The sequence below is a fragment of the Nicotiana tabacum genome, chromosome 4 (genome assembly GCF_000715075.1).
Source record: "Nicotiana tabacum cultivar K326 chromosome 4, ASM71507v2, whole genome shotgun sequence".
Classification (NCBI taxonomy): domain Eukaryota; kingdom Viridiplantae; phylum Streptophyta; class Magnoliopsida; order Solanales; family Solanaceae; genus Nicotiana; species Nicotiana tabacum.
Window position 1 is genome coordinate 85,087,801 of NC_134083.1, and position 72,089 is coordinate 85,159,889.

General features: G+C 38.1%; 1 protein-coding gene across 6 annotated transcripts; it reads left to right on the forward strand.

The window, feature by feature from the left end:
• The first annotated feature begins 22,073 nt into the window (after positions 1-22,073).
• LOC107785206 (uncharacterized) lies at positions 22,074-37,156 on the forward strand. Of its 6 annotated transcripts, none has more exons than XM_075252146.1 (12): positions 22,074-22,254; positions 23,588-23,687; positions 30,977-31,168; positions 31,277-31,464; positions 31,564-32,589; positions 32,682-32,759; positions 33,835-34,114; positions 34,196-34,395; positions 34,579-34,655; positions 35,785-35,886; positions 36,638-36,824; positions 36,910-37,156. In XM_075252146.1, the coding sequence occupies exons 3-12, from the start codon at positions 30,997-30,999 to the stop codon at positions 36,994-36,996; spliced, it is 2,397 nt and encodes a 798-aa protein (XP_075108247.1). In that variant the 5' UTR covers positions 22,074-22,254; positions 23,588-23,687; positions 30,977-30,996; the 3' UTR covers positions 36,997-37,156. The 6 variants fall into 6 exon arrangements, with proteins under 6 accessions (XP_075108247.1, XP_075108248.1, XP_075108245.1 ...); XM_075252144.1 differs by lacking the exon at positions 23,588-23,687 and adding an exon at positions 23,006-23,057 and having other exon boundaries at positions 22,075-22,254; positions 30,906-31,168; XM_075252143.1 differs by having other exon boundaries at positions 22,075-22,254; positions 30,906-31,168.
• Positions 37,157-72,089: the final 34,933 nt, after the last annotated feature.

The following is a 72,089-nucleotide window of genomic DNA, read 5'->3' on the forward strand; positions in this document are numbered from 1 at the left end:
TAAAAGGTATGTCTCGTCCCAATAATAATCTTGAGAATCCCATTTGAGATTCTTCCTTTGATTTGAAGAGAACTCATCCGAGATGATTCCACACACAAGAAAGTTTGCTAGATCCGCGAACCATGTCACCTCCTTCATTGAAATAGACAAGAGTTACTCATCGGGGAAGGAGTCATTTATTTGAAGGCCATCATGCGGCCTCCCCTCCTCCTCCAAACAAGACAATTGGTCCGCCACTTGATTTTTACTCCCTTTTCGATCTTGGATGTCAATATCAAACTCTTGCAACAATAGCACCCATCTCATCAACCGAACTTTGGAATCTTTCTTGTTCATAAGATAGCGAAGTGCCGCATGATCTGTATGAACAATAACCTTTGTACCCATCAAGTATGGGCGAAACTTCTCAATTGCAAACATAATGGCAAGGAGCTCTTTCTCCCTAACGGTGTAGTTGACTTGGACATCATTCATGGTTTTACTATCATAGTAGACCGGATGAAAAATCTTGTTGATGTGTTGCCCCAAAACTGCTCCAACCGCTACATCACTAGCATCGCACATGAGCTCAAAAGGGATACTCCAATTAGGAGCGGTGATAATTGGAGTGGTTGTCAACTTGAACTTTAGCAATTCAAAGGCTCTCATGCAATCATCATTGAAGTGAAACTTAGCATCTTTCTCTAAGATCTTGCACAACAGGTTCACCACTTTAGAAAAATCTTTGATGAAACGCCGGTAGAACCCCGCATGACCTAAGAAACTTCGCACGCCTTTCACTGATGTTGGAGGTGGAAGTTTAGAAATCACCTCAACCTTTGCCTTGTCGACCTCTATGCCATTCTTTAAAATTTTGTGGCCAAGGACAATGTCCTCCTCGACCATGAAATGGCATTTCTCCCAATTTAGCACCAAGTTCGTTTCTTCACACCTTGCCAATACTTTATCCAAATTTTCCAAGCAATCATCAAAGGAATCCCCAACCACCGAGAATTCATCCATGAAGACTTCAAGGTAGTCCTCGATCATATCCGTAAAGATTGTCATCATTCACCTTTGAAAAGTCGACGGTGCATTACATAAGCCAAATGGCATCTGCTTGAAAACGAAAGTACCATAGGTACATGTGAAAGTTGTTTTCTCTCGATCTTCCGGAGCAATAAGGATTTGGTTGTAGCCCTAATATACATCTAGAAAGCAATAGAAATCACGGTCGGCCAACCTATCAAGAATTTAGTCAAGGAAGGGAAGTGGAAAATGATCCTTCCTTGTGACTTTATTTAGCTTGTGATAGTCCATACACACTCTCCACCCGGTCACCGTTCTGGTGGGAATCAACTCATTCTTATCATTGGTGACCACCATCATGCCCCTCTTCTTTGGGACACATTGCACCGGAGAAGTCCACGAACTATCGAAAATGGGATAGACAACCCCGGCATCCAACCATTTGATAATCTCCTTTTTGACCACGTCTTGCATAGCTTCATTGAGTCTCCTTTGATGTTCAATAGATGGTTTGGCATACTCCTCCAAGTTAATCTTGTGTATGAAAAATGCGGGGCTTATTCCCCGAATATCCGCCAAAGTCCACCCAATAGCCTTCTTCCTCTTGTGGAGCACCGCCAATGTAGAGTCAACCTGCACGTTAGTCAAACAAGAGGAAAGAATAACCGGTAAAGTAGAGCAAGGACCAATAAATTCATACCGAAGATACGGAGGCAATGGCTTCAACTCCAAGGTAGGAGGCTCTTAAATTGAAGGCTTTGTAGGAGGTGTTTTCCTATTTTCAAGATCCAATGAAAGTTTTTGGAGTGCATAGTTGTACGACCCTATTCCTTGCAAAGAATTCACACATTCCATGAAGCCATCCATCTCATCATCATCAAAGTTGAGAAAGACGACCTCCAACATATCACCCACATTAATCGTGGCACTTGTATCATCAATAATCACATCGGTCACCAAGTCCACGAAAGAACACACTTCATTGCTATTTGGTTACCGCATAGATTTGCGCACATGGAATACCACCTTTTTATCATCCACCCGGAAAGTGAGTTCTCCAGCTTTCACATCAACAAGAACCTTTCCTGTAGCAAGGAAAGGTCTTCCAAGAATAATCGGCACCTCATAGTCCACTTCACAATCAAGAATAACAAAATCCGCTGGAAGAATAAACTTATTAACATGAACCAATACATCTTCAATCACTCCCAACGGTCTCTTCATTGTACGATCGGCCATTTGTAATCTCATAGATGTGGGTCTTGGTTTCCCAATTCCCAAAGTCTTGAAAACTGAATAAGGCATCAAATTGATACTTACCCCAAGATCACAAAGAGCTTTAGCAAATTTGGCACTTCGAATGGTACAAGGGATTGTGAAAGCACCGGGATCTTCTAATTTAGGAGCCATCGAATGCACAATTGCACTCACTTGATGAGTGACTTTGATAGTTTCAAAATTCATCGACCGTTTCTTTGTTACCAAATCCTTCATAAAATTTGCATAACCATGCATTTGCTCCAAGGCTTCAACTAATGGCACATTTATCGAGAGACTCTTCATCATGTCAATGAACTTTTGAATTGATTCTCACCATTTTGCTTGGCGAGCCTTTGAGGATATGGAGGAGGAACCGGTTCCGGTATGTCAATAACATGATCCCTAGACTGGTTCACTTCCTCTTGAGTCTCTTCCAAAGTGTCATCAATATCAATCCGCACTTCATCATTTGTTTGCACCATATTGTTCGGGATCTCTTCTTCTTCTACCACTTTCTCATCATCCACAAGTTGCCTTTGACTTGAGGTGGGTGCATTCCCACCTCTTCCACTTCTTGTAGTAACAACCATGGCATGCCCCGTATTATTCCAACTCTTTGGGTTCACCACCGTGTCACTTGGTAGTTCCCTCTTAGGACGAGAATTTAAAGCTTGAGAGATTTACCCCATTTGCACTTCTAAGTTGCAGATCGATATGTTATGTGAAGCAAGTTGGGCATCGGAATCGGCATTCTTCTCCATCATTTGCTTGAACATGTTCTCAATACGGCCCATTTCATTGTTGGAAGAACTAGGACCATGGGAAGAATAAGGAGGTGGGTTGCTCGGTTGTTGATACATCGGGGGCCTTTGAAAACCTGACCCCCGATTTCCTTGATTGTTATTCCACCCGCCTTAATTGTTGCCTCCCCAATTTCCTTGGTTATTGTTGTTATGCCAATTCCGTTGATTATTGCCTCCACTCCAATTGCCTTGATTGTTGTTGTTATTCCAATTTCTTTGATTATTTCCACCACTCTAATTACCTTAATTGTGAGAATTGCAATTCCCTTGATTGTTTTGTGGTCTCTATTGTTGTTGGATTGGGCCTTGGAAGTTGTTTCTTTGCCCTTGAAAGTTATTCACATATTGGACCTCTTATTCTTGGTCATTGTAGGAATCCTCTTGCTCAAACCCACTATCTTCTTGCACAAAATTTTCCACTCTTTGTTGCACTTGCGGACCCTTTGTTCTCAGTTTGTTCACCATCATGTTTACTCCCTCTATTGCATTGACTTGCCTCGGGTTTTGCACTTGTTGAAGTTGAGCCTTTGCTAATTGGTTCATGGTGGTGGTCAATTTGGCTATGGCTTGCCCATGGTCATGCAATTCTTTGTGAAGGTGAATCACATTGGGATCCCCTTGTGGAACATTAGCCCGGTATTGCCACTCCGATGAAGTATCCTCCATCTCATCCAGGATATCACATGCCTTCGCATAAGATGTAGTCATGAAGTTCCCACTGGCAAGTTGATTCACTACACATTGGTTGGTTGTATTGATCCCCCGATAGAAAGTTTGTTGAATCATGTTCTCCGCCATATCATTTTTGGGGCATTCTTTCACCATTGTTCAATACCTCTCCCATATCTCGTGTAGTGGTTCATTGGGCTCTTGCTTGAATGCTAGAGCTTCATCCCGAAGAATAGCCATGTGCCCAGGAGAGAAGTACTTAGAAATAAATTTCTCCGCTAATTCATCCCAAGTATGAAATGTAATGATTTAGCAAATGTTCCAACCAATCTAAAGCTTTTCCCCGTAGAGAGAAGGGGAAAAGCCTTAGCCTTAAGGAATCTTCGGAGACATTAGTATGTTTACTCCCCCAACAAGTATCTACGAACCCCTTCAAATGTTTGTATACATTTTGACCTGGTGCACGGGTGAAGAACCCTCGTTACTCGAGCAAAGAGAGCATCACGTTGGTTATTTGAAAGTTTCCCGCCCTAATACGGGGAGGGACTATAGCACTTACATACCCTTCATTTAGCAACACCCGGTGTGGAGCCGCTCTTGGTGGAGGTTAGTGTTGAGCTGGTACATTGTCATGAGGCGCTCGGCCTCGTCTATTTGATTGAGGTTCAAGAGGGACCTCATCTATTTGATCATCCTCAATGTCCACGTCCCCCAAAGCTATGTTTCCGAGATCATTGTTTGCCATGATTGTACCTACAATTTCTCAACACGTTAGTAACAAGGAAGGAAAAGACGATATTTAAAAAACACACCTAAATATATAGTTAACACCATTTTTTAACTCCACGGCAACGTTGCCAAAAATGGATCTCGTCCAATTTTACACCTCAATTCAAGATTATGAAACGGTCGATTGCAATAGTAGTACCCAACAAGAGTCAAGGTCGATTTTCACAGGGAGTTATATATGGGAGTTAGGCGTATATATTTTAGTATGTGAGTTTGAACTACCTCAGTTTACACTTCCGCAAATTGGGTTGATTCTTTGTCTAATTTAAACTAAGATTGCAAAGTTAAGAAGTAAAACTAAGAAAATATTTTTGTTGTTTCTCAAGTTTTGTAAAAAGCCTAGGGCTATGACTATCACCTAGTTGTTTGCCTAATGGGATATAAACCTTAATACTTATTTTATTGATCGGGGTGTATTATAGCTATCAACTCTCAATTACCCACTCAATACCTCTCGGTCAGAGAGTGATTTTGTCCAATTTGGCTTTCTCAATTCCAAACGGGTATTGCACAAAACGGTTGATAAAAGCTCAAGTCGAGTTATTACTATCTTTTATCAATCTCTTGATTGACCCAATTTCTTATTAGCCGAGTTGTGCTAGACTAAGTCTCTCTTTCTCAAGTAGAGACTAGGTCAAATAGGCATGAACTAATGTTTGCAACCATTAATTCCACAAATTAAAGCATGAACAAGGCTAAATAATAAACACCCAACCATAAACAAGCATTAAGTTAAACACCCATAAGGTTTATACACTAGGGTTGAGTCACAACCCTAGTAAAAATCTAGCTACTCATGCTTGAAATTGAAGAAATAGAAGAAGAAATTCTAATTAAACTCATATTGTAAAATTTAAATGATATAATCTATGTTAAAATATCACAAAATATGAAAAACTACTAAAAAGAGCAAAGAGAAACGGCTACTGTAGCTGCTGATGTCAAAATTTGACCTATTTTCGTAAAACTCTTCTAATTTATACAAAGCTGATAATTTCGGACAAAAATGCCCCTCGGGGGGTTCTGCGGCCGCACAATTCCATGTGCGGTCTGCAGATTTCTTCAACTTGTCAGGAACTGGAGGTCTGCGGCCGCATAATTCTATCTGCGGCCGCAAGGCATTCTTTCTACGTTCCGCAAATTTGTAACTGTGGTCGCAACTTGGTTCTGCAGTCCGCACTTTTACTTCGCGGCGGCACAATTCTTGTGCGGTCCACACTTCTGAGGGACTTGGAACTTGAGAATTTGCACATTCTCTGAAATTTGTTCCTAGCCCAGCTTTTGCGGCCGCATAATTCATGTGCGGTCCGCTCTTTGCACAAAAATCTGCTGGACTTTCCTTCATTATCTGCGGTCGCAGATGAAGGTCTGCACTTTGTGAGCTTCTATGCCTTTTATTGCCTTGAGTTTAGATTACTCCTTTTTGAGTTGGACTTCATCTCGGGAGTCCATCTTCCAATATTCCTGCAATTTAGCATATTTTATCAGTTTTCGGGAACACAATTAAATGCTTTTAGACTAAAACAAAAGCTAAAAGGTACTAATAAGTAGTCAAAATCCCCACTTATCAAGAATACCTTGTTTCGGCCTCGTCTAGAGTTCTACTAACATAGTAAATAGTAAACTGTGTACATTCTTCCTCCCAAACTAAGACTATACTTACTGCCACCTAGGAAATTGCCAAGTAAAGGTACAACTATTCGTCCGCCTTCGGAGCGTGGGAGAAGGGGCGGACTCGATAGGTACCGTTTGAGTTCTTCCAAAGCTTGCTGGCATTCCGGGGTCCAGGAAAAGTTATTCTTCTTCTTTAACAGTGAGAAGAACCAATGGCTTTTATCTGAGGATCTCGATATGAAACGGCCCAGGGCGGCTATACGCTCGATCGGCCTTTGAACGGACTTGACATTATCCATCATAGTGATGTCCTCTATGGCCTTGATTTTGTCGGGATTGATCTCGATCCCTTGATTCGATACCATGAACCCGAGAAATTTTCCCGATCCGACCCTGAATGCGCACATCTCTGGGTTTAGCTTCATATTATATTTCTTCAGTATGTCAAAGGTTTCTTGTAATTGTTTCAAATGGTCCTCTGCTCGCAGGGACTTGACTAGCATCTCGTCAATATAAACTTTCATTGATTTTCCTATCTGTTCTCGAACATCCGATTTACTAGGCGTTGATAGGTGGCACCAGCATTCTTTAATCCGACCGGCATTACATTATAACATTGCCAAAATTAGTGATAAAAGAAGTCTTTTCTTGATCGTCTGGGTAGGTGCCGTATTTAGTGATAAAATAAGTCTTTTCTTAATCGTCTGGGTCCATCCGAATTCAGTTGTACCCGGAATAGGCATCGAGAAAGCTGAGTATCTCATGCCCGGCCATCGCATCGATCATTTGATCGATGTTAGGGAAAGGAAAAGAATCCTTGGGGCATGCCTTGTTTAGATCTTTGTAATCTATAGAAATTCTTAGCTTATTCCCTTTTTGGGCACTACCACTACGTTATCTAACCAGTCCATGTATTTAACTTCCCGAATGGATCTTATTTTAAGGAGTTTATATACCTCGTCCTTGTTGAATGCATGCTTGGACTCGGACTGCAGTCTCATTTTCTGCTTAACCGGATGGAACTTTGGGTCTAAACTCAGCTTATGAGTGGTTACCTCTAGTGGGATCCCTGTCATTTCAAGATAGGACCAAGCGAAACAGTCTATGTTAGCTTTAAGAAATTCAATGAGTTTTTTCCTGAGCTCGGGAGTTAACCCCGTGCCCAGGTATACCTTTCGATCTGGTAGGTGTTCGATCAATATGACTTGCTCCAACTCCTCGACCGTCGATTTGGTGGCGTCGGTATCATCAGGAGATATGAACGATCTCGGAACTCCGTAATCATCCTTCTCGTTTACTCCTCGCTCCTCCGGTTTGGTCGGGACCGGCATCGGTGATTGCTATTTAATTTATTCCTTTCTGGTTGGCTCTGTGTTTCTTGATGTCGAAATCGCGGGCACCAGGATTACCTCGTCGACATCGAACATTTTCTTTGTGGTCGGCTGCTCTCCGTAGACCATCTTGACTCCTCCTGATGTAGGGAACTTCAGTACCTGGTGTAAGGTTGAGGGTACCGCCCTCATGTTATGAACCCATGGCCTTCCGAATAGGGCGTTGTACCTCATATCCCCTTCGATCACGTAGAACTTTGTCTCTTGGATTGTCTGGGCGATGTTCACTGGCAGGGTTATCTCCCCTTTAGTGGTTTTGCATGCCATGTTAAATCCATTTAACACCCGGACCGCCGACACTACTTGGTCTTGTAATCCCAACTGCTCTACGACTCTCGATCTGATGATATTGGCCGAGCTACCTGGATCAATCAATACACGTTTAACTCAAGATTTGTTGATAAGTACGGATATTACCAGCACATCGTTGTGTGGTTGCACGATGCCCTCGGCATCTTCGTCGCTGAACGAAATGGTTCGCTCCGGGATATAATCTCCGATGCGTTTTTCCCTTGTGATAGACACTTTAATACACTTTATCATCGGTCCTTGAGGGATATCGACCCCTCCAATGATCATGTTGATGACGTGCTGAGGCTCCTCTTGTTCAGCCTATTTATTGGCATCCCTGTTCCTGAAGTGATTTTTGGCTTGATCGCTCAGAAATTCTCAGAGGTGCCTGTTATTGAACAACCGGGCAACTTCTTCTCTCAGTTGTCGGCAATCCTCGGTCCTGTGGCCAAGAGTACCATGATACTTACACATCAAGTTAGGATCTCTTTAGGTAGGGTCGGACTGCAATGGTCGGGGCCTCGTGGTTTCCTTGATGCGCCCGATGGCTGATACGATGCCGGCCGCATCAATGTTGAAGTTGTAGTCTAACTATCTTGGTGCTTCTCTACCCCCCGAGCGGCCTGTCGAAAGCATTTTTGCTCATTAGACCTCGGCTACCAGGCCCTTGATTGCCTCTTTTTTCGTTCCTTGTGGGCTGATGCCCATACCCATTTCCCCTTCGGTCTGCGTTGTATGGTTGGTATCGATCCCGGACCGGTCTTGGATCATGATCGACGGCTCTTTTAGACCTGTCGTCGGCCCTGATGGGGTAAACAGATCCATAAGGGTCTTTGAGTTGATTGTCCTCGACTCTAATCTTCGACTGGTACCTGTTATGGACGTCGGCCAAAGTTACCGACGGGTATTCTACCAAGTTTTGTTTTAGCTGCTGTGAAACCAAGGAGCTTCTGGGGTTAAGTCCTTGGGTAAACGCCTGAACGACCGAATCATCTACGACAGGAGGTAGGTCCATCTATTCTATCTGGAACCTCGATACAAATTCCCTGAGCATCTCGTTGTCTCTTTGTTTAACCTTGAAAATGTCCGACTTTCTGGTCTCGACCTTGATGGCCCCGGCATGGGCCTTCACGAAAGCATTTGCAAGCATAGCAAACGAGTCAATGGAATTTGGGGGTAAGCTGTGATAACATATCATTGCTCCTTTGGACAAAGTTTCCCCGAACTTCTTTAGTAGCACCGACTCGATTTCATCGTCTTCCAAGTCGTTCCCTTTGATTGCGCACGTATAGGAGGGCACATGCTCATTTGGGTCCATGGTTCCATTATATTTTGGAATGTCGGGCATACGAAACCTCTTAGGGATCGGTTTCGATACCGCGCTGGGAAGAAAAGGCTTCTGGATAAACTTCTTGGAATCCGGCCCCTTCAATATCTGGGGTGCTCCTGGGATTTGGTCGACCCTGGAGTTGTATGTTTCCATCTTCTTGTCATTGGCCTCAATTTTCTTTTCACCTGATTCCACCCACTTCGTTAATGCTTCAAGAATTCTCATTACTTCGGGATTGACCCCAGATTCAGCTTCACCCGGTCTCTCGGTGATCTGCTCATTTATTCTGATGTTCTCCCGAGACAGTTCGGGCTCAACTCTGCTGGGGGCATGGCTTTGATTTTGCAGTTGTGCTATCGCTGCCTGTTGAGCCTGCAACATTTCAAAGATTAACCGTAGGCTAGCCCCATCACCTTTACCTTTGGGCGCTTCTCGAGCTGTTGGTTAGGGTCCTCCGCGAATGTTATTTTCGGGATCAGTTGGCAGGTTGACGTCGATGGCCACTTGTGAGTTAGCATCGACTGGATCAGCAACTGGGACTCCACTGGGATCAACAAGAGGCACCTCGTTGCTAGGCACTAGATTATTGTTTTCGCCATGATAGCCAGACTCAGCGTCAACGTTCAAGCGGGCAGAATGAGAATTTGATATTTTTTAAACTGACTTAAAATTAAGACTTTAAAGAACAATCGTAAAATAGAGTGTGTTATGGAGATTTGTATCAAATCACCACTATTATCCTTAGCCTTACGATGGACGCCAAACTGTTTACCCTTAAAACGGATAACAATTAAATTTATAGACGGTTTTAAGGATATGTGGATTGATTCAACATAAATAATCAAGAATTTTAGATAAACGAGTTAAATATAAAATGAATAATCAAACCAATGTGATGTTGCGGCCGGGTTTGGATTTAGGCTGAACAGTAGTTTTGCCCTCGATCGGACCCTTGGTTCGAAGCCAATTGTATATGAGGAACAACAATAAAATAAGAACTTTATAATAGCTAGAAAGCAGAAAAATAAATTTGTATTGCGTTGGTTTGTGCGTTACAATGTGTGTTATCAAAGAAAAAACTTTCCCTTCGTATAGTAGGAGAGTTTCACCCCTGGTATAAGTCTAAAAGGGTAAAAATCCTCCTCTCTCGTTAATTACTTATATGTGACCGCCATCAAGCGAGATCCGCGCCGCGAGATCCGGTTGGTTCCGGATATCACGGCCCTACTGTCGCCTACAACCGTTCATGCGCTTCCCGAAGTCTCAGAACTCGTCCCGGATCCGGGGTGCGTCATTTTATCAGGTCCGATGGCGAGCACTCCGTTCGGGCCTCGATACAAAGAGTTCCCAGCTTCGACTTCGATCTCATGTATTCATACTCTTACTTCGTTTGATTCACCGAGAAATCGAGGTGTGTGTTAGCCCCGGTTTCAACCATATACACACTTAAAAAAGAAATTTGCTTTTAATGAGCTTTAAACACAAATTACAAAAAGGATAATGACATTCCCAGCTGCTTTTTATTTTCACCTTTTAAATTACCCAGTTTAATGGCAACTTAAGAGCTGTTGAAACTCTCATATGAGATCAACAAATATGGAGATTCCAGGTTGTGAATTTGTTATCAACAAAAAAATGCAGAGACCAGGTTGACTTTGTCCAGAAATCCACATACATGACTAATACTACTAATAAATGTGGATGTAACAGGTGCGGACTGCTGAGAAATTTGATTTTGTACGTAAAGTATGGAGCAGAATGCAGGCAAAGGACCGTGAGTATCAGGGGTTTGTTTTACATTAAAACAGCAAAACAACAGAAGAGCGGGTATATTCAACAGGTGCAACTTTCGTATATATTGAAAATAAGAAGATGACAGGTAAAAAGGAAGCGAAAAAAAAAAAAGACAACGTTAATGCCATACTGCTGTGAAAAGATACAACAAGATTTACTATAACCATATCCTACTTTAAACTTAAATAGAACAAATATAGTAATTCCCCAGTTAGAGTTGCGCACGCGAAGAAGCATTATAGAACTTAGAAGATACAAAAGTAGATGTAAAGTAAAATCTCAAAGCCAAGTACGTAATAAACAAAATCACAAATTCAAACCTCAAGAAACCAACAGTGATACTAAAACAATTTACTGAATATGGGGATATAATTGATGGAGATTTGATACTCCTATTAGGGTTTTGGACGAAATGAGAAAATGACAAGAAAGGGTACAAGGAGAGGAGCAGGGAAATTGTGGCATACTGTCTTACACTGACGAGGAAGACAAGAACGGCGAAAGTGGGTAGTCAGGTCAGATGTGCTTTTGTGTTTTCTCTTTCTTTCACTTGAAATGTAGGAATACTAAACTTCCTTTCTTAGTTAAAAAAAATACAGTAACAAAAGTAAAACAAATTAAAAGGAAGTGGTTAATTAAAGTTCCTAATAATTGTGAAATTCAAAATTTTAGAAATTTGACAAATAGTTTATGAGGAAGTATAATATCCAGTGTCTACGATAAAACTCCTTTTTAGTGCAAAAAAAACACCCTTGAGATTAGGGTTGGGCATAAATGCCGAAAAACCAAATTTTAAATCGGATCGAATTAATTCGGAATTTTGGAATCGATTTATTCGGTATTTCGGTACTATTTCGGTATATGATTTTCAGTTATTCGGTATTTTGGTACGGTTATCGATATTGAGGTTTCGATATACCGAAATATTTAAGTACACCTTCCTTCACTGCCCAGCCTAAGTTATCAATTTTTCGCCCAAAATTTCTAACTTCTTAGTTCTTACCCTTAACCATTAGCCCACTAAGACTAAGCCCAACACTCTAATCTAACATTAGAAATTATTAGAAAAGTAAAGGAACTTCTCACATTTGTCATGCTGCTCTGCTCATTTATCACGTTATTGAAAATTTTTTAATGAAGTCATTTCAATTAAAAATTATTAGAAGTAAAGGAACTGCTCATTCTGTTACTATGTTCAGGTAGTGATTTCTATTAGAAATTATCATCAGAAGTAAAAAGAACTGTTCACATCCTATTGCTATATGCTTATTATCACGTAATCAGAAATTTTCTAATGAATTAAAGTTCAATAGTTCAGCACTGTTTACTTCATAAAGACATGGTACGAAAGCGCACCGAAATCGTACCGAATCAAACAAGAAGATATCGAATTGTACCGAACTACTTTAGTACGATATTTGATATGCACAATTGATATATATCGAATATTAAAGTACTGAACAATAGTTTTCAGATATCGTACCGAAATACCGAATGTCCACCCTACTTCAGATTATGTCTTTCTTAGATTAATAAAAAGTTGGAAATTCTAGTAACAAAGTCCATATATAGACACACATAAAAAACATGTTTTATACATATGCATCTCAAGTTCTGATTTGTACCAAAATAAAAGAGAAAGAAACCAAAACTTGTGAAGCACTATTAAGGTAGTAAGAAATTAATTAAGAATAAGTATGCAGCCAATTAGTACGCAATCTTAAAAGGAAGAGGGAACAATTAAATTCTGTGCACTAGCTTCACAGTTCTGTTCAATGCCTTTTTAAGGGGTTTTACCAAAAAGACAGCTTCTTATAATTGTGCTGGAAATGAAAAACGAAACACTTTGTAGAGAAAAAGTGTCTCTTAACAGTGTAAAAAAATAAGAAGCCTTTGACCGCTCAAAAGACAAAAATTAATGAATTACCTAGAAAAGAATTATTTGCGCCAATATGGCCTATGAAGTGCCAATCAAGGAATTTTTCTTGAGGAATTAATCAAAATAACCATTTAGGGAAATGATAGCCGAAGGATATATAATGTTAGTCAATCTGTATTGCTGTAATAAAGAATTAAAAACATTAAACTTTCTAAAATGGAACCAGAAACATAAAGTTAGTAGAATCAGTTTGACGAAATAAATTCTGAAAATACAATATCAGAATAAATCGAGTCCACTAAATGTACAGTGTGTTCTTAAGAAAATTATTCCCCTCAAGTACCCGAGGTGCTGGAATATTATCCTCCCAGGATAGAACGATTCAACTCACCAGTGTATTAGTACCAAAAACGCGGGTGAACTTCGAACCACTCAATGGTCGTAAAACACACTGGAAAAATATTGTGCAGAAGAAGAAGAAGAAGAAGATGAGCAGAAAATTTTCATAAGGAAAGATTCTAGGATTCAAAGTATATTTATAGACTTTCTCGCATTATTTCTCAAAAGGTTTGCAACCTTTCAGAAACAGCCATGGTTGTTGGAACAGGTGAGAATATTTTTGTTTGAAATATTGAGGGAAAACGAATTTAAAATAATCCTGGAAAGAAAACGAATCGGACTGGGTCGCGGGTCATGGGTTATTTTGAGTTGAATTTTTGTTAATTAATTAAATCATTGAAAAAAAATTTGTCCAAAAAGATTAATCAATCAATCGATCTTTGACCAAATCCGAAGCCGAAGCCGAGCGAGCGAGCGACGACGCGAGGCTTACTTTCTTTCCAACCCATTTAACACTAAGAGAAGTTCTTTCTCAATATAAGCACATTTATTTTTCTTTCCACCACCAATGAGGGACACTTTGCTCTTTTCAAAGCAAAATAGAGCTCATTTTCCCTCCACTTTCTTCCCTCTATTTCTCATTCACCAATCTTTAATCCCAACAATACCCCACATAAATGAAAAATAACTATAAGACAAAGGAATGCACAGACGAGTGTGTGTTTTACATGCAAGAATTAATTGCATCTCGATAAGTAGGTTTCCCTTTGAACTTTCCGTAGTGAACTTATATTGGATATACTCGGTCAATCGGTAGATTTGATATCTTTGAATCGTAGAGCTTTGTTGTATACCTAGACAACATAAGTCATATAATCAACCCTTAACCATCTATGGTTCTCACGGTTGTGTTCGTTTCAGCCATGAACACCGCCTGATTTCATGAGTGCTTAGAGAATGGGTATTTACTTTCTTTCTCCTTGAAACGGCTTACACTTCACACTCACATAGGTGATTTCTAAACGTGTAATTTTATAGACACACTATCTGGTCATATCCAGCCAAACTTAGCAAATCATTAAAAAGCTTTAATCTTTATTGACTCATCAAAAAGCCTTAATGCTTTACCTCGATTTCTGAACATTATCTTCATCACGAGAATAGGTTGAGTTATTTGATAATGTTGAACCGTCATTCATAACTTTGTTTGATCTCTTTGAACCTAGCTCTTGGGATCTCCAGTCTGCTAGGTAGAGTTACTGCCATGATGACTTGTCCTAAGCCTTAACCCCATTCCCTTTGATGATATTTCAATTGCCTCTGTAGACAGACCTTTTATAAGTGGATCCGATACGTTATCTCTTGACTTTACGTAGTCAATCGTGATAATACCACTAGAGAGTAGTTGTCTAATGGTATTGTGTCTCCGTCATATGACGAGATTTTTCATTATACATAACGCTCCCTGCCCTGCCTATTACCGCTTGACTATCACAATGTATACATATTGGTACCAAAGGTTTGGGCCAAAATGGAATATCTTCCAAGAAAATCCGGAGCCATTCAGCTTCTGCACCGACCTTATCTAAAGATATGAATTCATATTCCATTGTAGAACGGGCGATGCACGTTTGTTTGGATGATTTCCAAGATATTTCTCCACCCTCAATTGTGAAAACATATCCACTCGTGGATTTAACTTCAGATGATCCGGTGATCCAATTTGCATCACTATATCCCTCGATCACGGAGGGATATTTGTTATAATGCAAAGCGTAATTTTGGGTATGTTTCAGATACTCCAAAACTCGTTTCAATGCCATCCAATGTATTTGATTGGGATTACTTGTAAATCGACTCAGTTTACTAATAGCACATACTATATCTAGTCGTGTACAATTCATGATATACATCAAACTTTCCAATACTCTTGCATAGTCCAATTATGAGTTACTTTCACCTTCATTCTTTTGAAGTGTATAACTCACGTCAATTGGAGTTTTGACAATTTTGAAATCCAAATACTTGTAACTTGTCAAGTACCTTTTCAATATAGTGAGACTGTGATAATGCTAGACCTTGTGGAGTGTTGTGAATTCTGATTCCTAAGGTCACATTAGCAACTCCTAAGTCTTTCATATCGAATTTGCTAGCCAACATGCGCTTAGTAGCATTTATATCTGCCATATTTTTGCTCATTATCAACATGTCATCAACATATAAACAAACAATGACTTCATGACCTGGAGTGTTTTTAATGTAAATACATTTGTCGCACTCGTTGATTTTAAACCCACTTGCCAACATTGTTTGGTCAAATTTGGCATGCCATTGTTTGAGTGCTTGTTTAAGTCCATAAAGTGACTTAATAAGTTTGCACACTTTCTTTTCTTTACCAGTTACCACAAAACCCTCAGGTTATTCCATGTAAATATCTTCCTCTAATTCTCCATTTAAGAAAGCTGTTTTAGCATCCATTTGATGGATTTCAAGACCATACACGGCCGCTAGTGCCACTAACATCCTAATAGATGGTATCCTCGTTACTGGCGAGTAAGTGTCAAAGTAGTGAAGGCCTTCCTTTTGTCTATAACCTTTGACAACAAGTCTTTCCTTATATTTGTTAATAGTGCCATCGGCTTTTATTTTACGTTTAAAGATCCATTTCGAACCTAAAGGCTTATTTCCTGGAGGAAGGTTAACCAATTCACATGTATGGTTATCTAAAATTGATTGAATCTCACTATTGACTGCCTCTTTCCAAAATATTGAATCAGAAGATGACATAGCTGCTTTAAATGTTTGAGGCTCATTTTCAAGCAAGAATATCACAAAATCTGGTCCAAAGGAAGTAGATGTTCTTTGATGTTTGCTACGCCTTGGATCTTCTTCACTTGGAATATTTTTCTTTGGTTCTTTCCGTGGTCGTTTAGGTCTTTCACTTAACGTCGCATTCAGTTTTATACAGATAGATGCTTTCAAAATATTTAGCATTATCTGATTCAATTACCGTATTAACATGAATTTCAGGATTCAGATTTATGAACCAAAAACCGACATGCTTTACTGTTTGTAGCATATCCAATAAAAATGCAATCCACAGTTTTTGGTCCGATTTTTACCCTTTAGGGTAAAGGTACTTGTACCTTTGCTAAACACCCCCACACTTTGAAATATTTCAAGTTGGGTTTTCTTCCTTTCCATTTTTCATATGGAATTGATTGCGTTTTGCTATGGGGTACTCTGTTGAGTATTCGGTTAGCTGTAAGGATAGCTTCCCCCCACAAACTCTGCGGTAATCCGGAACTTATTAATAAAGAATTCATCATTTCCTTTAAAGTCTGGTTTTTTCTTTCCGCAATTCCATTGGATTGAGGTGTGTAGGGGGCAGTAGTTTATGGATAATTCTATATTCCGAACATATTTATGCAAACAGAGATTCATATTCTCCACCCCTATCACTCCTAATCATTTTGATCTTTCTATTCAATTGATTCTCCACTTCATTCTTGTATTGCTTAAATGCTTCAATTGCTTTATCCTTACTATTAAGCAAATAAACATAACAATATCGAGTGCAATCATCAATAAAAGTAATAAAATACTTTTTCCCACCTCGAGATGGTGTCGATTTCATATCACAAATGTTAGTATGAATTAAGTTTAAAAGATTTGAATTCCTTTCAACAGACTTATAAGGATATTTTACAAACTTAGATTCAACACATATTTGATATTTTGATTTATTATACTCGAATTTAGGCAATACTTCTAAATTAATTAACTTTCGCAAGGTTTTATAATTGACATGTCCTAATCGAATATGCCATAAATCATTTGACTCCAATAAATAAGAAGAAGCTAAAACTTTATTCATACTGTCAACAACCATTACATTTAGTTTGAAAAGGCCCTCTGTGAGGTAGCCCTTTCCAACATACATTTCATTCTTGCTTACAACAACTTTGTCAGAAACAAATACACATTTGAATCCATTCTTAACAAGTAAAGAAGTAGAAACTAAATTCTTCCTAATAGTAGGAACATGAAGAACGTTGTTGAGTGTTAACACCTTGCCGGAAGTCATCTTCGGGAATATCTTCCCATAACCTTCAATCTTGGTTGTTGCAGTATTTCTCATGGAAAGCTCTTCTCTAGGACCAACAGTAGAGTAAATCGCAAATGCTTCTTTGACAGCACAAACATGTCGAGTGGCTCCAGAGTCAATCCACAAACATCGGATCGGGTCGCGGGTTATGGGTTATTTCGGGTTGAATTTTTGTTAATTAATTAAATAATTAAAAAAAACTGTCCAAAAAGATTAATCAATCCATCAATCCGGAGCCGAGTCGAGCGACGGCAGCGCGAGGCTTACTTTCTTTCCAACCCATTTAACACCAAGAGAATTTATTTTTCTTTTCACCACCAATGAGGGACACTTTGCTCTTTCCAAAGCAAAATGGAGCTCAATTTTCCTCCACTTTCTTTCTTCCATTTCTCATTCACGAATCTTTAATCCCAACATATAATACATGTATAATATATGTATAATTGCGTATAATTTATATATCGACTAGAAAAATTAAACAATAAATTTAATCGACTATTTGTGTAATAATCCCGATTTTCTTAGCCTATTTCAAACCAGTGGGTGGTGGGTCGGCGAGGAGGGGTGTTCTGAAATGAAAAATAATTGCATTGTGTAGCTTACAACTAAAATGTGTGAACTATACGATTGTGCTGGACTTAATTCATTAGTGAATGTATTAGGTGACGTGTTGCAATTCTCTGAGGTAAAATTACTAGGAGAACATATAAGAATATTGATCAAAACTCAGTCTAATTAAGTGGCAAGAATATTTTGGTAAAATCATGTCTTACATACTGTGTTTTACAGGCGTGGGCGTAAGGCAAAACGTTTTACATATGCCTCAGTGAGGCGTAAGCCCCGAGGCATGGGGCGTAAGCCTCATGGATATTTAATTTTTAATATTTTATAAAATAATATAATTACATTAAATATTTATAAACAGGTAAAATTGCATAAAAATTAAAGAAAATATATATGTGTGTGCGCGCGCACGCTCCATCCCCACAAAAAACTAATCAAAACAATCTATATTATACGCTACTTACAAGCACAAGTAACTTGAGTCGAAAAAAATAAAGTTTTCTACCTGCAATTTGAACTTTGAACTTGTTGCTACGAAAGAGAATGAAGTTCTCTTTGTATTTGTAAAAAAAATTGAATATTCTTTTCTTTTGGGAGATATTAGCAGACTAGCGGACAAGATAAAGAATTGAGAAAGACTATAAATTAGGGATTCAATCAATAAAAAAGGTCTTGACTTTTAAATTTAATACATTTCAGTTCCTTTTTAAAAAATTTGAGTAATTACAAGGTGACTTTTGATAATTTGGGTATTATATGAAGTACTTATTCAACAAAATTTATTTTAATTTGAAAAAGTCTCTGGGGCTTACGCCTCAAACGCCCGGGCGTACATAATGTACAAAAATAATAATAATTTAAAATTAAAAAAGAAATTAAAAAGTAAAAATAAAATTTAAAAAATTTAAAATGAAAAGAAATTAAAATAATGGAAATAAAAAGTTATAAAGAAAATAAATTAAACTAAAAACAAATAGTAAAGAAATTAAAAAATAACCTTGTAATTAAACAATATAATTACCACCAATTCCCACCTTCTCCTTGAGAATTGGAGAGTGTAATTACACCTCTCCAATTATACCAAATTTCATGCTGATCAAGTAACTACTTGGTCAAACAAACATGTCAAACTATGTAATTACACTAAATTACACCCAAGTCCAATTCTTAGGTGACTTTCCAAACATGCTCTTAAAGTAGTGAATTAAAAAAGTAGCAAAAAATGAAGAAATTCATTACTCCCTCCTGTCCACTTTAATTAATTTTTGAAAAAATGACATTGTATTGCCGCTCTTAAAATAATAGTCGAAAAATATATATATATATATATATATTTGAGCGGCCACGTGTCATGTCGTATTTTTTCCTATACATGTATGTTATATACAAAAATTATACAAATTTTATACACTTTTTCGGCTATCGAATATTAATAATTTTTGGTGCGGGCTAAAAGTAAAAAAATCCCTAGGAGACGACTTTTTTAACACATATTAAGGAATTCACGTTTTAGCATTAATTAATAATAAAAATGACCACATTAACCTTAATATGTGCATTAAAAATATAACAAATACTCCTAGGCTCTTTATTCCAAGGGCAACTTTGAAAAAAAAAAGTTAATTCCTTCTTGAAATCTGAAAAAAATTAAAATATTGTGGACCACAAGAAAAATACTAACAGCTTGTTTGGATGACTGTTATCTATCGTTTCATAATGTATTGTATTGTATTATATTGTACTGTACTATATCGTTTTGATGTATACAATGTTTGGATAGATTGTATTGTTTGCTATCATTTTATGATGTCATGCACCAACAATATGAAGAATAAACTTGCAATATTATATAAAAAAAGAGTAAGGTACGAGATAATATTATTATATAAAAATATAGGGTAAAGGATAAATTGAGATTATTTAATAATAAAAAAGGGCAAGATGAGAGAAAAAATAAAGAAACGATGCTACCACACCAAATCGATCGTTCTATAAAGTGACATTTTTCGTCGTTACGTAACGACGGATTTAGCGATACGATACAACAAAATTTAAGTTACAATCAAAATAAATATTGTATTTAAAGTAACAATACGATACAATACAATCGATAACAACCATCCAAACAAACTGACCGGAGAGAGTAAAAGAAACTTTGATCGCAGAACTAGAACTTAAAACCAGTATGACTCTAAAAGATCTTTTTCATTTTCGCAGGATTTCAATGCAACTAAAATCTTTTTCAAAATGCTACATCTAAAGAGTGGTAACTTTTTCCTAATGAAAAGTAGGACTAATTATCTCGAAATAAAAATTTTCTCCGTTTTAATTTATACGACAATGTTCAAATTTTGAGAGTCAAACTAGCCGTTCTTTAACCGTAATTTTTTCATATGCCTTTTAAATATTTTAAATGATTAATTATTGTAAATTATAATACTGTTTATGTAGTTTTCAAGTATATTCAAATACATTATTAAAATTAAAAAATTTGAATCTCCAAAATAAAATAAAAATATCACATAAAATTAGGACATGGAGTACAAAAGAACTTTTTTCCTATTTGTTTGTTCATTTACTTTATATAGAAATAAAATTTGAATTTATTGACCTCACATGTCAGTTGTCACAACCCATCACAATCCCTTGCAATTTTGTTCCTTATGCCAAAAACAGTTAAAAAAAGATTGAACAGATAAAAAGCAAACAGTAGCAAATATGACCAAATGTTGAATCCTAAAGGGCCTATAGAAAGGACAAAAATGAAAGAGAACCGGCGTACAAGGATTTCGAGGTTAAGGCGGTCAATTCGCTCAATTGCATTTAAGCTCACCACCTTAATTAGTAAACTTTTGAGTATTGGCTAACCTTATAAGCCGGTCAAACTAGATTATAAATATTTTTCGACTTATTTACGCGTTTGGTAAAGTTAAAAGTGTTTATAAGCAAGTATTTATAAGTCAAAAATAAGTCAAAAGCCATAAGTTGGTCACCCTTAATTTATGAATTTTTAGCTTATAAGCACTTTAAATTTGACCAAATTTTTTACTATTTTATCCTAAAAATATTTTTTTTAGAAAAAAAACTCTTACATCTATACTCACTACCTCAAGTATTGTTTCAACCTAACCCCCTGCAAATTCTCTATTCCTTTGCATATTTGTATCTATGTGATTGTGTATTAATCTTTGAACTGTATGTAATAAATGAAGAAATATCAAAAATTTTGGTGTATTGCTTTCTAAGTGTTGTGTTGACGAAGACAATGTTTGTTTCTCTTCAAATATTTTGTCCTATTTAAGTTTATTTTTTACTGAGAAACTTTTGTCAATTTATTAACTATTATAACTTATAATTATATGCTTATCATAAAATAAATTATATTTATCATAAAAATTATCTTATCTAAGTATATTTATATTTAAAATAAAATGACAAATAAAATATTTTGTATTTGAATCAATCTGGAATTTAAAATTTTGAAAAAATTATGCCCTTATAAGTGTAAATAATTATAAGGTTATTTAAGTCATTTTAACATAAAAAGAGCTTATCAGCATATTGCAACAGCTTATTATTAATTTCAGTACCTGTATCCAAATACGTAACTGTTTATTTATTAAATCAGTTTCAACACTTAAAAGTGTTTTTCAGTAACTAATAACTAATGCTCATCAGCTAAATCCAAACGGGCTCTCATGCGTATTTCGGAATGCTTTTAGGTTATAACGATCCGCAATGCAGAGCGTTTCCGCATTATGAAGTTAGTTGAGAAATCAATTATAAGAAATTTTTATAGCAAATACAAACTACGGAGTAAATCATTTATTACACTATTTAGTTTGATTATTCTTAGAAGTTATTTAAGATTTAACACACCTAGTAAGAAATTATTTGATTTGATAGCATAAATTATACGAGTATTTGACTAAGATAGTCATTTTTTTACTTAAATGAATAACTGTGACTACATATGCCATTTAAAGTAGTAAGGTTGGAACCAAAACTAGCTAAATAAGAGTAATTTCTGAGGTTTTTAAAGTGCCAAATATGTTTGATCAAACTTTTTTTAAAGTTAAACTAACAAAAAAAAAGGATGAGAAGAAGCATTTAACTGAAGAGTGAAAATCTTCTCTAAAGTATACGTAATTAAACTCCTTTTGATTCCAATAAGAAACAGAAAAAGAAAATAAGTACGGTTACAGGCACCCTAGTGTCTCTCCACTTCGCTTTCTTTTCCTGAACTCTAGAGCATTAAATATCATTCTAAAAACTTTCATAAGTTGTTTTCGCTCTGATTCTTCAAGTTTTCTCTAAATAGTTACTTACACAGTCACACTCTTCTCACCAGTTTCGCTCTCTCATCCTTTGAAGGTTTCTTATCCTCCTTCTCTTCTCACTTGAAACGTGAAGAGGTAATTTTTATTATCATTTTCACGCTTAATGATCGCTTCTTATGTTTTTTATTGAACGATTATGTGGATATTTGCATAGATATAGGTGTTTTATACGTGATCGTCTTTGAAAATCTCTGTTTTATCCATTATTATTTGAGTGCTGATGTACTTTCACTGTTCCTAGAAGCGATTAAGAGAAAAGTTTATTTTTCCTTTCTAACACTGTTTTTCCTTTAACTTTCTATTGGAATATATCTATAATGCTGTTTTCTCGGTGTAGTTTTTGCTATTCCTTTGCCTGGTTGTAGGTTAATATATTTCCTGCTGTTTGTTTTTATCTTTTATTTGAAGTGCAAGCTCTATTTAGACTAATACGAGAGCTTTTCCTCCTAAATTTCTGTTAAATTTTGTCTTCAGAATCATGTCTCATTTTAGAGAAGCAAAACAAGTTTTTCCTTTCGCGTAATGAAACTATCTCACTTTCAGGGTGAAGTTTTTCCAAACCTTCAGAAAGAAATGTTTTCCGCCAGATTTTGATTAGATTTCTGGTTTTGCTTTCAATTTTGGCTTTGAAATGGCAAACTAAGGGTTTCGCAGTAGCTGCTTCTGCTCTAGTAGGAGCTATGTCTGCTGCAGCATACATTTGTGTGATTTGTAAATGAGGAGTTACGTTTTGTTTTGACTTGGTTCTTTCTGTTTTATTTGAGCAAATCGCATTTACTTGATTCCAAAAATTTTGCTCTTACGCTAGGCTTTTCGTATGTTTCAGTACTTGTCTAATGTATAAGATATTACTAGCGATGTTGTGCTGCTGCCTCAAGGTATAGAGCTGGACATTATTGTCTAATCTGCACATTGCAGTTTAGCAACAATTTGTTTCCTTTTTTTGCTTATGTATCTTGTGAAGTCATTATGGGTTGTTTGAGGTTAGATTTTTCAGTCTTGAAAAGAAGATTGTTTTTCTCAAATCTTGTGAAATATTTTGAGTTTGTCAAGCAACGGAGTAATAAGACCAAACTATTTGATTCTTAGAATGACATCACTGCGGTTAAGATTAATACAACCTGTTATAATTTGCAATTATAACTCCATAAAAGTTCTAAGCATTATGACTCCATAAGCTTACGTGGACTACTCTTGTTAACTTATGTTGTAGTTGTAGAATGTAGATTTTGGCCTACCTCTTCCTTTCTTACTTTTTGTTGCCGAGCTATTTTATTATCCTTGGCACATTGTCCGTTGTTCTGTTTCTCTAGAGCTGCTCAAAATTTCTATGAACTGTGTATTTTTTTTTTTTTTTGGCTCCATTGCTTTTTGTTTATAATGCTGTGACCTGTAAGCTTCTTTGTAGATAAAGGTTGTACTTGGAGGCCTTAACCCTCCACGGTCTTTCACTAGTTGCTGTATTTTCCTTCGCTTCAGTGATCAGTAGTCTACTTCCTGTGGTTTGTGTAAGTAATAATCAAACTTCCCTTTGTTTTACAGCAAGGAAGTTCTTTCAAGAGCAGCACAATCAGCATAATCTTGAACTTAAGTTAATCTTTGCATTTTCCTTTGCAATGGCTAAAATGTGGCCTTTGGTTGCCTTGAACAGGACTGTACCTAAAATAGCTTTGAATAAATATGAAATCGATAATTCATGCTTTACATGCGTAGTGTGATACTTCAAACCCACTGCTACAGTTTGTCACCTCCAATTTTGTAGTATTAAGATAGATTCCTATGTTTCACGCATCAATCATTCTTGAACTCATCCTTTTATAGAGGCTTTTTCCTTAGCTTGCTTGTAAGCTTTCATGGCTTATCATTGGTATCTAGGTCAAATAAATTATATCGATAGATTCCAGAAACTCTAGCAATAAAATTTTGATCGACAATTGAAATATTGTTAGTCCCGCCAATATTGCTGTATTTGTAAATAATAATTCTGCAAAATATAAGTTAACGTAATGAAACAGTAATTAATTCGAGCCCACTGAATTCACAGTGTTTCCTTAAGGAATTTAATCCCTTCCTAGTACCCAAGGTAATGGATTATTTCCTCCCAGGATAGAACGAATCACACACTGGTGTAGCGGTACTTCAAACCCCAGTGTTTCAGCGAACACAAAGTTCGGTAGCAAATCACACTTACAGTTGCTTTGTTTGAAGTTAAAACAATGCAGAACGAGGGAGTAGAAACTCAGAAAATCGTATGGAAATGCTGAGAGGAAGGAGTGCAATGTATAGCCAAATCTGTTGAGCGATTTTCAGTTTGTTGGTCTTGTGTATTGTGTGTTGTGTGTCTTTCTTCAACAGCTGCTGCACATATATATAGCAGCCAGTGTTGAAGAAGAACAATCGTCCACCCTCCATGGTGGAGCAAGCATTAGCTTGTTTGTGGAGCAAGCACAATCATGGTGGGAAGAGCATTAGGCGGCTGCCTTGTGGTCAATACACGGATTGAAAAATATCCGTTACAAATGCGGATAATCTTACGTTAATATTTACTATTAACAAATAAATTTGGTCCAAAAAATTAATTAATCAATCGATCATTTGACCAAATCCAAATCCGAATCCGAATCCGAATCCGAATCCGAAGCCGTAGCCGTAGCCGAAGCCGAGCCGAGCGAGCGAGCGACGACGACGACGGCGCGATGCTTGCTTTTTTCTTAACTCTTTAAGAGCTACAAGAAGAGCAATTATATATATATACCCACCAAAAATCTCTTCCTCTTCCAATATGGGACAATGTCTCATTGTCAAGAGGGGGAAACTTAAAATTTTACTCAAAAATTTCATTTTCCCTCTATTTCCCATTCACCCTCATTTTAAGACTATTTTATCTTAAAAACAAAAACCTCAACAATCCCCCACATGAATGGGGAATGGCTATATCACGGAAGTATGCATGGAAAAACTGTGTGATTTACAAGCAAGGATTAATCGCATCTGGATAAGTAGGTTTCCCTTTGAACTTTCCGTAGTAAACTTATGTCGGATATACTCGGTCAATCGGTAGATTTGATATCTTTGAACCGTCGATCTTTGGTGTATACCTAGACAACCATAAGTCACACAATCAACCCTTAACCGTCTTTGGTTCTCATTGTTGTGTTCGTTTCAGTCATGAACACCGCCTGGTTTCATAAGTGCGTAGAGAACTGGCCTTACAAAGTTCTCCTTGAAGCGGCTAACACTTCACACTTACATAGGTGATTTCTAAACGTGTCATCCTGTAGATACACTATTTGATATACCTCGTATCAAATTTAGAAATCATTAAAAAGCCTTAATGCTTTATCCTTGGTACTGAACATTGTCTCATCACGAGAATGGACTTAAATTTTATTTGACAATGTTGAACCGTCATTAATGACTTTGTTTGATCTCCTTGAACCTAGATCTTGGGATTTCCAGTCTTCTAGGTAGAGTTACCGCCACAGTGACTTGTTCTCGGCCATAGCCCCATTCCCCTTGATGATTTCTCAACTACCTCTCTAGTTAGGCCTTTTGTAAGTGGATCCGACATATTATCACTTGACTTTACATAGTCAATCGTGATAATTCCTCTAGAGAGTAATTGCCTAACGGTTTTATGTCTTCGTCGTATATGACGAGATTTACCGTTATACATGACGCTCCCAGCCCTTCCAATTGCCGCTTGACTATCACAATGTATGCATATTGGTGCCAACGGTTTGGGCCAAAATGGAATGTCTTCCAAGAAATTCCGGAGCCATTCAGCTTCTTCACCGGCTTTATCTAAGGCTATGAATTCAGCCTCCATTGTAGAGCGGGCAATACATGTTTGTTTGGACGACTTCCAAGATACCGCTCCTCCACCAATAGTGAATACATATCCACTTGTGGACTTAGAATCAGTTGAACCGGTGATCCAATTTGCATCACAGTATCCCTCAATCACCGCAGGGAAATTACTGTAGTGCAATTCAAAGTTCTGGGTATGTTCTAAATATCCCAAAACTCGTTTCATTGCCATCCAATGAGATTGGCCTGGATTGCTCGTATATCGACTCAGTTTACTTATAGCACAAGCTATATCTGGTCGTGTACAATTCATGATATACATTAAGCATCCCAACACACGAGCATAATCCAATTGTGATATGCTTTGGCCTTTATTCTTTACTAATGCAAGATTCACGTCAATTGGAGTCTTTGCAACTTTAAAGCCCAAGTGCTTGAATTTTTCAAGTACTGTCTTAATATAATGAGATTGTGACAATGCCAGACCTTGAGGAGTCTTATGGATCTTAATTCCCAGAATTAAATCAGCAACTCCCAAGTCTTTCATATCAAACTTGCTATTGAGCATACGCTTAGTAGCATTTATGTTGGCAATGTCATTACTCATTATCAGCATATCATCCACATATAGGCAAACAATGACTATGTGATTTGGAACATTTTTAATGTACACACATTTATCACATTCATTTATCTTAAAACCATTTGACAACATTGTTTGGTCAAATTTCGCATGCCATTGTTTGGGTGCTTGTTTTAGTCCGTAAAGAGACTTAACAAGTCTACATACCTTCTTTTCTTTACCTGGAACCACAAACCCTTCAGGTTGTTCCATGTAAATTTCTTCCTCCAACTCTCCATTTAAGAAGGCCGTCTTAACATCCATTTGATGAATTTGAAGACCATACACTGCAGCTAATGCTACTAACATCCGTATGGACGTAATTCTTGTAACTGGAGAGTATGTATCAAAGTAGTCTAGACCTTCTCGTTGTCTATACCCTTTGACTACGAGTCTTGCCTTGAATTTATCAATAGTGCCATCATCTTTGATTTTTCTCTTAAAAATCCATTTAGAACCCAAAGGTTTATTTCCAGGAGGAAGATCAACCAATTCCCATGTATGGTTGTTCAATATGGATTCTATTTCACTATTGACTGCCTCTTTCCAAAACAATGATTCCGAAGAAGTCATAGCTTCTTTAAATGTTTGAGGCTCATTCTCCAATAAGAAAGTCACAAAATCTGGTCCAAATGAAGTAGACGTTCTTTGACGTTTACTACGTCTTGGATCCTCCTGATTACATGTACTTTCTTTTGTTTCTTCCCGAGGTCGTTTAGATCCTTTACCAAACGACTCACATTCCTTTTTATACGGATATATATTTTCAAAGAACTCAGCATTATCTGATTCTATAATCGTATTATTATGAATGTCGGGATTTTCTGATTTATGAATCAGAAATCGATATGCTTTACTATTTGTCGCATATCCTATGAAAACACAATCAACGGTTTTCGGTCCTATCTTTACCCTTTTGGGTTTAGGAACTTGCACTTTTGCCAAATACCCCCACACTTTAAAATAATTCAAGTTGGGCTTCCTTCCTTTCCATTTTTCATATGGAATGGATTGTGTTTTGCTATGGGGCACTCGATTTAATATTCGATTAGCCGTAAGAATGGCTTCCCCCACAAGTTCTGTGGCAAACCAGAACTTATCAACAACGCATTCATCATCTCCTTTAATGTGCGATTCTTTCTTTCCGCAATCCCATTAGATTGGGGCATGTAAGGGGCTGTTGTTTGATGAATAATTCCATATTTTAAACATATTTCTTCAAAAGGAGATTCATATTCACCACCCCTATCACTTCTTATCATTTTTACTTTCTTGTTAAGTTGCGTTTCAACTTCATTTTTGTATTGCCTGAATGCGTCTATTGCTTCATCTTTACTATTCAGTAAGTAAACATAGCAATATCGAGTACCATCGTCAATAAAAGTTATGAAATACTTCTTTCCACCGCGAGATGGTATTGACTTCATGTCACAAATATCTGTGTGAATTAAGTCTAAAGGATTTGAATTCCTTTCAACTGACTTATAAGGATGTTTAACATACTTAGATTCCACACATGTTTGACATTTTGATTTTTCGCATTCAAACTTGGGCAGTACTTCCAAGTTAATCATTTTCCGCAAGGTTTTATAATTGACATGACCCAAACGTACATGCCATAAATTATTTGACTCAAGTAAGTAAGAAGAAGCTGAAATATTATTATTGTTTTCCACAACCATTACATTCAGATTGAAAAGGCCCTCGGTGAGGTAACCTTTTCCTACAAATATTTCATTCTTACTAATGACAACCTTGTTGGACACAAAAATGCACTTAAACCGTGCTTAACAAGAAGTCCAGTAGAGACTAAATTCTTTCTCATTTCGGGAACATGAAGGACATTGTTCAAAGTCATGACCTTGCCAGAAGTCATTTTCAGAAATATCTTCCCATATCCTTCAACTTTTGCTGTTGAAGCATTTCCCATATAAACTGTCTCTCCGGGTCCAGCAGGAGCATAAGTAGCAAAAGCTTCTCTAACTGCACAAACATGGCGAGTGGTTCCTGAATCAAACCACCACAGTTTAGGATTTCCCACCAAGTTACATTCAGAAAGCATGGCACACAAGTTATCAACATCATCATGCTTTACTACCATGTTTGCTTGACCCCTTTTCTTGTCTTTCTTCGGAGCACGACACTCCGTAGATTTGTGTCCAGTTTTCCCACAGTTGTAGCAGTTTCCACTGAACCGCTTCTTGCTTGGGTTGTATTTCGGACCAGAAGTCTTCTTCCTCTTTTTGTTAGCTTCAACAATATTTGCTCTCATTATTGTTGAATTTTCACGGCCTCTCCTTTCAGCAGCTTTATTGTCCTCTTCGATTCTCAACCGAACAATGAGATCTTCAAGGGACATTTCCTTTCGTTTGTGTTTCAAATAATTTTTGAAGTCCTTCCACAACGGAGGCAACTTCTCAATCATTGCTGCTACTTGGAATGCTTCGTTGATGACAAGACCTTCAGCAAGTAGATCATGAATAATCACTTGCAATTCCTGGACTTGGGTAATAACAGACTTGCTATCTACCATTTTGTAGTCCAAAAATTTTGCGGCAACGAATTTCTTCATCCCGGCATCTTCAGTTTTATATTTCTTTTCAAGCGCATTCCACAATTCTTTTGACGTCTCCACGCTACTGTATACATTATACAGATTATCATCCAGTCCACTAAGAATATAATTCTTGCATAAAAAATCAGAATGCTTCCACGCTTCAATCACGAGAAAGCGTTCATTTTCTGGAGTTTTATCTGGCAGATCAGGAACATCTTCCTTGATGAACTTCTGTAGACATAACGTAGTTAAGTAGAAGAACATCTTCTGCTGCCAGCGCTTGAAATCAATCCCGAAAAATTTTTCGGGTTTTTCTGCCGGTGCCAACGCCGGTGTTCGGCTTGTCGATGCGTTGGCAGTCACCATTGGAACAGCTTGGTTTTCCCACCATGATTGACCACAAGGCAGCCGCCTAATGCTCTTCCCACCATGATTGTGCTTGCTCCACAAACAAGCTAATGCTTGCTCCACCATGGAGGGTGGACGATTGTTCTGGTGGGAAAAGCATTAGGCTCCACCCTAGCATATATATATAGCAGCCAATGTTGAAGAAGAACAATCGTCCACCCTCCATGGTGGAGCAAGCATTAGCTTGTTTGTGGAGCAAGCACAATCATGGTGGGAAGAGCATTAGGCGGCTGCCTTGTGGTCAAAAGCCGTAGCCGAAGCCGAGCCGAGCGAGCGAGCGACGACGACGACGGCGCGAGGCTTGCTTTCTTCTTAACTCTTTAAGAGCTACAAGAAGAGCAATTATATATATACCCACCAAAAATCTCTTCCTCTTCCAATATGGGACAATGTCTCATTGTTAAGAGGGGGAAACTTAAAATTTTACTCAAAAATTTCATTTTCCCTCCATTTCCCATTCACCCTCATTTTAAGACTATTTCATCTTAAAAACAAAAACCTCAACAAATATTTCAGCAGAGAGTCTTATCATCCTATTAGATTTTGTCTCAACCACATTCTTTTCCTCGGTAACAACAATTACCATGGAATTGTACTTACATATTCTCCCAATTTCCCCCCTATTAGTGCTTCCTACGCACAAAATGTTTCTCTTGGTTACTTCTTCCTTTCTGTGTTTGTTCATATGATGCACTTAACTAGTGATTGGATTTGTGATCTCAAGATAGTACATGTTTTCTCAATCTGGATTCTGGACATCTTTGTTTACTCGTTTTGGTCATTAAAACACATAGGAGTACATTGTAGAACCTCTGACATTAATTACTAGTGATGTTACTTTGTTTTTCTCTTCTACTACAAAGCACAGAGAACATTTATGAAGTCGGCCTTATACAAAGTTTCCTAAATGCTATCACAAGTTAATGCATCATCGTGCATTTCGAATTCACACTGATGATAAGCTTGTAATTCTTCCCAAAGCCCTTAACAGGAAGGCCACCTTTTTTGCTCATAAGAAACAAGTATCTGCTATTTCATCCCTAAACGTCTTTCATGGCATGCTTTTTAACATTGTTAATGCTCATAAAAAGTACTTGAACCTTGTATTCCCTCCTTCATGATTGCATATAAACATTTTAACATACTTATGATATATGTGGATTTGACACTGGCTTGCATCAAGTGTTTTTTTTGTTCTTCTCATCAATACTTTAATTCTCGAAAATAAAGAGTTAATGATAGAGGCAGAAGCGAGCTTTACTTAGTGTGTGATCTTTAATCTTTTCTGGTAGTTGTTGAGTGCTAACTAGTACAGATCAAGCTGTGCAGGTTTGACGAGAATTGTGATTACCAACTCTTTCAAGTCATAGGCTTCAACATCCTTGCTCCTCGACTGGCAGGTCATTTATGTTAAAAAAGAATGGGGGCTGGGAGAAAGACAACAACACTCGCTCTTAAGGAGAAAACCAAATCCATGTCGACAGTTAACTGTGGTGCATCAGCTAGGAATCTGAGAAAGGCCGACCTTGGAGCAGTAATTTTTGGATGCACGCATGTCACGCATAAGGAATGCCTGCTCAAACAGCTGTTTGGTTAGTTTTCTATTATCAGACTCTTGTATTGGTACGATTTTATCGGGTGAAGATTGCACAACAGTTAGATAATGTGGACCTTTATTTTTTACTTGACCTTGTTAACAGGTCTACCAGAACCTCATTTCTCGTATGTGAAGAAAATCAGCATGGGTTTAACACTATTCCTATTCAACTATAGTGATCGTAAGCTCCATGGCATCTTTGAGGCTGCTAGCCCTGGACAATTGAATATCAATCCATATGGGTGGACTAAGACTTCTGATGGATCAGAAAGTACAGCATATCCAGCACAGGTACAAGAATTTGTCCTACTTTCTTTGGTTTGCTAGTTTTTCTGTAATTTACTAGCAAATCCAGGTTACTAACCCTAGTGTGCTCTCTTCTTTGAAAAGGTAAGAATCCGAGTGCGGCAAAGGTATTGTCCCTTGACTGAAGATCAGTTTGCCTCAATCATTGGCGACAACTATTATGCGCGAGGACTCTTTTGGTTTGAGCTGGATCGAAGCCAAACCAGAAGATTGGTTGACTTGTTTTCATCTTTGCCAGCGTTAGATGAAGCTACTGGCCTTCTAATGTCATCTTTGAGGAACAATCTTTTCAAAAGTCTACCAATGACTAGACAAGTAGATGCAGTAGGTGAAATGAAAGACCGGCATTCAGAGGAAAGACCGGATCACTTGGATCACAGTGGTTGGGCAGATGCTTCCATTGGTACTACTAGGAAGCTAAATTGTGGGAATTCTGTGCTAGGAAGCACTGGTGCATCTACAGCAGTAATCGAACCCAAGTCTTATACACAGAAGTTGTGGAGTTCATTGTTTAAATCTTCAGCTTCAGACATGGATAAGTTAGATGCAACTTCTGACATGGACAAGATAGATCCGCTGCTGAGCTCATCTTCAAGTCCCACTTCACCACCCTCAGATAAAAATAGAATGGATTGGGAATTATGCCTTTCATCTTCTGTTGACAAAGAAGGGCATAAGTATCAGGCGTGGGACTTAGCGGATCATGAAGAACCTGTTGAATTGACATCGAGATTTATCTATTCTTCACTGCAGAACGAGTCAATCTCCCCCAGTCAGCAGAGCAAGTTGTTTGAAAGGCAATACACAGAACAAGAGAGTGAGCATTCTGAAATCACTACTTCTGAGTTGAATCTTCAGCAGATGAATGAACTGAAAATTGAATGGGAGTCACCGTGTGGAGAAAGTCAGAATTCAGAATCCTCTACGGGCAATGATAATGTCGAAATGCCGGATGATGGACCAAAAAGTCTGATGGGCTTAAAGGAGGAAGAAAGAGATACTTCTCAGACATTTTTATCTGTTAACATTGGTTCTGAAGATAGAAATTCCGAAGTGCTGGAGATACCCCAACAAGTGGACCCTTCTGAACTTTTAGCCGTTGTAGCTAAGGTAAATTAAATTGTTCCTTTGACCGGTCTGGTTTGCCTGAACTTTCCTCCCTTTTGCTGCTACTAATAGACCATAATAAATTATCTTTGAAGTTAATTGGAGAAGTGGAGGGATTGAAGAGGTCTAAGTTGGAACAAGACCTGAAAATAATGTCTTTGGAGCAAGAGCTGGTATGTGCATGCCACTCTCTGAAACCTAATTTTTTTATTGTGCTGGTTCATTTAATGCTCAAATATGTTTTGTCCTAGAATCCTCCTTGCACCTTCTGTTTCAGCTATGAACTCTTTTGGTTGGGGATCTCCTTTTTCTTAAGTGAATAATTCTTTCGGATACTAATTTATAATTTAGTACTAAGCCTAAAAGATGTAGTATAAGATGTTCTCTTGTAGTATACTGGAAACTGTTTCCAAAGGCCATCGTTTACCCTTCTTATGCAACCCTTTTCCTACTTCATTCTCAAAACACGCAAATGACTCGACATGTTCCCCAAAAGATAATAAGCAATTTAACTCTTCTTTTAATAGTCCCCTCAGAAAAAAAATTAGTCGTATGTCAAGTTAGACGGTTAAAATGGCATGGAGTGTATTTCTGTCAAAAAATAATAAAGGGGGCCATGGAGTGTCATTTAGTATTTTGTAAGGATACATATTGATCTACATGTTACCTTTTGTTTTTTAGTAATAAAATAGGGGAAAATAATTATGAAGAGTATTGTGGTTTACATGGAGCCTTTTTTATGTTGGATGGTTTATTCTCATACCTTAAGAAAATGGAAGTTATTTTGGCAGAGAAGAGGAGACATGGACATTAAATTTGAATCTGAGGCAGCTTGGGCGTTGCGTCTCCCCAAGGATGTTTGTATAGAGAATCAACTGCAATTATTTATAGGGTGTCACAGACGTTTCTGGGCTTTTGAGCTAACCAATTCCATGTTAATTATGCACTAAAATCGGATACTTCTAGAGAAGGCTTCCAAATATTTTTATGGTTTACTCTAGTTATGTTATGGCTTATTTACTGAAATGTCTTCCTAATTGGTGCTTATGTCCCTAAGATGTGAACTTTGCCTAAAATTATCTATTTGTATCTTTGTGTTTGGTCATAGTTCTGAGAGGTAGCCAACAGAACGTAAAAGTAAGAAATTTCTATGCTAATGCTAAACCTGCTACAGTGAATTGACCTTCTTTTCCCTTGAATTATATGAGCTTTCAGTTCCTCAAATTTATGTGCTTGTTACATTATCAGGTTCATTCCAGATTGGAGCTTCGACAGTTGATGAACATGCATAATAGATTGGAACCCGAGCCATTGTATTCCTCAAGGAATTTTGAGGAATCTGTGGTCATTGTAGGAGGATATGATGGTTCTTCATGGCTTCCATCCTTGGATTCCTACTTCCCTTTGCACGATCGTGTGGAAACACTTAGCCCAATGACCTTTTCAAGGTCGCATGCATCGTCAGTGAAATTAAATGGTGAAATTTTTGTACTTGGTGGGGTATATGGTGATGTGTGGTTCAATACAGGTATAAGAATCGGGATTGTTTCTTCCACTATTTTTGTCTGTTTACAATAGAAATATGTTAACAATATTTGCTCATTTCTAGTTGAATCATTCAGTCCATTGAGAAATCAATGGATACAACAACCTTCCCTAAATGAGAAGAAGGGGAGCTTAGCTGGAGCTTCTTTGAATGATAAAATTTTTGCTATTGGTGGTGGAAATGGTGCTCAATGTTTTTCAGAGGTGGAAATGTTTGATTTTAACATTGGAAATTGGATCTCTGCTCGGGCAATGATGAAAAAGGTATCATACAGTTATTTACAGTTTGCGCTGTTGTACATGAGTGATTTATGTTGGTAACACCAAGCATGTTGATCTGTTAACTAGAAGAGTGTCTTATTTTTCCTTAGATAAGCTAGATGCAAGTATGATTTATCCTGAAGTTTGCTCAGTTCAACTGACATGGGTTGTTTGCATCTTTTGCAGCGGTTTGCTGCTGCAGCAGCAGATATTCATGGTGCTATATATGTTGTTGGTGGTTATGATGGGAAGGCTTATCTGAAGTAAGAATCAGTAGCGTTGCTAATTTGTATCTTTTGTCTTTCAGTCTTCCTTAAGCCTCGAGTTCCCGTGATTTTCCTGTAATTCATTGTAGTCATCCATTGTTGCATGCGTCAAATCATATCCACTTTATTGTGTAGCACGTCTCTATGAAGCATCTGTGCCTCCCCCCGGGCATAAGTCCATACCTGTGTTTTTATATATCCAGTTTGTTTAGAAACTTAGTTTATGGGTAACCCTGTCATCTTATGTAGGACGGTGTAATTGTGTAGGTTATTCTTAAATCCCTTTGTCTTTTCTGATCAAGTAAGGTTTATTCTTTTTACGTTAACTAAGCTTGTTTTGTATCTATAGTAGAAGGCCGAAATAAAATTCAGAATATCAATTTTCTACATAAAACAAGTAACATCCTTACGCGTTAATAGACTAGCATTGCATTTCTCTTAGTTCCATAAGTCCGCTGTGATTACCTCAATAGTGAAGCATACATAGATTTTGGGAAAGTCATACACTCTGCTTGGTGCACATTTTTCCCCGTATGGCATTTTCAGCTCCTAGTTAGAAGGTTAACCATTCATGAGTTTTTGTTTTCCATGCTGTAATTTGAACCTATTTTGAAGAGTTATCACGTCTTAGTCTTGGAACCAACAATTACTAAGCTACTAGTATATTCACTATAAGAAGTTCCAAGTCTCAGAGACGTGAAATGGACGAATTGAAATACCCTCTCCAGTTTGAATAAAACAAAGCTGAAAATTTATAAAGTGCTTGTGTGGTGCATGAAGCTTTACTTTCGATAGCATGTAGAGTTTTTAGATTAAAGTACTCGTTACAACAAAAATTTTGGAGTTCAATACAATAACATTTCTTCTTCTGTATAAACAGTTTCCGGGGAGAAAATCTTGATGTTTATTAGTCTATACATATTAGCAATTATGGAATGCTATTAACACATCAAAAGTTTATGTGGTGGTTCACATCAAATGTGACTGGTAATGCTTCATATTACGGTTTTATTGAGTGTGGATGTATGACCATATGGTGCTTTTACCTAATAATGCCACTTATTTTGATTTAGATTCTGTTCCGAGTCCATCTGTGTCTAACTGTGATATTTTGTGTAACACTTAGATCTGGTGAAAGATTCGACCCGAGGGAACAAACATGGACTACAGTTGGAAGCATGAAAACGAGGAGGGGATGCCACTCTTTGGTTGCCTATAATGAGAAGTTGTAAGTCCATTTCTGTTTGACGCCTCTCTTAGATATGTTAATTTTGCCATCAAACTCTTTTAACTGTGTTTCATGGTCCTCAAATGATTGTTAGATGGAAGGTGATGTGTTAGCACGGTAACTTTGTCCCTTCTTGTGGGTTTTTTTAATAGCAGGTTTAAGGTAATGGGTGATACCAGAAACATTTGGGACGGGTAAGGATAGGATTCAGCTTTTGACTATTACTTGATTTTCTGGGAAATCTAAGCGGTAGCCCATTGGAAACACCAGTTAACACCATATACAATTAAAATATTTATTTTATTCTATATACCTACTTTATAAATATATTTTACCATGTATATTTACTTTATAAATTTATTTGACCCTATACCTACTGTATAGTAATGTTGATTATTTATCCGGCGTTGAAGACATTCGGAATTTTATCTCTGAGGACACTTTTTTAGTTAGTGATAGGAATGGAGACAGCTATTCCATCTATTTTGATATTGAAAATCAGATTTTTGAGATTGACAATGATCATTTTTTTCTGAGTGAACTAGAAAGTTCTTTTCATTGATATCGAAACTCAAATTATCTGAATAATAGATTTAGGGGCGAATAAAATATTGTATTCTAAATTAGAATATTGTGGCATGTTTGGTGTGGATATTGTATTCCAAATTAGAATATTATAAGGTCCTGATTTTATGGTTGTACATTGTGCTTGGAGATCATTATAACCGGACATATAAATTTATTCTTGCAGATATGCCTTGGGCGGTTATGACGGAGACAACATGGTTTCATCTGTTGAGATACTTGATCCGCGATTTGGTTCATGGGTGATGGGAGAGCAGATGAGCAGTCCCAGGGGTTACTCCGGAGCAGCTGTGGTGGGAGGAAATATATGGGTAATTGGCGGAGTGAACGATCATGAGGAAGTTCTAGATACGGTATATTACTTTATTTATCACTTCCGGCTTGATTTAGAATATCTATCTATTCTTTGCCTCGTAAGTTGCATGCAATTGATGGCAGATTGACTGCTTTGAAGATGGCTACGGTTGGCAGATGACTAACTCAGGGTCTTTAGGGAAGAGATGTTTCTTCTCTGCCATTGTGTGATGAATTTGGCAAAAATATTTGAACATTTTGGTGATAATTCAAATAGCTAGTGGTGATGCCAGAGGCGGATCCAGGATTTGAAGGTAGCGGGTACCGCAATTTTCTTTAATGTACACCTTCTAATAACTAATATAGAGTTTGTTCGGTTCATTTTTCTTAAGCTTATTCGGGCAATTTGCAAATATAAAAATTACATCTCTTTTCCAGACCCTATTTGTGGGATTTCATTGGGTATGTTGTCGTATGAAAATTATATATTAGACATCAAGAAGCAAATAATTAGCATTTTAAAGGAGTCACACCTTTATTATTAACATTATAAGTAAAATCAGTATTTTCACTAGGGAACTATATTTTTTTTGGTATGCTAAAAATAAATTTGCACAAGTAAAATAACATCTTCAATAAGAGAATTTCACCAATCAGAATAAGAAAAATATAATCTTCAGTAAATAAATTATACACCATAAATAAATGCAAAATTAGATAAATTTTAAGATCCCAAAAATTAAAATTATAAATCTCATGTTTTTCTAGGCAATGCATGCAAAATATTCATCATATTTTAATAGTAAAGAGATTTTAATTGTATTTAATAATCATAAAATAGCACAAATTATTATGTTATAATAAAAAAAGAAATTATAAAAAGTGAGTCTGATCCCAATCCAAAATTCCTATCAAGACCCAAGTTTTTTTATATTTGAAAGAAAAAAACTAAAAGATTTGAGATTAAGAGAAATGCTTATTTTATGGAATTTTTAAATTTTGGAGGCTCTTTTTTTGAGTGTTCTTGCTAAAGATCACAGATAAAATAATAAATTGGAGGAAAAAATATTTAAAATAATAAATGACAAATAGGAAATTAGTAGGTAGCCGAAAAGAAAAATGATTGGGATAAAGAAAATAAAAAGCGCAACAAAAAGAAAAAGTAAATTCGAACTTGAATTTTACACACGAGAAAAGTTTTCAGAAATATCTATCAACCATGGCACATTTGTCTAGTTTGCGACTGGGGGTGACATGATCATATATTTAATCTAGTTTAAGAAATTTTTTACATAAATATATGATAATTTTATCAACCTAGCAGGTGATATACCACCCCCACCCTAAAGGGTGGATCCGTCCATGGGTGATGTTGTTACCATGATGCAGGCTATGATGATATCACTGCACATATTGTTTATCTAGAACTGTAAATGATACAAGTACAATCAAACTTCTCTTTAACAGTTATCCTCTATAATAGCACTTCAATATATTGACACTTTGCAGTCGATTTTTTATGTTATGTTATAATATATGTTCTCTATAACAACACTTCACTATAATAATCAAAAAATATTCGGACAAATAAACCTATTATTGAGAGGTTTGACTTCATATAGTTATATACACACTGGTACACAAGCATGCTATGCTCATGTGTGACAGTGTGATTGTCTTTTAACTCCGTGCTTTTCCCGCTTGATTGAAATTATGATATATACATTACTACATTCTCTTAGCTACGCGCAGACAATTTTAGTGAAACTTAGGATGATCTTTTCATATTTGAGAAAATCCCAGCTTCGAATCATGTGCTTGAAGTGCAACACTATTAATGGTCTTTTATCACTTCTCTTTTTATTCATTTATTTGAATGTGTAAGGATAGAATTTCTCCACATGTATCTTCGTAATGTGAGATAGGTTTCGTCGATACCTCTAGCAAAAAGAGACAATTACTAGTTCTAAACTTTTCTTCTTCATTTCCACAAAAGCTCTTTGGTGTAACGGGTTTTTTCTAGAGTCTCTCTTGCTGCTCTAGGCTAAATATTACAGTACTATTAATTTCACTAATTTTTCTTTTTTTTAAAAAACTAAAATTAACTTCCTGAAGTAGAAATGTTTTTAATCATTATTGATTATTACTTCTTTGTGTTCCTATAAAGAAATGGAATCGACCTTTGAAGCAAGATAACTTTATCAGTTTTCTGCATAAAGTTATGGTAAAAGTCGTGAGCACGTAGTTTTTTAAATTTAGTCATAGGCTGGGGTAAATTTAAAGCAGTTGGGAAAAAATTAAATAAGAATACCAAATTCTCTTTTAACATTCTCATACATGTTGGTATAATTGATCAAGGCTTGCTCAAAAGCCGATATACACTTCCAGAGAGAGAAAGACCCATCTCTCTCTAACTAGACACTAACCTCCCAGCCACCCAAGTATGGCCACATCCCCATTCCCAATTAGTAACCCACCTATCGAAAAACCACCAGAATCCCCTGATATACCAAATTTAGATCCAAACTCTGCTATGGACGAAGACAACACGGATAAAAATTCCTTCAAGGAAGCCTTATTCGATAAAAAATCGGTCTCCTCCACAAGCTATGATCCACTCCAATCAAGTTTGCACACACATGCCTTTGAATTAAACCCCGAGAACATATCAATCCCATTGTCAATTGAGGATAAAATCAGACTCTACAAACCTTAGAAATACTCTTTGATTATCAAACTATTTGGAGAAAAAAATCTCACACCACTTACTCAAGGCCAAACCCTCCAATCTATGGAAACCAAATGAACCTCTCACCCTAATCGATCTAGATTGAGATTTTTTCATCGCCAAATTTAACAAGGAGGAGAGTATGAGCAAAGTCCTAAGTGAAGGGCCATGGTTTGTAGTTGGACACTTCTTTTCAATCTGCAGATGAGAACCAAATTTTGTTCCAGCAGAATCTAAATTAGCAATAACGGCGGTTTGGATAAGACTGCCACAGTTACCAATAGAATTCTACGACAAGGCAATTTTAGAACAAGTAGGCAATAGAGTGGGTAGGCTTCTGAAGATTGATACCTGCTATCGCGCCCCGCTTTCTCGCGAGAGCGAGTTTCCACATGTGACAACTCTTTTAAAGGGTATTAAAAGAGAAGAGTCGCCACCTAACGATTTTAAGGTGTGTTATTAGAACTAGTCTGCGCTACCAAAGATCGGGTAATAGTTCAAACTACTTCAAAAAGAAGGTGTTAGGCACTATTCGAGGTCCACAACTGTGGTTCCCAATTGAATTTTAAACTATGTGGGACTATTAAGTTACACTAGGTTGCTAGTTGCGGGATGGTTAATTAATTAACTATTAAATATCCTAAATGAAGAAATCAATTAATCAAGCTAAAAATAAAGCAAACAAAATTGAACGCAATTAAAGAATACTTTGGAATAAATAAAAGACGTGATTATAAGTTATAGAATTTAAAGATACAAGTGGTACAATATAAAGAAAATGTTAACAAATAACACGAAGGGTAAAGGGGGGCCTAAGTTTTTAAGCCTAATGGATCAATATAACGACCTGACCAGTCGTTTTGAGTATTTGCACTTCGCTCGGTAGTTTGAGGGCATGAGTAGCTCGTATGATGTATTATGACTTGTGAGAATCGTCAGTTTTGATTTTATGGTTATTCGGAATTGATTTGGAAGAACGATTTTCAACTAGGAAGCTTTAAGTTGGAAGAGTTGACCAAGTTTGACTTTTGTGAATTTGACTTCGGAACGGAGTTTTGATGATTCCAATAGCTCTGTATGGTGATTTTGGACTTAGGAGCGTGTTTAACAATTATTTGGAAGTCTGTAGTTAAATTAGGCTTGAAATGGCTAAAATAGAAATTTAAGTGTGGAAGTTTGACCGGGGAGTTGACTTTTTGATATTGGGGTCGGAATCCAGTTCTGAAAATTTACATAGGTCCGTTGTATCATTTATGACTTGTGTGCAAAATTTGAGGTCAATCAAACTTGATTTTATAGGTTTCGGCATCGAATGTAGAAGTTGGAATTTCTTAGTTTCGTTAAGCTTGAATTGGGGTATGATTCGTGGTTTTAGCATTGGTTGATGTCATTTGAGGTTTCGACTAAATTCGTATCGTGTTTTAAGAATTTTTGGTATGATTGAATGGGGTCCCGAGGGGCTCAGGTGTGTTTTGGATCACTGGTTGAGAAACTAGTTAAGTTAAGGATTTGGAGTTTGACCTGGTCAATATCGGGCCAATATGACCTCTTTTCGGTATTTTGAGTGCGCGAGCAGGTTCGTAGCGTGTATTATAATTGAAACGCATATATGGTTTGTGTCCGGGAGGTTCCGAATGAGTTTTGGGTGTTAAAATAAAAATTCTTTCGCTCCTGATTTTCTAGTGTAAAATAATTACGAAAATGTCTTTTTTTTTTAATCCCTTAAATTTCCAAACTTCATTTAAATCTTCAAAATATCATATCTCCCTCATTTTAAGGCCAAATTGGGTGATTCAAAAGTCTAACTTGACTGAAATTTTACAAGAAATCTATTGGAGGCACCAAAGGAGAGTTTAGAGATTGTTTGGCATATGAAATGAGGCAGAACAACTGGGCAAACAAATATTCAATATCGAGGGTTTGTTTATTTTCTATTTTTGACGAATTTGAGCTCGGGAAGAGGCGATTTTCGGGAGACTTTCAACAAAAATAATGGAATAAATGTTCTTAATTCAATATTGGTCAAATTACCCGAATTCATGATTGTTTTTAGCATTTAATTGGTGAATTATGTTGGAAAATTTAGAAAACCCTCTTGGTTTAATTTGAGGATTTGAGGGTCGAGTTGATGTCAGAATTTGATAAAATTGGTATGGTTGGACTCGTGGTTGAATGAGCGTTCATATTTTTTAATTTTTGTCGGGTTTCAAGATGTGGACCTCACGGACGATTTTTGAGTGTAATTTCGAATTCTTTTGGGAAAATTAGTATTTTGATATGGAATTAAATCCTATAATTTGTGTTGACTGAATCGAATTAATTGTGACTATATTCGAGCCGTTCGGAAGTTGATATGCACAAAATGGAATTTCTGAAGCATTGTTTAGCTTGCTCGACATTGGATTCAGCTTGTTCGAGGTAAGTAACATCTCTAATCTTGGAGCTGAGGGTATGAACCCTGATTATACATGTTATGTGAATTGTTTGGAGGTGATGCACATGCTAGGTGACGAGCGTGTGGGCGTGCACCGTAGAAATTGAGACTCAGTTGATTCCGTAGAGCTGTTTAGTCAATTAACCTGTATTCTTCTATGTATTTTTATGTGATAGAGAAAATGAGTTGTGACTCATGTTAGAAATCATGCTTAGGCAAATGTTGGTATTATTGGGACCCACTGAGGTAATTTCTACAGTCGAATTATATGTTTAAACTGTAATTTCATACTTAGTCATATCCATTCATTGCATATCACATCTCAGTCTATGCTGTTATTTATTGATACATCATATCCTCATTTTGAGCTAGTTTCATAACATTGTTAGCCCGAGAGACTGGAGATATTGATGATTGAGTGAGGCCGAGGGCCTGATTGTGAGGATAATTATGGGATCGGGCTGCACGCTGCAGCAGGCCAGATTGGCTTATTATAGCACGTGAGTTGTCCGTGCGGATCCAAATATTGATACTATAGCACGTGAATTATCCGTGCAAATCCATATATTGATACTATATCACGTGAGTTGTTCGTGCAGCACGTGAGATGTCTGTGCGGATCCAGATATTAATACTTATAGCATGTGAGTTGTCCGTGCAGATTATAGCGCTTGGGCTGAAGGAGCCACTCCGGAGTCTGTACACATCACCTAGTGAGCGCAGGTTCCTATTGAGTGCGAGTGCCGAGCGATTGGGAGGACTGAGTGACTGGGAGGACTGAGTGAATTGATACTCTGAGAGTATGCATATGGTTTTATTACTGAGTTGCATCGCATTGACATGCACACTTGACATACAGGCATAGAGATATATTTTTCCTTAATGCTGTCCGATATTCGTCATTCATGACTTCACATACTCATTGATATATAGGCATAGAGATGTATCTCCTCATGCCATTTGAAAATGAAACATCCTATCTGTTGTTGAAAGGTTTTTGGGAAAAATCACAGTTTTACAAAACGTACTCATATTTTGGTGATTTCGGTAAAAAGTTTGGGTTTTCACTGATATACTTGAAAAGCATGCCTATTTTTCTGGAACTGTGAATGAGCTGAGCATTTTATCTCTGAGCTACTTCTTTTATTACTTCTATTATGTTGTTATGAACTGTTGTTGGCTATTGGTGTTGGACCCTGACCTTTGTTCCAGCTCGTCACTATTTATTGAGTACATGGGGTCGGTTGTACTCATACTACACTTCTGCACCTTGCGTGCAGATATTGGATGCTGATATTGCTGTGGTCGACGAGAGCTGGATTTGAAGATGTACCTGTGTTCCGGTCATAGCCGCCTCTTGTTCATGGTAGCCTTAGATTTATAAAAATCTGTTTATGTACATTTCGAACAGATGATGTATTTATTTCATACCAGCTTGTAAATTCTAATCTTAGAAGCTCATAATTTGTACTACCAGTCCTTGGGGAGTGTATTAGAGTCAATTAAATATTACTGAAATTGGATAGTTAGTAGTTGGCTTACCTAGCGGGTTGGGTTAGGTGCCATCACGACTAGTTGGATTTTGGGTCGTGGGAAGTTGGTTTGAGAGCTCTAGGTTTCATAGGTTCTACAAGTCATGAGCAAGTGTCTAGTAGAGTCTTGCGGATCGGTATGATGACGTCCATACCTATCTTCGAGAGGCTATAGGGTATTTAGGATAATTTCTCATCTTTCTTTCCTTATCATGCGGAATTGATTCAGCTTGAAACATAACTCTTTGAATTCCTTCCACACATTTGTATGCGCATGTGAGCGCTCGGTATCAGATGTGCATCACCGGCTTGTAATTCCATGAACGAGGTTCGAGATGTGTATTTTATGTTTTGGTGATTGGCCAGTTTGGAGGACTTGAGGCCATGTTTAGACCGCAGCTTAGGCTCGATAGCTTCAGTTGTGTGAACTTATACATTCGAAATCATATGTTCGGCAGTGTCCCTATGAGCAGAATTTATGGCTCGGTGAGAGGTTGAATAGCTATATGTGACTATGGAATGTGTTTAGATGGTTTGATTGTGACGAGAATAGTTTGCTTGAGATGTAAAAAATAAAGAGGGCCATTGGGTGCTTGGTGTCTGTTTTGATTTGACGTATAGTCTCGAGTATGAATGTGTTGAAGGATCTTTCATATTGTTTAATTGTGGAGCGAAGTAGATTTTCACGTCTTGTTGATGAGTTCGGACTTAGGGAGATTAAGTGATCGCGTAGTGATTGTGGCTGCGAAAAGGTATATCAAGATGCCAATTTTAGGCTAAGCATGTGGGTTATCTCGTGCAGAGTAATCTATAGAGGTGTGCTCCTTATAATGTTGAGTGGAGAGTTTCTTTTCTGCAAGCGGGGTGTATGTGTTGAGATTTGAATTTGAATCTGGTTGAGAAAGTTGACTTGACTGTCAAGAGAAATAAATGCGATCTTAGCGGATGATTTAGGTATTTTATGGTTGGTGTTGCATGAGCTTGTGAAGAATTTAGTTGAATCTCACTGTAGTATCATGGCAGTAATACAGTATGTGTATTATTAGTTATTGAATGTCATGATCTATGACTTTGAGCCAAATGGGGGAGCATGTTGTTGACGGTTTAATTTCATGGTTATATGTTAAATTTTAGTTTGGGTCTGAGGCATACTTGTGGTTTAGTTATGACTTGCAGAGGTTGAGATCGAGGATGACTCGAGTAAAAGAATTTATGGATATGGGTTATGTTACACTTTATGTGTATATAGAAATCATGGAATGAGTTGAGCTGTTATTCATGATGGATGTAGTGTGCACAGTGTATGAATTTGCTCGGTTGCGTTAAGGCAGGGTTACTTCTTTGGGGGTGTTGTTGTGCTAATTGAGCATAGGCAGCTCGGCCCATTCAGGTCGTGCAATTTGGATTTGAGAAAAGTGAGTGACTCTCGAGAAGGTTCTAATGGGTTTGAGACTTATATATAGCAATTGAGAATTTTTGTTTCCGGACTTGTATGTGGATAGAATCTGAAATTTGCATTTGATGGTGCCGGGACTTGCGATAATTCTTTATGATTATGGATTCTACATTCCAGTATAATAAAGGTAAAAGAACAATTTTAAATTCACATAAGGTACTTTCAGAGTGGGCGTTTCGGTTGTGGTACTTATGGGGGTGCTTAAGAAGAATACAGTGGCTTATGGGTCTAAGGGCGATGTCGTTTTATGTTAGGTTGTCTTGTATTGAGCATAGGCAGCTCGGCCCGTTCGGGTAGTGCAATTTGGATTTGAGCAAAGTGGGTGACTCTCGAGAAGGTTCTAATGGGTCTGAGATTTATATATAGCAATTGAGAATTTTTGTTTCCGGACTTTTGTGTGGATAGAATCTGAAATTTGCATTTGATGGTGCCGGGACTTGCGGTAATTCTTTATGATTATGGATTCTACATTCCAGTATAAGAAAAGTAAAAGAAAAATTTTAAATTCATATAAGGTACTTTCAGAGAGGGCGTTTTGGTTGTGGTACTTATGGGGGTGCTTAAAAAGAATACAGTGGCTTATGGGCCTTAGGGCGATGTCATTTTATGTTAGGATGTCTTGTAGTGAGCTTTGGGTAAGGATCATAATGTTCTGATAAGGAGAAGTGTCAACTTGAGGGTAATTCAGAAGAAATCCGGAGCAAATAGGATAACTTGGTAGTAGGCTAAACCAGTATGGTAATGGTATGCTTAGTTCTTTTGTGTAATTAGGATGTGGTGAGGCTCTACAGATGTTTTGTGGCAATAATCTTGGGTTTGGCGACTTGCGTGACTTGGTTGAGTTAGAGAGATTCAGTTCTGATAGCCTGGTTATGTGAAAATGGGTTTCGAAGAGTTCTCGATGATTTCTATCATGGTTCGATGTGGATATTTGCTACTGGCATGAGGAAGATGTTACGTATTGGGATTTTCTCCTGAATGAGATCAAATGGAAGGTTCCTGGCTAATTGAGTATGTAGTTTGCTAGTGATCAGAGTTGATTATGAGATTCTCGTACCTTTTCATATGATGGGATAATAGATGCGGTGTGTTGTGTAGGATTGAGATTTGCATGTGCAAGGTCACGATTCAGTTTTAAAGGGAAGGTCATGAATTCTTAGACAACATGGACGGTTTCAGATGTCTAGATGAATGTTATTACTACTTGGTATTGCCTGGGAAGGGTGCGTATTTCAGAAGGCGCCTGGTTGTCTAGATGAATGTCTATATCTATGTGGTATTGCGATGCTCGCTTGGTTGATCGACTGCTGATATTCAGATTTTGCTATGTGGCACGGAAGAATTATAGAAGTATTCCTCGTGGGATGATCGTGTATGAGAGATGTGTTAGAAATTCGGGCGATGGAGTTGGGATTAGATATGGTGATTCGTGTGTTCTATGGATTTGGAGACTTGGAGTTCTCAGGAGCAGATTGGTTCGTGGTTGTGGACTGTGAAGTTATGGCCAAAGCTATCCAGATGATAGTATGTGTTATGATTCAATTATTGTGGACTTTCGGAGGGTTATTTTATCTATTTGTGGGTGACCAGAGTTGATTTGGGGTCCATTGGTAGGCTCAATGAGGGTGTGTATTCTACACCGGGTCAGATTTGTTAACTCCGAACTGCTATTGTTGAAGGATGTGCCATTCGGTTAGAATTGATTTTATTTATATTTGATATGTTCTATGTGTTACTCTTCCATGCTATGAGGGGTTGTGATTCGTTGGTTATATGCACACATGGTGCGGTTCTGTTTGGGCCTTATGGCGGAATTCGAGCGAGATGGTGATTGGGGTGTGGAATGGTTGATTACGCCTTGGTTATGGTCTTTCCGGGCTATGGTATATTGTGTTATTGGCTTCTCCATGGTTATGATCATGCACTTCATGTACTTGATGTCGAATTGCATGTAGTTGTTGATTTTGAGCATTGTGGCTTGAGGTATTTCATATGGAACGGTGTTTGGATGGTCACGCATTGCAGAGGGGCTATGTTGGGATACGATCCTTTGTGTTAGATTCATGTGTCTTGGTCCTACTATGTGTATGGGTTCATAGCATTGCGTTGTGGTGATACTTGTCGAGCTTGCGGGACGGTTCTCTCATTTGAGTCATTTTCCCAAATTAAGTACATTCGAATTGTTGCTTGTTGGTGCACAGATTGCACGGTTGTGACTTTAGGTTGTATTGGTGTGGCATGTCAATAGAATAGTTGTGTTTGATGAGATAAGTGTCACGACTCAAACCGATGGGCCGCGACGGGCACCCGGTACCTTACTCAACCGAGTACCAACATAATGTATTTTTTCGTATCGTACTATCATAGATAACTGAGCCGGAGAGGCTTCCATGAGATATGTAGAATACAACATGTAATACCAACTTATACATAAGACATATGGGCCTCTAAGACCAAAATAACCACTCGTACACTGAACATAGGCCGACAAGGCCATACAATCTTTTACGTATATGACATCTGTCTACAAGCCTCTAAGAATACATAATTGTCATAAAGGCCGGGACAAAGCCCCGCCATACCAAACAATACACATCTAAATCATACTGACCAAACAAGCAACTTCGGAGCAAATGGAGTGCACCAACATCTTCTACTGAGCTGATCGCCTACTTGGAGGACTCTCGACCTGTCTATCGAGACCTGCAGGCATGAAACGCAGCGTCCCCAGGCAAAAGGGATATCAGTACAAATAATGTGCCGAGTATGTAAGGAATGAAAATCAGTAAATAATAGACATGAGAGAAACATAGAGTAAAAGACTCGACATGTACGTCTGCAAAGCTCTGTGAATTATTTTATTTTTATAATGTCATGCATATGCATATAAATGTCATACCATGCATAGGTATATGTGTTCATAACATCATCAAGCCTCTGAGGGCATCCCATCATATCATTTCGGCCACTGTGGGCAATTCATCAACGTATACCAGCTGATCAGGTGGTGGTGCATATATAATGTCGTAACTTTTTCCCATATCCCATATACATATAATATACGCGTATATAAAGCCATCTGGTCATGGGTCAATGTATATGTATAAATACATGAAATGCATAAGAAATACGTTAATAAAATTTCTCGGAATGTCATAAAAACAATATGCATGTCGGATAAACTTTATCAAATACGTATTTTTCTAAGACCCATGAACAGAAGATATAATAATAATTCACATGGGGAATCAAGAATATTTACACCCCTAGTATTTCTATGAATAGAGTCATTTATGAAAGTTGCGTATTTTGCTCGTTTCATTTGTATCATTTGGATCATGCCAAAAGGAAAGAAGGGGCTGCCTTAACATACCTGAACCGATTCTCTTAGAATTTGCAATTCAAGCTTTACAGAATCAACAACCAATGTTATCTAATTTTGGTATGGAATTGTTTTGCTCTTTGAAGAACTCATGGCCAACCACTCTCTAAAGCGTGAGTTGCACACATGAAGAACTCATCTGATTTATAATGTACACATGAATTCATATTGAAGAAACTCACGTTCTTAAGACTTAAAATTTGCTATCTTTCATTAGATGAATATGTGACTCATGTCTTTAAGACTTGCCAAATATCACCTCTCTAATCTTGCCACATAACATAATAACTTAAGAGTCACAATTCCTTGGGGTGGCTTGTTGCCACGTGGGGGAGGTCTTATCTTATCCAATTCTTTAATTAATTACCCAATGATTCCTTAATTAATTAGGTAATCTCCCATTACCCAATAATTAATCAATTACCTTAATTTACTTAAAATATTACTCACTTTTAACATACCTTATACATCTTACTATTATGGTTATATAGTACCTTGTATGGCACTAGTCCATAAATACTGGGTATTTTGGCTCAGGCCGTATTTTATCCCAACATGTTAAACTTTGACGAAAATTCATTTTCTTTGATTTGCTTACCCTCTCACTTTCACGAATTTACTCAACACTTGTTTGAAATAGCATAATGCTTATAATCTCAAAATAATCTCATTCTCGAACTTATGTCGATTAGCTTACGATGAAATTTTAATATACGAAAATGCGGGATGTGCCATCTCATTTTCAAGCTTCTATCAATTTACTTATGGCGTACTTTCACGTACGAAAACATGGGGTGTAACATCATTCCCCCCTTGGAACATTCGTCCTCGAATGTTGACTGATGCACTTATCATTTTCATAACTTATGTCTTCCGAATACTTTAATATTCTCCTTGCCATTTAGGCAACTGTTCTTTGAATAAATCCAAAGTTCAGGGCATTCCCCCCTTTAGGCCCCTTTAGACCTCTTTCTCACACCACGATCTGTGGTCGAAATTCTTCCAATCTCGTAACTCTTGCTACCTTCTGCCATGCAGCCTGTAGGACTTTTTCCTTGCACGTGCTCCTATGTGACTCTTCCCTTCAGCTTTTAGCCAATCTTTAGGCCTCACTTTGGGAACATATATAGAAGTTGATAAGATGTCCCTCTGGGCATCTATAGGTGTATTGAAGTTCTTTAGTCGGTACTTTGTCGAACTTACGAATATTGCCATATCTCATTTCGTTCTTTGTAACTTCTATCCATCCATTGTTGATTTACCTCAATGTTGATCTACAATATACCACTGATATCTTGAAACTTCTTACGTAAACATTGCCACTAGGGCTTACGTTGCATCGAGGAATATTCGAAGTAATTTTCCTGATCCACTTAGCGGCGATACTGTACTTCAATAACTGTACTTTATAGCATCCCAATGTGACTCACTTACGTGGGTATTTTAATCCTGTACAATTCATTAAATCCCTTCAAATCATCACTCAATCAAAGGTCCAAACGTCATCCTTCATTTATCATAAGTATACCCTCATTTTACTACCAGGGCAACATTCCATCTCTTTTAATTGTTATTAGTCTTAGACTCTTTTGAGTTCATTCAGACTATACTGAGTTTTCTATAACTTAGAGAAACCATCAGCTCTCTTGTTTTCATGGGCTTAATCCTAAAGACTTATCCATTCTCATCACCTTCTCACTCTCCCTTTCTTATCCTTGCTCATGTCTTCCTAAAATCTTGTCGCTTTACCATACTTTAGCTTGCGACCTACACATATCTAGTTATACTACTCGCAACCTTCTTTCAACTTGCTTTCACTATAGATTTCCTTGTGTTATTTTGGAACATCAAGCGAGACATCACATCATCTCAAACTCTTCTTTACTCTCTTAACTAGGCCTCTCAGTACCTAGAAACCATAGGCTGGAAGATATATGCCACTGACGATGCCGCTATCATTCTTGGATACTGAATCCCAACGCTTCTAACTTTCTATCCGAAGTATGGACTATTCATGATCTTCTACATTTGAGTTTCTCGTATGTTGTTCACCTTTACCTTACTTACCTTAAAATCTCACATCACGTCTTCTATCTCTTTCATGACTTCCCTTCCACATAGGTATAATTCACATCCGCGACTTGAAGCTCTATTATAATACTTGCACCTCTGGTGCATACACACTCCGGTGGGAGCTTCATATTGACTTCTTATGAGGCTGGTACTCTTCTAACTGACTTTATTGTAGACCATTATAGAATATGGCTACTATACTATCTCTCTTGTACCTATGATATTAAGAGCGATCCTGCAATGTTCTCAATCACGATTTCTATAATTTTCTGGGTCCAATAATCAGACTCCTGATTTACTTCGTTTTTGTAACTCTTTAGTTTCCTCTTCCTTCTGATCAACCTTTATGTAGGCTTAAGCTATCTTCTGATCTGTGGCTCACGGTATTAGTTATTACTTTAGCCTTTCATGTGCGCTATGGAATATCCATGATACAATCTTCTAATAATTCAATCCTTTGTCTACGCCCTAGGCTCAATTCTTTCTTTTAACTTATACCAGAGTCTTTTACGGTTATATGAATGTCAACATATATGGTGCATGGATAACACTCTGAAGTATTAAGTGCATAATCCCTTTTGTTCTTTCTGAGCTTCCTTTAAACGTAAGCTATTACTTTTTCTGGTTTTTCTGCCCCTCTGTTACGAGTATACTTAGCTTATCTTAGTTCCCACGTATGCCCAAATTTTTGTGCAACTCACATGGTCTCGAATATTACTTTTGATTTTTCTTCTCGTTCCTTAGCCATGGTAGGTGCCACTTTCTCATGGAGTGCATACAATGTTGTAGTGAACTGTTTTTACATGACCATTTCTCTTTAGGTCACTGTGCTTAGGTTGAAGCATTCTTCCTTATTTCCTCAGCTAGTATTTCGTTGTAGTACTTAGGGAAGACCTTATGACTCTTGTGAAGCTGCGAGCTTATTACATCGTATACTTGACGGAATTTTTGATGTTCTTACTTGCCTATAATTATCCGTAGTTACTTATTTCCACGCCCTTGTGCTTGTAGGGTTGCTCCTGAACTGAAATTTTGATTGTCTTCCCAGTGAGACTATCTTTTATTTTCATAATATTCATACGGTATCTTTAACTACCCCGACTCCTGGCTGAATATTTCTCAAGTATTACAATGTCATATCTGCGAGACTGAATTCCCCATGTTGGGGTTCACTATGTTTATCTTGCACGATCTGTTGATTTGTCTGTATCCTCTTGTCTAGCCATAACCAGGCTCTTCCTGAATCAACTACTCATTGGCTCATTCTCATATAAATATTCTGCATAATCTTTCATGGGTCATCTCTTTTATCTTAACTTACGTCCCGCATTGGCTCCTTATCTATCAATAACATCTCAGGCATGAACCCTTACCTCCTCTCCTTGACGTCGTGTTTGCATAATGTTCTGGAATCGTAGCATATCTGTAGGATTTGAATAAGTGCAATCTTATCCCTTTCTCATTCTTATCACATTCTTCCTTTATTAATCCATAGTTACTAGAACCACTTAATTCTGACTTAATGCCACATCACTCCATATTCCCCCCTTTAGGGGAGTACTAGGAGTTGGAGCCACGAGGATCTACCTATAGATATTTTACCTCTTCATATTGGCGTCTTTTTAAATCATCGATGACCCTTACTCTCCTTGCGGCAATCCTTATGTATCAAGGATAATAAAATTCCTTATTCGCGATGGTGACACTTAGTATAACTGGCATATACAGTCCCTTAAGCTTAACTTTACTCACATTGCTTGCTTTAGGGAAGCGTCTTCCTGAATGACCATTCTCTGAATTCTCATGAATCTTCTTCTGTTGTCCACTCTATTATTGCCGGAACGAAATCTGAAATTCTCATGATGTTGACTATTAGCCAATCACTCAGTCCCTAATTCATGTTTAGTTTATCTTGTTCACCAGCCCATACTGATTTCTATTGTTCTGGGGTCTAACTTTTCCTTTCGGTAGTCGCGTTGGAGTCACGAACTTATTTTTTGAAATGAGGATATAAATTTATGGCCTATACTCTTTTGTTGTCTCAAGGCCTGTCACCTCTCGTATTTTCCTTCAATTGACTATTGACTCTGTAATACTATCATCTTTTTGATCTACCGTTGTCATCCATGTATCATATCTTACTCATAATGCTTCATTAACTCTTTTCTTATTTCCCGCTAATATTTATGTCTATCACTTTATTATGAAAACTCGAACAAGACATTCTTTTTCTTTTAGCTCCCTTTTGCTCCATCCAGTGGCTCTTCGGGTTGCTTAACGTTCTCGCTCTACTAGGGACGCGAGCCACACTAAGGTAATATTTATCCCTTCCAGGCTTTCCGTGCCTATCTTCTGATTTTTTTTTCATGCTAATATTCACATCTAATTGTAATATTCTAGAGTGCACCATCTGGGTGCCTCACAAGGAGATCTATTAGCACCTTTGTAATATCCTTCAAAAATGTCAACTAACACAAACAATCTATTTACCATTTTGGGTTACTCTAACCCCAGGCGGATCCTAATATCCTGTCCTTTTCTTAAGCTACATATGTTAGCCCCCAATAGGGTATAACTGAGATGGGTGTGGCCAATTCTACATACATTTGTTACTGTTGAATGTAAGTCACAATGCTTATATTTTTCTGCCAGAGTTGAAAATACCGATAATCTTCATTAGTTGGGTACCTCGTACCCTTATCATCTTCCTTATTTTACTTGTTGAAGCTTATATCTATCTTCTGAATCTCTCATTGCCTTTCACCATAGAGGTGGATAGATATTCTTACTTTAAGGCTCCTTATCAAGAAGCTTACACGTAAGGTACACACATGTTCTGCTGAAGACTTCACATTTATCCATCATAGGAATGATGCAAACTCGAGTTCCTCTAACTCAACTCTTCCACGGCTATATCTCTTACCAACCATCTTTATGGATGTAGGTATCGTCGTATTATGAATGAGATGGAGTTTAGGAAATTGAGTTCTTACAACTGAGTTCTACCACACGATCTAGAGTAAGAAGAAAGAGTGACAGTCTTAAATGCCCTGTAGCCTCCTACTTATAAGCGTGGTGCATGACACACCCATAAACAAGACTCTACTAGACACGGCTTGTAGACTCCCTAGGACAGAACTGCTTTGATATCACTTTTGTCACGACCCAAACCGATGGGCCGCAATGGGCACTCGGTACCTTACTCAATCGAGTACCAACATAACATATCTTTTCGTATCATATTATCATAGATAACTGAGCCGTAGAGGCTTCCGTGAGATAGGTAGAATACAATATGTAATACCAACTTATACATAAGACATATGGACCTCTAAGACCAAAATAACCACCCATACACTGAACATTGGCCGACAAGGCCATACAATCGTTTATGTACATGACATATGTCTACAAGCCTCTAAGAATACATAATTGTCATAAAGGTCAGGACAGAGCCCCGCCATACCAAACAATACATATCTAAATCATACTGACCAAACAAGCAACTCCGGAGCAAATGGAATGCACCAACATCTTCCGTTGAGCTGATCACCTACTTGGAGGACTCTTGTCCTGTCTATCGAGACCTGCGAGCATGAAATGCAGCGTCCCCAAGCAAAAGGGACGTCAGTACAAATAATGTACCGAGTATGTAAGGAATAAAAATTAGTAAATAATAGACATGAGAGAAACATTGAGTAAGCGACTCGACATGTACGTCTGCATAGCTCTGTGAATCATTTCATTTTTATAACGTCTTGTATATGCGTATAAATGTCATACCATGCATAGGTATATGTGTTCATAACATCATCAAGCCTCTGAGGGCATCCCATCATATCATTTCGGCCACTGTGGGTAATTCATCAATGTATACCAGCTGACCAGGTGTTGGTGCGTATATAACGCCGTAACCTTTTCCCATATCCCACATATATATATAATATACGCGTATATAACTTCATCTAGTCATGGGTCAATGTATATGTATAAATGCATGAAATGCATAAGAAATACGTTAATAAGATTTCTCGGAATGTCATAAAAATAATATGCATGTCGGATAAACTTTATCAAATACGTATTTTTCTAAGACCCATGAACAGAAGATATAATAAATATTCACATGGGAAATCAAGATTATTTACACCCATAGTATTTCTATAAATAGAGTCATTTATGAAAGTTGCGTATTTTGCTCGTTTCATTTGTATCATTTGGATCATGCCAAAAGAAAAGAAGGGATAGCCTTAACATACCTGAACCGATTCTCTTAGAATTTGCAATTCAAGCTTTACAGAATCAACAACCAATGTTATCTAATTTTGGTATGGAATAGTTTTGCTCTTTGAAGAACTCAGGGCCAGCCACTCTCTAAAGCGTGAGTTGCACATATGAAGAACTCATCTGATTTATAATGTACACATGAATTCATTTGAAGAAACTCACGTTCTTAAGACTTAAAATTTTCTCTCTTTCATTAGATGAATATGTGACTCATGTCTTTAAGACTTGCCAAATATCACCTCTTTAATCTTGCCATATAACATAATAACTTAAGAGTCACAATTCCTTGGGGTGGCTTGTTGCCACGCGAGGGAGGTCTTATCTTACCCAATTCTTTAATTAATTACCCAATGATTCCTTAATTAACTAGGTAATTTCCCATTACCCAATAATTAATCAATTACCTTAACTTACTTAAAATACTACTCACTTTTAACATACCGTATACATCTTACTATTATGGTCATATAGTACCCTGTATGGCACTAGTCTATAAATATCGGGTATTTTAGCTCAGGCCGTATTTTATCCCAACATGTTAAACTTTGACAAAAATTCATTTTCTTTGATTTGCTTACCCTCTAACCTTCACGAATTTACTCAACACTTGTTTGAAATAGCATAATGCTTATAATCTCAAAATAATCTCATTCTCGAACTTACGTCGATTAGCTTACGACAAAATTTTAACATACGAAAATGCGGAATGTACCATTCTAGGTCATTGAACCTAGAATGGATATTATCGGATTTGATTATGGTATGTTTGGAAGAATAACATCAGAAGTCGGCTTAGGACTTGGCTTTGGTTCTCGTTGGACGAGAGAAAGCTTCATGACTTGTTGATCTTATGAGTGGTTAGGAGTTTCTGCGTGTTTCTTTCATCATCGGCAGTGTATAAAGGTTCAGAACAAGATTTTAGTTGATATGAGGTTTGTTACCGATGTCGAGTTGGTTATCGAGCAGCTATTTTTTTGATGTGAGTATTAATTTACCGACCATCTGATAAGTTAAATTACTTACCGACCAACTTTGGTCGGAAATATATTTTATTAATTTAATTTTACCGACCAAAGTTGGTCGGTTTAACTAAATTATGTTTTTTTATTAATTATTAAAATTAAAAAAAACCGACCAACTTTGGTCGGTAATTGAAAATATATATATTTTTAAAATAATTAAAATTAAACATTACCGACCAACTATGGTCGGTAATCTCAACAGTGCAGGCAAAATACCGACCAAAGTTGGTCGGTAATATTGAATTCTGGGAATTCAATGTTTATTAACCGACCAACTTTGGTCGGTATTTTGGAATAATTTATTTTTTTTATTAAAAACCGACCAACTTTGGTCAGTTTTTCTGGGTTTAATTTTGGCATAAAATACCTGTTTTGGCAGCTACATCACCTGCCAGCATACCAATACACCTAATAACAACAACAACAACACAACAACAACAACAACAACAACAACAACAACAACAACAACAACAACAACAACAACAACAACACAACAATAACAACCAAAACATTCAATAAATACTTTAAAACTAACAAATTAAAGTTCAATTGAACATAAAAATCCAAAACCAAGTTAAAACTAATTACAACTAGTTCAAAACTGATTCTATTTGTCTAGTTCAAAGTATATAAAAGTCAAGAGGTGTTTTCTACAACATCATCATCACCGTCTGATGAACTTTCATTTACAAGATGATATAGAGAACGGTCTTGTGGAGGACGGGAAGCACGATCACGGGGAGGACGGGAGGAACGATCACGAGCAGGACGGGAGGAACGATCACGTGGAGGTCGACCCTCTGGAGATGACTCACGAGATCGGGGCAACGGAAAAGCTCCACTAGATAGGAGAGTTCTGATCTGAGCTTGCATGCCAAGGAATTGAGCATCTCTAAGCCTTTCTCTTTCCTTGGCCGCTTCTAGCTCTGATGTGAGCTTTGTTACTGTCTCCCGCATAGCGGAGAGGCTCTCCCTATTAAGTTGCTCGCCTTGCAAGGAAGTCCCTATTCCTCGCATTCCACACTTATAGCGATGGAAGTTTTTAGTAGGAAGCTCGTATACCTTCCCTCATTTTGGACCGCCAACAGACTCCAACCATATTCTTTCAGCATCCTCGTCCGAAGGTTGGGTTGGCTCACCCGATTCACCAGCCGGATGACTACGGATGAATTTCTCCACGTTACTTTGGTAGCGACCCTATATTATTTTAAATTAAATCAGTATTTCATAATTTTTATAAAAGTAAATTATAATACTTAAAAAAAATTGAAAGCTTACATATGCAGTCGAGGCTCGGTCCTCGACCCACCTATCTTGATCCCCCTCTTTCTTCTTCTTCACAATATGTGTCTCCTTGAATAGCTCATCATGACTCATTGGATGCCCATACTTCTTTTTCTGAAAACAAATTAATTTAGTTAATAAACAGAATAGATATACTTAGAAAAGTAAAATAATTTAAGCAATTACGTACCAATCTTCTTTTTATTGTCCCTAGGTTGATCGCACCTCCAGTGTGCAAGGAGCCTCCCTTCTCGGATGCGCGAGCTTTCTTTCCTTTTTCGCTCCTCTCTAAGAACTCTGAGGTAAGCCATTGCCTTTGCAAATCATTCCACAAATTCTCAAGTAACCAGCCAGGCCTCTTGTTCTTCTTTCTAGCATCCGAGAAAGCATCCGCCAATCTCTTGTGAGCTTTATGATGAAAATTTGTAGCCACTTCCGTGCTATAGCGGTCTTCTCATACATACTTGCTTTGTATTTCAAAAGTTAAATATTAGATGGAAATATCATAAATATAAATTATTAAACTGTTTAAAAGAATATTTATACCTTAAATTGATTGAAAATTTGCTCCTTCAGTGAGAATGGGAAATCAGTCCAAGTCGCATAAGGGCCATCATAAAGCTTTCTGATGGCATTGGTGATTATCCTCGTAGTCTTATTACCCGGCCTGAACCTGCAATTTAACAATAAAAATACATTAATATCTTAGTAAAAATGTTACAAATCAATAGACGCAAAAATAATGAATAACACTTACCCATCACCCTCAGGGACTATGATGATCCTGCCATATCGATCATAATGCACTACCTCGTCATCACCATCCGAAGCATGTGTATCAGAGGCATGTGAAGACGGTGTAGGCGGGTCAGAGCTAATGCCTCGCAGGTGAAGGCCTGCAATAGATGGAGTCGATGATGAAGATGGTTGCGATCCCTGTGACTGCGACATAGCTGGATGCGACCCAAGTGGATGTGATACCGATGGCTGTGACCCGAGTGGCTGTGACATGGATGGATGCGATCCATGTGGCTGTGATATGTAGGGATGTGATGCAGATGGCTGTGAGGCAACTGGATTGTATGTCGGACGTATAGTCCTATGGCCCTGTGATGGAAGACTTGGTGTCTGAATAAAGGTATACGGCTCGTGATGTTGTGGCAGCTCAGTATAGCCATGTGGTGGAGGATAAGACATAGGCATCTCTGAAAAGGGTGGACAAGAGGGAGTATTATTTTCTACCCTCCTCTTTCCCTTCCTACCCTTTTCTCGACCCCGAGAACTAGTAGGGTCATTGTTACCTTGACCCTTGCCTGCCATCTGCATAATATAATACACATTTAGATTGAAACATATAAGAAACTAGCTATAAAATGAGAGTGCTTTAAAAAACTAACTTTTTAATCCTCATCGACGTATTGTTCCTCGTCCGAGAATTCTTCGTCCTCACTTTTCTTCATCAGTTGATTCTTCATCCTCATTTTCTATAATTGTTACTTCATTTATATCAACTTCTTCCAATATGCGTTCAGGATGTTCCAAATCATTTTCTAACTGATCGTCCACTATTTGGTGAACATTGGAGATATCATTTTGATATGCAACATCTAACACATTCTCGACTTCCACTCTACCTACAGGCTTAGTTTTTATTACAACCCACCAATCGGACTTATTCCGCCGCAATGGATAAGGAGCATAATACACTTGCCTAACGTTATGTGCAATTATGAAAGGATCATAGCGATCATACTCCCTCGTATGATTAACCTCAATTATGTTGTATTGGTTGTGTACTCTTGTACCTCTTGTTGGATTTGGGTCAAACCACTTGCATCTAAAGAGTATCAATTTCTTATATGGCCAACCTGTATATTCTAGTTGTAATATTTCTTTGACCACACCATAATAATCAATATCTCCAACTTGGTTTCCATCACCACCTTGAACCCACACCCCGCTGTTGTTGCTATTTTTATTTTTAGAGCAATCCTCTGTATGAAACTTATAACCATTCACTACGTACTTAGACATTGTTATGACCTGAAGCCCAGGTCCCCAAGATATATCTTTCAAAAATTGATTTATACCATTATTTGGATTAATTACCTACATAGAGTTAAAAAAATTCATAAGTTAGCACAACTTATGAATCAATTTTTATACATTCACTATATATATATATATATATATATATATATACACACACACACTTACAAACTGTTTGAACCACGTATCAAATCTCGTATATACAGCATCATGGCCACATTGACCCACGAAGTGACTGTGACATATCAAATATTTTTAGTAGTTGCATCAATATGTAGTCACAGTAAATTTTACATTTTCATAACTAATAAATCAATACTTACTTGAGAAATGGTACAACTTCGGGATAATTTAGTAACACATGAAGTGTAGCTGACTTGTACTCCATATCACTCAAACTTCTCTTTCTAACATCCTTAGAACATCGGCCTGGTTGATTAAATATGGACATTGGTGGAAATAATGGATCATTCACACATCCGACCATGTGCCTATTGGGCCTATTCCTAGAACATGGCACGTTACTCTCAAAATAATAAGAACAAAAATGTGCAGTTTCCTTTGCAAGATAGGCTTCGCATATAGATCCTTCAATCTTATTCCTCTGCTTAACAAATTATTTGCATTTGCCAATTTTCCTACATAATCTCATGTTAGCCAAGAACATTCAAATAAAATAGAATATTACATCAAAATTATAATATTACCTCTCAAAAGGATACATCCATCTGCATTGAACAGGCCCTCCAAGTCGTGCCTCGTGTACAAGGTGTATTGGAGGGTGTTCCATCACATCAAAGAAACCACATGGGAATATTTTTTCCATCTTACTAGAAACTGGTCCATCCGAAGTAAGTTTTCTTCCCTTAATGTGGTAGAACAAAAGTCTTTGAAAAACAAACTAATCTCTGTGATGGGTTTCCAGATTCTTTCAGGCAAACTACAAAATGCAATAGGCACTAAGGTCTCCATGAAAACATGGCAGTCATGACTTTTCAAATGGCTCAACTTCCCTACCTCCATATCTACTTTTTTTCCAAGATTCGACGCATAACCCTCAGGCATCTTCAATTTCGTAACCCAATCACAAATTTGTCGTCTTTCCTCCAAAGTGAATGTGTAACTTGCTTTGGACTTGAACACCTTACCATTGTTTGCTGTCTGCAAGTATAATTCAGGCCGCCTGCAATATTCTTGTAAGTCCATTCTAGCCTTCGAGTTATCTTTTGTCTTACCTTTAACATCCATCACTGTGTTGAACAAATTATCAAAATAATTCTTCTCAATATGCATGACATCAAGGTTGTGTCGGAGAAGATTATCCTTCCAATAAGGCAACTCCCAAAATATACTCTGTTTCGTCCAATTATGATTAACACCATATCCGGGGAATCTATAAGGTGGAGCCTCAGTAACTTTACTGAAGTTCTGGACCCTCTCCCAAATTTCCTCACCTGAAAGTATCGGAGGTGGAGAATTATATTCCACTTTATTCTTTTTGAATGCATTTTTCATCCTTCTAAACTCATGATCATCAGGCAAGAATTGACGGTGACAATCAAACCATGATTGCTTTCGGCCATGTTTCAAAGTGAACACTTTACTATTTTCCATGCAGTAAGGACAAGCTAGCTTCCCAGCAGTCATCCACCCAGACAACATTCCATACGTAGGAAAATCATTAATAGTCCACATTAAATTAACACGCAAATTGAAATTCTGCTTGGTTGATATGTCATATGTTTCAACACCATCATACCACAATTGTTTTAGCTCATCAATCAAAGGTTGCAAATATACATCAATCAAACTTTTTGGATTATGTGGACCGGGGATAATATAATTTAAGAATATATATGGACTAGTCATACACAACTCAGGTGGTAGATTATAAGGTGTAAGAAAGACAGGCCAACATAAATATGGTGTCGCAGATATAGAAAAAGGCGTGAAGCCATCCGCACACAGACCTAACCGAATGCTCCTTGGATCACTAGCAAAATCTGGATATGTCCTATCAAAGTGCTTCCAAGCTTCTCCATATGAAGGATGACACATAACACCAGGTGGTCTTCTATTTTCAAAGTGCCATCTCATATGAGGAGCAGAACTCATCGACGCATATAACCTCTTTAACCTAGGTATAAGAGGTAAATAATGCATCGCCTTGACAGCGACCATATTCCCGCTGGAAAGCCTCTTGAAACGAGGCTTTTCGCAAAATTTACAACTGTCTAAAGTTGCATCATCTTTATAATATAACATGCAACCATCTTCACAACAATCAATTCTCATTGACGAAAGTCCTAACTTAGAAACCAATCTCTTTGCCTTATAGAAATCACCAGGTAAGTTGATATTAGGGTCAACTAGTTCACTCATAAGGTCAATGAAAGAGTCCATGGCTGCTTGAGAAATATTCCAATTAGATTTGATACTTAGTAATCTAACTGCAACAGACAGCTCAGAGTGCGGACTTCCTTCACGTAGTGGACGACTAGCTTCCTCTAACTTTTCATAAAAATATTTTGCGTCATCATTAGGAGTTTGTTCAACATTTTCATTGGGCTCACCCCCGAAGTGCATCCCAAAAGCATCCGCAACCATATCCTGAATTCTAGAATCAAGATTTGTATTCTCCACCGACCTACTACTTTCACCAACAACCATGTTATGAAATATCCCACGGCTACCATCGATCTCTCCATGATTAGTCCACATAAAGTAATTCTCTATAAACCCCTTCCTATAAAGATGAAGCTTAACTTTCTCCGATTTTTTAAACTTCAGACAATCGCACCTGACACAAGGGCACCTAATTACTCCTTCACTTTGGTATGGTGGAAGTGACATTGCATGTCTAATAAAGTCATCAACCCCTTCTACAAAATCCTCCCGCAATCCCCGCCGATTAGGATAATTCCTATTGCACATCCAAGTACGATGTTCCATCTATACAAATAAAATAAGAACAAATTAATTTATTCTACAATTATAAATTAATTATATCTTTTTTAGTTAATTCAAGATAATAATTGGCTCCTAATTACACCAATTTATATTCTAAAAGTTCAATTCATATCCAAAAGATCCAATCCAACCTGGACCATTTTTGGTCGCTTTTGTTTTACCGACCAACGTTGGTCGGAAATATTTGGTCGGTTTTTAGCAGATTTTTAGTAGTGACAACTAGACTCGCACAAATTCATGCAATCAATGTTCAGAAATATTTAAATAACAAATTGGATGTTTATTAACTAAATATCATGTAATGAAAATGCAGTAATTAATAACTAACTACGAGTAGGTTGCAGACAAGAATTGAAATGATCTAAGATTATGATTTCCCCTATTGTCGGAATCCTTTCCTCTACGTTTCCTATAAATTTGCCTAAGTTTTCTCTACCGATTATGAGCGCTCTGAGTGTCTTAATTCTCTCCCGAGTAACTACCACAATTTACTAGATATATTCTTCCGAATTACGCTAGCTGGCACTAAGTACGGCTCACTCGGATCACACCAAGGTTTAGTTATTTCTAATCCCACCTTTAAACCCTCTGTATTGATCCCTCGTATACTTTAGGAGTGATGTTGTTCAACAACTACCTAAATATCCACTCTCTTCCGAGTAATACACACTAAATAGGCACAGTCGATTGAGAGCTCTTCAACCAACCACAATAATAACGTAGTTGAACAAATAGAGAAAATACTACGGCAAATCTATATTAACGTAACAAGAAATTTATCCTCCAATAGGTTCCATCAAAACCCTAGATTAGGAGTTTAGCTACTCATATTCATAGTAACAATATCCCAAATATTTTGCATAACTAAATTACAAAGTAAAGATGAAAGAATGTAGTAATCGATGATTCTATCTCCCAACTGGTGTTCCACGAGCTATTCTTGCCTCTGGTCGCCAAACTCCTTCAAAAGTGATGTTTTATGTCTATTTATATGTGTAGAAAAAGACCTAAATGACATAGGTCAAGTCCTAGTTAAATCAGGAGACGAAATAAGACTTCAAAATCGGGAGTAAGCGCGCCTCAGACCATGCCTCGTGAGGCTCCACGCGAGATGAACCTCGCCTAACACTGTGCGGTGTCAGCTCCCACGCGAGCTCAAGCTCGCCTCACCCTTTGCGACGCCTGCTCCTACGCCAGCTCAGAGGCTCGCATCGCCAGCTTCCACGCGAGATCAAAGGGTCGCCTCGCGAGCTTCTTCATCTTTTTACTGCTTAATGCATTCTTTCTTCTTTCCACAGTTTTCGAACATACTTTATTCTTTAAATCTTCCTTTTGCTCTAATTTCATCACCAGTTCACCTACACATAAAATAGACTCCATTACGCGTAAATAAAGTGTAATTTAACATTAAAGCACATAAAATGCAAGGTAATTAATGTACTAAAATATGGAATTATAGCCACACATCAATACCCCACACTTAAACATTGCTCATCCTCGAGCAATCAAACTACACTTATAGACACGACCTTTTTAAGAAATTCCCTTAACTCATTACACCTTGCATCTATCAAATAGACTAAGCACAAAGGTGTAACATCCTCACCTCAAAATTTGACTCACAAATACCATGCGTTATTCAAAATTCACTTACTTACTCTAACATGGAGGTCAATGATATTACCTTTATTTTATGAATCACGTTCCCTCACCCAACAAAGAGCTTAGTTCCACACACAATGAGTTTTAAGAACGTAGGGAATCAAGATAGGAAAAATTCACTCGCTCTCAGAAATAACATTCATATGCCACAAATGATGCACCATAGGCTTGCCCGTAGTGTAATACTCTACTAATCGCTCTCATTCAGTCTAGGATCAAGTAGGACTTTAATTGGTTGTAATGTAGGCTGCGGGTCGGGTAGGATACATTTGGATATGAGTGACTACACCTCCCTTAAGCACTTTAATACATATACTTTAACATTCAAGCCCATACTTATGTCAAACCATAACTCCACCTTCACATCAATGTATATTACCACATACTTCTTTAAGCACAATTACATCAAAAGCGACCACTATCAAGGAATATTTTTCAGAACAATACAACTATTTTTTTTTTCTTTATCAATTCAAGTGGCTTTTATTTATTTCAAAACAGTGCATTTTTCTCCTTATTTCATTAGTTCCACTCAAAAGCCAAACCACCACCCCACACTTTAACTTTTACACAGTTCATAACAATTCAAGTGCTTATGAGAGGCAAAAAGGTTCCAGTAGATGGTTGATGCAAATAAAGGGGTAAGGCTTGTAATGTGATTGCCAAAGAAACAGGATTACAGGATCAAAGGGGTTAACTACATTACATAGCAATTAGGCGAGTAAACTATATATATCTGGCTTAACAAAGAAACACCTATATCACTTCCCAGACTGAACAAAACTACTATTTTGCTTTGCAAACACACAGGACAAGTTCTAGACATCAAATGCAATGCACAGAAGACATACAAACCTCACACGCACATGGCACATGACTCACTCATGATTGGTTTTATCACGTCGCTCCAGTCAAAGCAGTTAAGCAAATTTAAGAATCTACGATTTAAGGTACTTATACTAGAGTCAAAAACTGAGCCTAAGCGTCACAACCAGAGTACTCACTATTCTCAAAGCATAACACAGTCAGGAGATATCGCTGCCATTCAATTCATAGCCCAGTGGTTTCTACTCCTAAAAATTAAAACTAACTACACCCAGTTCAATTAAAACCCTTGAAAAAGAACCGCGGCCCAAAGAAAAACCAAGGGGGAATTACTACACTACTTAAAAGAAAATCTTTTTTTTTTCTTTAGACTTAATTCGCTCAAGAAAACTATCTAAGAGATCCATCGTCGGGAAGAGTCCAATTTTGTTTTTCTACATAGCAAGATGACACTACATATTTTTATCATTTTTTTTTAAGACGACACTAACTAAAACAAAATTAGTACATTATAATAATCAAAAAGAAAAAAAAATTAACTAAAACTAGACTAATATTTACAAGTACCACCCCACACTTATTTTTCATGCAATGTCCTCAGTGCATACATAAACTGACAAAACAAGAAAAAAAATGAGTAGGGTGTAGGAAACTTCCCTGATCAAGCCGCGTCATCGCCTTCCTCCTCTGAGGCTTCACACTCCTCGTCTTGTACTTCATCCTCCTCCTCATCATCATCGTCATCATCTGACTGCTCCGGCTCGGCCTCGGACTGCTCAGGTATGTTGAAATCCTCATCGTCTGGGAGTCTGTAGCCATCACCAAGCCTAACCAGCTGCTGAGCATGAGCATTGAGCGGGAAACGCTACTCCAATATGGCCCTCTCCTCTGTAGTGGCCGAATGTCCCACAATCAGAAGCTGCAAGTCCATCATCCCATAAAAATGGGCCATAAAGCTGTCATCGCAAGCATTGCGCTCGACACCTATCATTGATGGCATATCAGTCTCCTCCTTAACCCGGATACTTGTAATGTCCATTAGTCGTAGGGGCTGATCAATGATGTGATCGAAAGCTTTCTCCTCCTCAACCTCTTCGTGTCTCAAGAATTGAGTTAACATATTTGCAAATGGCATTCGATCGATCCTCTTACTAGTTCTTACTAGAGACATCTGGTAGCGGATCAAATTACCCACATTTACCCTCTGACCCGTCATGAGGAAATATAACACACACGTCCTCTCACGGCTAATAAGCGTGACATGATTGCAAGGTAGGAGCCGTGTATTAATCAGTTTCAGTCATACTTGAGCCTCTGCCCTCATCTTCTTCTTGGGGAATTTCCTGTGCCGATTTGTTTTCTTATCTCGAACCCAAGCCGCCACAGAATTTACACCACAAAGAGTGTGTCTCAGCTCTCGATATGTAGGACGGGTGATGAAGTAGTCCAATGGCTCCTGAGGAACATCCGTAGCACCTAAGAAATTACATATTGCCATGGCTAAAAAATCTATCAACCGTCCACGAATCGGCACCAGCTATTCCGGATCCTTTGGATCAAACCCGACATAGATTCCCGAACCAGTTTGAGATTTATATCCCCTGTATTTTTGAACACATAACTCAACCCCAACTCATAGATGCCTCTCCAAATCGCTTGGTACTTGTCTTGCAGGCGATGCTCATGAATAGCAGCTTCTGGATGTACATGTTTTGGCCTACAACGCCTGTACCAATCCTTAGTGTGTGGGGGTATGCTTTTGAGTCCAAACTCCCAATGTCCTTGAGTTTGTGGACGAGTGTCTGCTATAGCTTCCATGGCTTGCAATCCTTCAACTTGACTTGAAGTGGCTTTACCCCCTTTTCTCTTCTTCGGTAGAGGTGCGGAGGTAGCCTTAGCTTTAGACGGAGTCATGGATGTGGCTTTGCCTTTACCGGTGTCTTTTCTTGGAGGCATAATTGTACCTACACAAGTGAGCATGAATCAGTTTAAGCTGCATTGCAACATGTCACAACATGGTCTTGCCACCCCACACTTAAGAGTTTAACACATGATTTTCAACAATTTTCGAGGTTACTCAGACTTCACCTCATATTTTCTTAGCATAAGAATCAAGCAATGACACATGGGTGCTTCCTCCAATTTTGAAGCATCGGGCTACCGGTGAGCTACCCCACACTTAAGTTTTTAAAGTGGTGCACGACTACATAGCACTAGTCTAATAATCCCGGAGACTTGGGCTCCAATGGGGACAAAGAATGCATTTGAGGTATTATAACAAACACTTAGCATGCACTAATTCCATGGGAGTGCTTGTAGGGGTGAGGGTTGCCTACCCTCCCAAATCGGCTTGGGAGTTCCGTACTACCACTTGTTCACATAATAGCAACACCATTCCTATGGGGTTCATGGGGTTGGGACACACAAACACATTGTTACAATGAAGAACACCCCCAAATTTTGTGTCTAATGTCATGCATTCACCCAACTTAAAATTTCCCAAAGAAGGAGATAGAAATCATACCTTAGATGTTTAAGAGGAGGGATTTTCCTTTGAATTGCTGTTGCAAGTGAAGGAAATAGCAGAAGATTGCTTGTCTTCAATGGGGTTGTGAGGGAAGGGGGGTTTGGTCGAGTTCTTGAGTGTGTTTTGTGAGCAATGAGGTTTGGGAGTATAGGTTAGATTTTTAAGGGATGGGGTTAAAATAAATAAGGAAAAAATAATTAAAATAACCGAAAAATGCACTTACCTGGCGATGCGAGGTGGCTTCCTCGCCTTACCTCTCATGAGGCGAGCTCCAACGCGAGCTCTTGGGCTTGCGGTGCGAGGCCTAACGCCACTTGCACCTCGCCTTACCCCTCACGAGGCGAGCTCACATGCGAGTTGCACCTCTCCTTACCCCTCACGAAGAGAGCTCACACACGAGCTTTCTTTCAGGCGAAGCGAGACCTAACTCCTATCCCAACTCGCTGAGGACCAGGCGACGCGCAGTGCACTGTACGACTTGCTAAAATTACCTGCAAACATATTAGTACCTAAAAAACAAAAAGCAAAATTCTAACTACACTAAAGATCAACCACGAATTGGGTTGCCTCCCAACAAGCGCCTTAGTTAATGTCACGGTATGACGAATACAATATTACAATGGGTTGCCTCCCATGAAGCGCTTGATTTAACGTCGCGGCACGACGCAGGCAATCGACTTAAGGCTCGCTCAACATTGGTGGCTCTAGAAAATGAGTCGCCAATACTACTTTCATGTCATCCATGCCCAAACAATGTTTTAACCTGTGCTTGTTGACTCTGAACTTGCGAGAACCATCTTCTGAAGCAATCTCTACGGCTCCGGTGGGATGAATCTCTAGCACACAAAATGGTCATGACCATCTTGACTTCAATTTACCCGGAAACAACCCCAATCTCGAATTGAACAATAATACTCTGTTTCCCGGCTTAAAATTTCGCTCAAGAATGTTTTTATCGTGCACTAGTTTCATTCTTTCCATGTATAACCTCGTGCTCTCAAAAGCATGGTACCGAAACTCATCAAGTTCATGTAGCACTGTGACTCTACTAGTTCCAGCAGCCTCCACGTCCAGATTTAATTGTCGCAACGCCCAGAAGGCTTTATGCTCTAACTCCACTGGCAAGTGACATGCCTTTCCAAACACCAATTTATACGGCGACATACCAATCGGAGTTTTGAATGCAGTGCGGCAAGCCCATAGCGCATCATCCAATTTTCTCGCCCAATCAGTCCGAGTAGCATTTACAGTTTTGGTCAAAACACTCTTGATTTCTCTATTTGACACCTCGACTTGCCCACTTGTTTGTGGGTGATACAGAGTAGCAACCTTATGGCAAATGCCATATTTCTCCAACAGCTTTGCAAAGGCTCGATTGCAGAAGTGGGTGCCTCCATTACTGATGATAGCTCTTGGAGTGCCAAATCGGGTGAAGATGTTCTTTCTCAGGAAACCAATAACTGCCTTTGCATCATTTTTTGGAAGTGCCACGACTTCTACCCATTTCGAGACATAGTCCACCGCTACAAGTACGTACTTGTTATTATATGAGCTGACAAATGGTCCCATAAAGTCAATTTCCCATACATCGAATACTTCCACCTCTTCAATTGGGTTCATGGGCATCTTATGTCGATGGAAAATATTCCCCGTCCGTTGGCATTCATCACAACTTTTCACCCAGAAGTGTGCATCTTTAAACAATGCCGGCCAATAAAAACCTGAGTCCAACACTTTAGCCGTTGTCCTTACACCTCCAAAATGTCCTCCATACAGTGAAGTATGACATGCCTACAAAATAGAAGATTGATCTATCTCGAAAATGCATCTCCGGATCATGTTATCAAGACAAATCCTGAACAAATATGGTTCATCCGATAAATACATGCGACAATCACGAAAAAATGTTTTCTTTTGCACAGAAGAAAAATCATAACAATATCACTTGCCAGGTAATTTGCAATATCTGCATACCATGGTGTATCCTCGAGGCTCGTTGCTAAGATTTATTCATCTGGGAAAGTCTCCATGATATCCTCTACCTCAACCTTCTTTTTCGCTCCTTCAAGCCTGGACAAATGATCAGCAACTTAGTTTTCTGTTCCCTTTCGGTCTCGAATTTCCAAGTTGAACTCTTGTAGCAGTAGCACCTATCGAATTAGGCGTGGCTTTGAATCTTTTTTCTCAATTAGGTACCTGAGGGCAGCATAGTCAGTGTAAACAATTACCTTTGAGCCTATCAGGTATGACCTGAACTTATCAAATGCAAACACCACAGCTAGCATCTCTTTCTCTGTCACTGTGTAGTTCAGTTGGGCGCCGCTTAAGGTTCTACTTTCATAGTAGATCAGATGCATGACTTTATCTTTTCGCTGCCAAGAACTTCTCCCACAACATAGTCGATTGCATCGCACATCAGCTCAAAAGGTTGCCCCCAATCGGGGGCCACTATGATTGGTGCAGTCACCAGTTTCTTCTTCAACTCCACAAATGCTACCCTGCAGTCATCAGAAAACACAAAAGGGTGATCTTTTTCAAGCAGTTTACACAAGGGGTTAGCAATTTTGGAGATATCTTTTATAAACCGTCTGTAGAAACCGGCGTGGCCAAGGAAACTTCTTATTGCTTTGACGGAAGTGGGGGTGGTAGCTTTTCTATCACATTAATCTTTGCATGATCCACCTCAATGATCTTACTTGACACTAGGTGTCCCAAGACTATACCTTCTTGTACCATGAAGTGACACTTTTCCCAATTGAGCACCAGATTAGTCTCCACACATCTTTTCAGCACTCTTTTTAGATTCTTTAGGCAATCATCGAATGAGTCTCCCACCACTGAGAAATCATCCATGAAGACCTCCATTATGTCTTCTACCATATCTGTGAAGATGGCTATCATGCACCTTTGAAATGTGGCGGGTGCGTTGCATAGGCCCAACGACATTCTCCGGAAAGAATAGACGCCATATGGACAGGTGAATGACATTTTCTCTCTATCTTCCAGGTCAATAGAGATCAGATTATACCCCGAGTATCCATCTAGAAAGCATAAGTGGGACCTCCCAGCCAATCTATCTAGCATCTGATCAATGAACGGCAAGGGAAAGTGGTCTTTTCGGGTGGCCTTGTTCAATCTTCTGTAGTCCATACAAATTCGCCATCCCGTGACTATTCTTGTTAATATCAACTCGTTGTTCTCATTTTGCACTACAGCCATTCCACCTTTCTTTGGCACACATTGGACTGGGCTGATCCAGTTAATGTCGGAGATGGGGAAAATGATCCCCGCATCTAACCACTTTATCACCTCCTTTTTCACAACTTCTTTCATGTTGGGGTTCAGCCTTCTTTGATGTTCTATGGAAGGTTTTTGGCCATCTTTCAGTAGAATCTTATGCATACAGAAGTCTGGGCTGATACCCTTAATGTCTGCAATGGTCCAACCAATTGCAGTTTTGCACTCTATCAATACCTGCAAAAGTTATTCTTCCTGCACATCTAGCAAACCAGATGAGATAATAACAGGTAAAGTTGAGTTAGGTCCCAAGAAAGCATACGTGAGATGAGGTGGTAGCAGCTTCAGTTCCAACTGTGGTGGCTCTTCGATCGATGGCTTAGCTGGAGGGGTCTTTCTTTCTTCTAAGTGCAAAGACTCAATTTCGAGCTCTCTTTTCCAGAACCCTTGGCCTTCAAGATCCAGCACCCACTCCGCCAAGTCCTCTCCATTTACTTCTTCTAAGTTCGTGAGACAGGATGCTAGAGGGTCTTTAGCATTCAGAGTCTCATCTCCGTCCTCCAAAATTACATCCACAGCTTCTATGAGAGAGCAGTTAGCAAATTCACTTGGTCATCGCATAGACTTCTGCACATTGAATGTGATCTCTTCATCATTCAGTCTCATTTTTAGCTCTCTGGTTTCATAATCACTCAGTGCTCTCCCAGTGGCCAATAATGGTCTTCCCCAAATTATGGGAATCTCCTCATTAACCCGGCAGTCCAGAATGACAAAATCTGCTAGAAACACAAACTTTCCAACCTGCACTAGTACATGGATGTGGGTCTTGCTCTTCCAATACCTAACCTTTTGTAGATAGCTAAGGGCATCAAGTTTATGCCTGCCCCCGAATCACACAATGCTTTAGCAAAAGCATAGCTGCCTATTGTGCATGGGATTGTGAAACTCCCTGGGTCTGACAACTTCTCAGCTACGGGTCTCGTCACTACTGCACTATAGGTCTGGGTTAGTGTAATAGTGGCCAGGTCTTGGAAGTCATATTTGTGAGACATTAAATCTTTCATCATTTTGGCATATCCAGGTATCTCCCTCAAAGCGTCAATTAGTGGAATGTTCACCTGGATTTGTTTTAACATCTTCATGAATTTCTTATACTGCTCATCCTTCTGATATTTGGCCAATCTCTATGGGAATGGTGCTGGAGGTCGCTTCCTTCCTGTGATTTGAGTTTTATCTTTCTCAGGCACCGCTTCTACTATCATTTCTTGTGCTACCTCAGTCTCCTTTGCAACCTCTTTTTGTTTGCTTGTGCCCTCTTGCGCATGTTGTACTATTACCTCAGTTAACCCTGTTGAATCATCTACCTCAATGGGTACTGGCACAAGTGTTTCAGTTGGTCGGCTTTCGCGAGCAATTTCTTGCTCAAGATCTAGGTCTCTACCATTTCTTAGACTCACTGCCATAAGTTATTTCGGGCCCTGCTTTTTTGGATTGACTTGTGTGTCGGCCGGTAACGTCCCTTGGGGTCGATTATTTAGAGCCATTGAAATCTGTCCTAATTGAATCTCAATGCCTTTTATCGATGATTCATGTGAGTCCACTCTGTCTTGCATTTCTCCATTGGACACAATCAGTTGTTGCAACATTCCTTTAATTTCAGGCAACCCATCTTCTTGTCTCACTATTTGCTGTCGTTGAGGTTGTTGATAAGCTAGCTACTGATTTTGTTGGTTGTATCCATGTTGCCTTTGGTAAGGCACAACTTGACCCTGTGGTCGCATAGTTCCAGGATTGCTGCTATTATTATACTGCTACTGTGCTAGTCTATATTGTTGATTTTGTTGCCCCCAATTCTG

What these genes read in the sequence shown, in the direction of transcription:
- LOC107785206 (XM_075252146.1), top strand. Translation starts at nt 30,997, where the DNA reads ATGGGGGCTGGGAGAAAGACAACAACACTCGCTCTTAAGGAGAAAACC. An exon ending in CCTGCTCAAACAGCTGTTTG is followed by an intron (nt 31,169 to 31,276) that starts GTTAGTTTTCTA and finishes CCTTGTTAACAG; the next exon opens with GTCTACCAGAACCTCATTTC. An exon ending in GTTGCCTATAATGAGAAGTT is followed by an intron (nt 35,887 to 36,637) that starts GTAAGTCCATTT and finishes TTATTCTTGCAG; the next exon opens with ATATGCCTTGGGCGGTTATG.